Here is a 72,089-nt window from a genome sequence, read left to right as displayed (position 1 = left end):
CCATTTGTCTACTTTATTGTGATTATGGAGAAGCGATACATATGCAGCCCCAAGATTTAGTCAACATGGGAATGGAGGCAGCTCCATTCCATGGGCTGGGTCTCTGGACTGAAAAAACAGGAGAAAGAGAAAGTAGCACCAGCACTCACCTCTCCGCTATGAGACTGTGGATGCTGTCATCATCAGCCTCATGCTTTGGCTGACATGTCTTCCTCACCATGATGGATTGTACCCTGGGAAGTCTAAAATCAGTACCTCTAGAAGGTAGTTATCACAGAATGAGCAAAGCAACCAAACAAAAGCAAGCAGAAGAAAGAGAAAAGGTAAAGGATAAAGGGACAAGAAAATAATGAGGGAGATGGGAGAGGAGAGGGAGGGAGGAAGGGAGGGAGGGAGGGAGGGAGGGAAAGAAAGAGACAGAGAGAGATGTTTGACAGAAACAGGAAGCTTCCTGGTGCTCTTTGTTAGCCAGTAACTCAGTCCACACCTCCCAGGATGGAAGCTGGCCAGGTTGTTTATTAGCCAAGGGATTTTGAATACATTATTTACGGTTTCTAAGCTTCAGATTTACTTTCTGTAGATGAGATCAGTGAGTGCAGAATTGTGAGGTGTTAAAGACACAAACTCCAAAAGCCTTGACCTCTGCTGAGATTTAATGTTATTAATAAATGGGAAAGATGGTTATTTTTTCTTTTATTTGCCAAATACAACAGATAGAGAGGGGAAAAATGTTTTTAATCAATTGTTAAACACATTTTTTCATGGCAAGGCGAATATTCAGATTTTTAAGGAGTATTTAAAATGTGGATTATTTTTATAAGTATCTCCCAATTTTAAATGTTTGCATTTAAATGTTCTCTCTCTCTTGCTCTCACTCAACATACACACATATACAAGCACACACATGCACACACACATGCACACGCGCACACACACACACACACACGGTATGAGTTAAATAAGATGCCTTCCCATGGTTAGCTTGGGACCTTGGTGTGAGTCCACAGAGGGATGAGGCTGGAATGTTCTAGATGAGGAAGAATGGGTGCTTTGGAAAAGGAGGTTGCAGGTTGCAGGCTGTGCTTGGTCCTTTTAGCCCTTTGCAGGAGCTTGTGAGCTTGATAGTTGTGGAGAGCCTGTCATCCAGATGTGGGGCAGATAGCATTTTCTGAAGCGGTGGGACAGTTTCTTCCCTTTCCCGCTAAGTTGGTACCAGATTTTCCCACTCTGAAGGCCTCAGGGTTGGAGAGATGGCTTAGGTGCAGTAGATACTTACCACCAAGACTGATGACCTCTTCCATTAGAACCCGCATGTCAAAGGAGAGAACCAATAACCTTAACTTGCCATCTGTCCCCCCCTACACACATGCTGCTGCACACACCCACATAGTATATACACATGATAAATAAATGTTAAAAAAAAAAAAAGCTATTGAAACAAAACAAAGGCCTGTGATTGTAGCACTTCCCAGCTGCACTGAATCTTCAGCACGGATTTTTGTCTTTTATTTAAATTCATATTTTGTTCATTGTGGATTTTTGCAGTACTTTTAAATTTTTTTTTAAACATTGCATCACTTACCTTGATGACTGATTTTTTTTTTCTTTTTCTTTTTGCTTTATGTCAAATTTATGCCCTAGAGTCCAGCCCTTGTGTCCTGGACTAATGGATTAATCCTGCAACAGGCTGCCTGAGGAGGCAGGTCCAGCCTCCCTGCAACCTTCCCACAGCTGCCAGGGGGCGGCAGTAACTCCCCCAAAGCAGGTGGGGGCCTGCAGAATGCAGACCAATTTTTGTAGCCAAAGCAAACAGTCTCTAAGAAACAAATCCGCCAGAGGAAGAACACATTCCAAAGACGGTCAGGAATTATTTCTAGAATATTTATTCTTTTAAGCTCTTGGCACTTCCTTCTCCTCTTCTCTAGTAAGGAGACATACAGGCTGGCTTCCAGGGACCATCTATCAGTCTCAATGCTACAGCTTACAGACAGCGTTGACTCTGTTCATTCAAAGGAGCTCTACCTTGGAGGGGAAACCGTTTTCCCTGAAGTATTTCTACTGTGGGGCTTTGGAGTCTTGCAGAGCTGGGTGCCAGGCACCTGCCTGCTGTACCCTTCTGTGTACTCCACCCACTCCCAGAATTCCAAAGCCTGGAGGTTTGGCAGAATCAGTGAGGGGAAAAGAATTTTCTCCGTTTCTTCACCCAAGTGAGATAATGAAACTTCATCAACATGATAGAAGTCATCTCAAGTAGTATGAATAAGTGTCAGCCTTCAGGGGGCCAGATGAAAAGGGTAGACTGTTCTAGAATACTCTAGAAAAACAACTGAATCAGGTCAACACAGAGAAACGTCAAATATATCATTAGGCTTGCTTCTTTCCAAGGATATTTCCAGGGAAACTCTGCTGACTTGCTGTCTAAGCATCCTGGATCCAGGATGGTGTCTGAGTTAGTCCCCTCTTCCTTTCCTTCTTCAGTGTCTGTAAATAGCGTTCCCTGCCTCTCCGGTCCCTCTCTCCCCAGGACAGATCACGTGTGTGTATGCACACGCGCACGCACACACACACAGGGTACAAATGCCATGGATCACACTAGGTTTGTGCAGACAATTGTTCCATCTCTCTTCCCACAACTTTAAGATTGGACAAACAGAGGCGTATATCACATTTGGAGGATAGAGAGAGGCTCTGCCACCTGTGGAGAGCCCAGCTGGAGCTCCAGGGCAGGTCAGACCCCAAACTCAGCCTCTTCCCAAGCTCGTCCACACGGCTTCCCTTACACCTCCCTCCACCATGCCTCATCTCGCCTTGCCTTTCCCTGCTCTCCCAGACCATCCCATCTGACCAGCTACTGCCAGCGCCATCACACTTCGCTTTACATTCTATGGCTGCCATTCCAGTATCAAATATTGGAACTTGATCTTCACAAGTCCTATGAGGCAGACGTGGGTAGGCCCAGGGGAGCAGCCTGAGAGGCTGAAGGTGCATGTATGCCCTCCTGGGGCTAGCTGCTTTTCTGCCCCCAAACCCAGGGCTCCTTTGATACTCCCATGTCACCGAGAGCCTCTCTACAATTTCCACTGTCAAAGTCATGCCCCCAACTGCTTGGAATACATGTTCGATACCTGTGAAAGTGCATACTTGTTATTTCAGTGTTACAGATCTTTAAAAACTAATTTTTATCCAAGCAAATGACGTCGGAATATTATTTACTTGAGTGCCAGGTCAGCCTTGTGTTCATTGTTTGGTTCCATCCGCCAGCTCTCCCAGGAACCCTGTCTGATCAGAATGGCCCAAGGAGAGCAGGTGACTGCCCGGGTGGTGTGGGGACAAGACACCACTTGCTTTTTGCCAGAGGGGTCAATGGTGCTGCAGTGGAGGGCTCCTGCCCTGCGGGTTTGAGTCAGTTAACACAACAGAAGCCCTTTTTCTGCGAAGGGGACTCTTCAGGACCCAGCTTCCATGGATCCCTCCTCTTTGGCCTTTAGGAAAGCAGAAGGAACATTTTGATCAAGGTTTTTCTTAGAAAAGCCCTCCGTGGACCTGTTATGGGAAACGAAGCTGGTTTTGTTTTCTTTGATTAATCACAGTGTCCTGTTTCCAAACGCAAATGTGGCCTTGGATCTCCCTAAAGAGCACAGCCTGTACTGTGAAGGAGAGGGCTTGAAGGCGGTCCCCGGGATCCAGGCAGCCCATCCTCTTCAGCCTGTACCTTCTGGGGAGTTAGGGTTACCCCCCCCCCACACACACACACCACCACTTTTCCCTTTGCATTTTCTGCCTGTAGGAGCAGGAGAGCTCTTTTAAGATTTCTTTACAGTTCCTTGAAAGCTGGAGGGAGAAGCCAGCAGTGACTTATATAACAGCAAAGCCAGTTGAAAGCGACAGCGTCTTCCTATAGGCATGGGGTATTTCCTGGCCAGTGTCTGTTTCTCACTGTAAAGAACAATGTACAAACATTGTGATGAAAATCAAGGCAACCCCTGCCACCCCCTCTCACTACTTCCTGTCTTTCATCAGAGAAATATAATTCCCAGGATGACGCTGGGGCCAGGGAGGGGGAGGAGGGGATGGGGAGCGATTCGATAACAACAAAATCTTCCCAAAGCCTTTCTGAAGAAATACCAGGGAAATCTTGTTCACTGGCCTCGGGGGCACAGCACCGTCACTCTGTGAAAGAGGGAGGGAAACCTGTCTAAAGCACACCTTTGTTTGCACTGAAGAGTCGGGAAATCTTATAAGCAGCCAGCCTGGCTTTTTCTATTCAGGGGAGCCCTGCCCTTTGACTTAAGCTCTGCACAAACCTTGGCTCCTTTCTTGTATCTGTAGACGAAACCACCCCTGGAAGTGTGTCACGTACCCAGCCTCCATAGCCCCTTAATTCCACTTTCTCCTTGCTCCCGTTTTAGAGATGAGGAAACTGAGATCCACAGACTCCATGACTTGCCTGTATCCCAGCCCAGCAGATTCTGAGCTTGCATTTCCCTGTCTCTAGCATCACCCCCAGGACCTCTGCTCCTTGTCTCTAAACAGTCATTTTCACCTAAGGGCAATTGTGTGTGTGTGTGTGTGTGTGTGTGTGTGTGTGTGTGTGTGTATACCTATTCGTCTGTCTGTTTGTCTGTCTGTGTCCTGTTTCCAAAAGCAAATGTGCCCTCCCAAAAGAGGGCATCCTGTACTGTGAAGGAGAGGACTTGAAGCAGTCCCCAGGACCCACACAGCCCAGTCCTCAGAGACAGTACCTGTTGGGGGTTCAGGCTATTCTTTCCTGTGTGTTTTTCTGCCAATAGAAGGCTGCCGCTGACATGGTAGCAGAAAGAGAGCAGGGATGATCACATATGACCCTCAACACATGGATGGACCACCCAGAATCTGGGTGGTGCTGATCCCGAGAAGCCTTGGTCTGTACTGTGCTAGACAACTGAGGGAAACGCTCAACTTTGAGGGTTGCTAAGAGCTATTCTGCCTCGAAACAGAATTGGCCTCTTTCCAATGGCTGCTGCAAGAGTCTGCTGCTGTATCCAATGCCCTCTGGCTATGGTCAAGCATTTGCCCCTGCCCAAGTTTACCATGGGGACACACGGCAAGCTCATCAGCTAGACCTGATGTTTTATAATTTATAGTCACAGGGCGCCTGTCTTCATTTAGCAGCAAGCCGGCTGGCATCTGTCCTGCCAGGGAGAAAGCCGTTCGGAAGAGGCCTGCAGCCTGGGCCAGCTGACAGCCCATGGTATTTGGGGATGGCTGTTGCTCAGAGGCACCTGGGAATAGGCCTGGCCTAGATGGCGCTGAGCACGAGGTACCCCTTCAGACCCATCCGTCAGCAGCGGGGCCTTGCCAGAGGATGGCCTATTGAACATTTCCAGGAATAGCACTGCCAAGCCTGTCAACTGCTTTCTTGGAAATACACTCAATAAGGATGGCTGTCCTCCAGCAGGCAGAGCAGAAAGCCTGGCCTGGACCACACCACTAAGAAGTGGCAGCTCCCGCAGGCAGGCGTCCTCAGGACCTTGGGAATGAGATCTGCTCTTATGGGACTTCTTGCATGAAAGTCACTCAGGGTGGAAGGAGATGCAGGGTGACCCGCAGAGTTCTTGGTACTGATTCCTGCAGACAACTTGGTGGCCGTCACATGCAGAAGCTGTTTGTTCAGGCATCAGCAGGCAGGAGCGTGACAGGCTCGATGGCCAGGCTTGCCAACAGTGATCTCACGTCACCTGGCGGTGTGTCACTCCCAAGGACATCCAAAGGAGCCCCAGCAATGGGTTCCTTTCTTTCCTGACCCCACATTCCAGTCATTCTGAGAAAATACCAAACACAAGACAAAAATGGAAGAAACGGACTATAATTTAATTGCCTTACCCCAACTGTATGCAAAATTAACCTCTTATTTCACGGAGGTCTGATGTGCCTGTTGGCATTTGGCCACCGTGCAACCTCCCTTGATCTCTGGGATGGTTCAGGAGGGGCATGACTGGTGATGTTGAATTCAAAGAGCTCCCTATGTGTAGACATGGGTGCCATACACAATCAACAAACCCCCAAACCCTCTGGAACATTCGGGAAATGGTATTTAGGCATATCCTTTAAGGTATGAGAGAATTACAAAGTTTGCCATAGGGCATCCATTTATTTTGAAGAGTCACAAGAAGACATTTGAGACTTACATGGAGCTACCAGGAGCTAGAGATCACACAGCCAGACACTGTGGGGATTCCCAGTTTGATTTAAACTCCTGATAAGCAAGCCATTACCTTTTGAGATATGTCCCAAATATCTGCTGTTTATTCAAAATAAAGATGAGCTGGCCGTCCATCTGGGGAGAAACATAGGCCTGCTTGTTAAATTATGGCAGGAAGTGTCAACATAAAATCAATAGAAAACCATTCCAGACAAGGAAAATGAGGAAGAAGAATGGGATTGAGGAGGAAGGAAAGAAAGAGACCAGGAAGAAACAGAGGCAGACAGAGTGAGAGAGAAATAATGCAGAGGACAGAGATGAAGACGACAGCCTCTCTGGAGGATGCGGATGATCTGGGAAATGATGACGTTTGCACAGAGTGCATCCCGGGGAGATGCTGTTGGGTCGGCTCCTGCATCTTCCGATGCTCTTCTGTCTGGTGAGACTCACAGTGGCTGCTAGAGAGAGACGAGTCTCCAAGCTGAGACTGCCACATCTTCGTCCACATTACCACAGATCGGGTGTTTCTAGAGACTGGTCTCCTGTGTTAGAACCCTACAGATCAAGCTGACTGTAAGCTAAAACACGGAGAGCCGCACAATGGACAGGCAGAGCTTCAGTATGCCTGGGCCATCACAGTCAGGTCCCTGTTTTCCCTGTAAAGAAAGTGACTTTGAGTGGCCTTGGTCTATGTTCCTGAAGCCCACCGCCTGCCCACCCGTTCTTGGCTCACTGGAGCCTTTTTGACAGAGAGCCCCCTTTAAGAGTCCCCCATGAAAGCCAGTGTGACTTTTAAACTCCTTTTTGTCAAATTCTGCTCTTTGACAGGGTGAGACCAAATCTTAGAGCCAATCCAATGGCAGGACAGGCTCATTCTATCCCCCCCCCACCTCTCCCTACACAGTGTGGTCATTTGTAGCTTGTGTATTTTCAAAGAATTGGAATCTGAACAACAAAACGGACTCAATTGCCACAGTTCCGTGGAAGGTTTTTGTTGTTGAAGATGACTCAGAAACACTCCAGCAGCCTCTGCTTCAGGGTCACCGTCTTGAGGAGCAGAAGTCCTGGCGTCCAACAGCAGAGGCTTCTTGAGTTGCTAGCACCCTTCTCTTTTACCCACAGATGGAGGTCAGGGTGGCCTAACCCGGAGAGGAAGGCTTGGCAGGCTCCTGAGGGTGGAGATGAGAACTGAGCCTTCTGACAAAAAAGCCTGCACAGGCCAGGCCGAGCCGGCCAGCTGCTCTGTGTCCCGAGAAGCTGAAAAAAAGGCTGCCTTTGGTTAACTCCTGCCATTTGGATGCTAAATGCCTGCCCTCCCAGATCCTTGAGGACTTGCCCTTAAAGGAGATTGGTGGACCTTTAGTCTCTGTCTCTCTCATGCTCTGGGTCCTGCCAACCACCCCCCTCGTGTATGTGTGTGTGTGTGTGTGTGTGTGTGTGTGTGTGTGTGTGTGTGTTATTATTTCTCAGGTATCATCCACTATTTTGTGTTTTGTTTTGACACAAGATCTTTCACTGGCCTAGAACTTGACAAGTAGGCTAAGCTAGCTAGCCAACAAACCCTAGAGAGCCCCTTGTTTCTGCTCCCCAGCTTTGGAATTACCATCATTTCCAGCGTCTTAAAGTGGATTCTGGCATCCACTTCTGGCCCTTATGTTTGCAAGGCAAGCAATTTAACGCCTGAGCTGTCTCTTCAATCCTTTCTCCCTTTGCTTCTTAGCTATGGGATGAAATTTACTCTGCCATCCACAAACCAGAAGCCCCTCAACCCAAGGCCTAACAGCAATGAGTCTTTCTGGTAATGGGTTGAAACTGAACCATAATAATAAACCTCTTCGCTTTATGAGTAATTTGTTATAGCTGACTATCATACCAGATTGAGAAGTAGGTTCCATTGTAACGCCCAGGGGAGAGCAGAAGAGACACACAAAATGTCCCACTATGCCAAGACCCTATTGCAGGCACTGAGGACATTCAGGACAGTCCATATAGGACACTACCAGGAAACAGCCAGCATTTACTGAGGGGCTTCTCTGGCTCTACACGAACATTTTCCCAATCAGTCTGTTGAGGTTTGAACTTAGGCAAGCCCACTTTTTGACCTTGAAAAAATAACCTCAGCTGTGTTAAGGATGGTTACATTAGCTACCTCCTAATCTCGCCTGAGGTGATCAGATGATCCAAAGTACAGAAAGTGACCCTGCGATGCCTTAAGAGATGTCATCTGTTGTCATTGTTATTGAATAACATACTTCAGTGGGCAGAGCCTGAATGGACACAAAGGAAGAGCATAGTGAAGTGCCCTGTAGGGCTCCACATACAGTCCTCCGGGGCTAGAGGGGGCCATCTGGGAGTATATAAGGGAGTATTTGTGTGTGAGTGTATGTATGTAAATGCATGTGTATTTGTATGTTAGTGCATGAAAGCCTGCGTGCGTGTGTGTGTGTGTGTGTGTGTGTGTGTGTGCGCGCGTGCGTGTGCGTGCGTGTGTAGGGAGCAGTTTTAAGCAGGATGGCTAGGGCAGGCCTTTCTGGGAAAGGTATTCTTGACTTGCTGGCAGAACACAAGGGCTGTAGAGGAGCTGGGGTAAAAGTCCGCTGTGAAGAGGGAACAGTGCGAAGACCCTGGGGCAGAAGAGCACTTTCCATGTTGATGGGCAGGGATGCTCCAGCAGGATCAGTCTGTGCCTATGTCCCCACCTGGTTCACATGCCGACACCTACCCCAGCCCGGGACCTCATTAATTTGTCTTTGGTTTACATTCACTGAGTGAGCTAAGTCATGATTAGCTCATAAGAGCAGAGCCCTTTTGAGTGTTAATAGTGCCATGGGAGTCCCAGAGAGGTTGGAGAGATGGCTCAGTGACTAGAAGTACTTACTGCTCTTGTAGAGGACCTGAGTTCAGTTCCCAGCACCCACATCAGGCAGATAATACTCCAGCTCTAGGGTGGGGGTTTCCCTGGCTTCCTAGGGCAACATACTCACATGTATTCCTGTGTATGCATACATATATACACAATTAAAATGATAAAAAATAAATCAAAGGAAGGAAGGAAGGAAAGAAGGGAAGAAGGGAGGGAGGAAAGAAGGAAGGAAGAGAATCCCAGATGTCCCAGAGGATGGATTGGCTGGACCTTCTACCACATAAGGATGAAGAGAGTAGACACCATCTCTGGCTGGGGAGAGATTAGACTCCAGGCACAGAGTCTGTCTTGAACTTGGACCTCCAGACTTCAGAACTGTGAGAAGCATTTGGTGTTTAATCCACCCAGTGAGGGGTTCCGTTGCAGCCTGACAGAGACATCAGGTAACAGTGATTCAGGGTCCACTCTGAGAGCCATTGCTCTGGGACACAAGCTCCATCTTTTCCATGAGAATTTTTGGTTTTTGTTTTTATGATGCTGGAACATAAACCCAGGACTCTGAACATGCTAAGCAAGTGATCTGCCACTCAGCTTCAGTTTCTTCCTCATTTTAGACCTTCCAAGGATATCCAAATTTCCTGCACATAATAGCTACATAAATTGCAAAGCCTAATTCAAGACCATGGGCTCTTGATCAAAGATCAGAGGTGAAATAGCATTTACTGAACTATAAAGGTTATTATTGCAAAATATTTAACTAGTAAAAGTTGATAAGCATAATGGCATTAAATAACTACAAATTTTAAGTGGAAAAGGAGTATTCTGAGGTCATAATTTTGTATGATAAACAATAGGCTACATCATTCTGCTGACATGACAAATAAGATGCTTTAGGCCTATTTTCTTGCATATTCATTGGAATGGTGAAGTCTGTGCTTTTAGCAAATTAACTTTCAAATGACATCATTGAAAGCAATGCCAATTGCTGTTGACAAAGGGAAAATCAAATACTTTCAGATAAACTTAACTTTGATAATTAAATCCAATACAGGTGTTTCTGGAAGAGAAGTCATGATTCCATAGACTGATGTCAGGGTAGAGTGTTCTGAAAAAGTTACTTGACATATGGGACTATTTTTATGAAAGATTTAGCTCTTCTTACAATTCAGCGTCAACTATTTCAGTGTTAATTGTCATGTTTTCTGATCCAGCCTAAGACTTGTTTAACTTGGGGTCTTGGTGGGTTTTCTATAATGCAGGATGTCTTTTTATGTTCTCAGTGGCAGTGTCTTTAGGCACAAGAGAGACTGATTGGAAGGTTAGTCAGTAACTCCCAGTTCATCCGAAACTCTGTATCAAGTCACTGTTTCATTTTGTCAACTAGAATGGTCTTCCCATTTAAGTTCCGTTTCTAAGCCTGTAGAAATGTGATTCGTGATGTGCCATCAGTTCTCAAAACTAGACTTCTAAACAGTTGAAAATAACCAAGACAGCCTCACTCTGTAGCTCAGACTGATGGTAAACACATGATCCTCCTGCCTCAGCTCATTGAGTCCTGGGGTTACAAGTACATACTTGTGTGCTTTACTAGTGTCCTTTACTGGAATGTGCCTGTGAACACTCTTATGTTATAAGAATTTACCAAGGAACGCTCTACCTGGCCATCAGCAGTCACTATCCTAATGTTGACCAGAGAGTGGGTAATTTGTACAGATGCCACGGGGAAAGCCATGGGATGCACAGACAAGCTGTATCCATCTTGTTGCACATGCTGCTGTGCTTAGACTCGGGTCCCACTTGTTTTATCTTTCAGCTCACCCATGGGTACTGAGTCCCTGAGCCAGCTATCAGTCATTGCCCATTGCTGTACGTGCACGCTGAGCTTGCACGTGTATGGTAGCTTTCTGTTACTATAACAAAATGACCCCAGTGATTAATTTATGGAGAGAGAAAAGTTTAATTCAACCCCAGATTTGGAGTTTCTTCCCTATAACTGGTTAGACCCATTACTTTGGACCTGTGGCAAGACAGCATATAATAGGAAGGCATGTGATGGAGTAAATGTATTTTAACATACAATATCCATAGTAAAGCATTTACTCCAGTCAAGGAAGTTTAACATAGCCCCCCTCCCACTGGATGGGCATGTGACGAGAAGACATTAAAGACTGTTTGTTGTCTTTGTAAATGTCCAGGGTGTAGACTCCAATATCATTCTGTGCCATCCTCGCACTGCACATTAAGGATCTAGGCTCATTCATCTCATAACACTGCAGCATCATACGGCTGGGCCAGTGTCTTCTCATTCCCCTGTTCCTCTGGCAACCATGGCTTTACTGTCTTTGCCTGTCTCATAATAAAGTTTCCATTGAAACATCGCCGTTCGCTTGTTGCATACTGCCTGTCTGTTTGTGTTAAAGAAGCAGGGCTTGAATGACGTGATGAGGAATGCTTGCCTTGTGAGACCAACACTTGCTGTCTGGGATTTTATATAATAGGCTTGCTGACGTCTGTACTAGACTGTAAACTCCGCAGAGGCAAGGATCGAATCTGTCTACTTCACAATTGTTTTCTCCAGGCCTAGAGCAGTGCCTAGGTTCAGTCAAGCCTTGTTGAAGAAAAAAAAAAAAATAGCAAAATTAACAATGTAATCAAACTACAATTTTTGAAGTAATTTATTTTTGAAAAGTCATGTAAATCTTATGTTTGACTACAGTTTAAAATGCCTGTATAAAAAAGATGTTTAGAATGACTTACCTTATAGTGAAATTGACTCTTTAGGGAAGTGACCTGTGTTTGTCTTGTGGCTTCACATGTCCTCTGGCACAGTGCTTCCTTCCATCTCAGTCTGAAGAGGCTGGCCATGGCACATGTGCCATCATCGCTCAGTATTTATTGAGCAGACCCTAGGGCCAGGTGTGAGGATGGAGAGGACAGTGATTTTTCCACATCTGGCCCTGTCAGAGCAAACAGAGCTGGAAAGCTAGTGGGAAACAGACTCACAGATCTACAACACATGCAAGTACAGATCCACATGACCCGAGAAATGGGATGGAGTGCAAAGGAAGAACCCTGGAGGGTGCTATGGCCGTTCTGGGCCAGCACACATCCCTCTTGACAACAGGATCGGAAAACTGCTGCCCAGACCCTGTCGGGTCTCAGACGCCGCTTTGGAAAGGTAGTACTCTGTGAAAGGCGTTACCAACCCTGCTTTACAGACTTTTTATGATGGAGAACCGATGAAACCCGAAGGAAGGATCAAGAGACTAGCAGCAGAGGATTAGAAGGAGTTATAGAATTAGAATGGTGTGATCCAAAGCACATACTCAACATACATGGCTGTGTAGACAATGGAGTTAGGATCTCTCCAGTTTGGAAAACATATACTCAGTGGAAATGGGGAAAGGAGCAGATTTTTCAATAGGAAAATACATACATGCAGAAAGTTAGGCAAGAAAGTCATCTGAAATGAGACATGGTCAGGTCTCACGTCAACCTTGGGCTTCAGCCATATTGGATGTCTTTGACTCGGGATAACCGGCATGGCCGGCACAACAGTGGCATTGGAAGCAAACTGGTAAGGGTACCATTCCCAGAAGTTGCTGAGGAACCAGAAGGTTCCACAGCGGGTCTGCTGGAGACCCTGTGGCATGGGGTTTCAGGGTGCTATCCATGCAACTAAGCATAAAGATTGGGATGTAGGCTGAGGAAGCATTGGGAAGACCCGTTTAAATATCCCATGTGAGTTTATTTATTCTATGAGACCAGCAATTGTCCCTAGGTTTTTCAAGGCAGAAAAGGCCAGAGAATATTTATGACCAAATTTTCCAGCCAGTCCCAGAAAGTCAATTCACAGAATAGCCGTTGTTATTATTTTTCTTTTTTTATTACTGCCTTTCATGGGGACTTTATTCATTTCTTAGAGGAACAATTTTGTGATTAGCCTAAAAGGATTGCTTGTGGTGAGGTTGGGGTTTCTTGACTGCCTTGAGAGTAAATTGCTCTACCACTAAGGAAAACAAGCAGAACAGCCCAACCCTCTGAGACTCTTTCCAGAATCTTCTGTGGATGACACATCATAGAATTACAGGGGCCTGGAATTTGCAATTGAAATCCCAGGGGTAAGTTGATACAGCTCTGTTGTAGGAACCTGAGTAAGAGAGAGAAAGAAGGCAAATAGAGGTTTTGTTTTGGTTTGTTTTATTTTGTTTGTTTGTTTGTTTGTTTTTTAGCTGCCACCTAGAAAAACTCTTGATGGAGTGGAAGTCTAAGGGACACACTGATATTTGCTCTTCAATTCCTTGCTGAGGACAATCAGGATATCCTCTGCAGCTCTTTCCAAGAGGGACTGTGTAGATTTTTCACTTAACCCTTAAGGGCGAAGCACCTCAACACCCAATAAGTCTTTGTCTTAAACTTATTTAAATGGAGAGTAATGAAGCAGACATTTACAAATGAAAGAGAAGTAGCCTGTTCTCAGACAGTGCTCTTATATGGCATAAGCTGCAATTTTTATGTAATTTTTTTTTTAAAAAAAGTTTAATGACTTTTTTTTATCTTAAATGCATTATTGTTTTACCTGCGTGTATGTCTATGTGGTACTCTGGAACTGGAGTTAAAGACAATTGTGAGCTACCATGCAGGTGCTAGGAATTGAACCCAGGTCCTCTGGAAGAGCAGCCAGTATTCTTAACCACTGAGCCACCTCCCCAGCCCCTGTAATAGCCTTCTGACAGCCCCCAGCTCACTCTGCAGACCCATTAGATTGGAATGCTGACTCTGGCACCTGGCATCTGTGTGTTCTGGCAAGCTTCCTAAGTTCTATAGACTTCCATTTTCCCATCTGAAAATAAAGATAATAATAGTATCCATTTAAAGATTAAATGGGAACATCTATGGAGTGGGTAGCTCAGTGCCTAGCATGCGTTGGGGCAGCTGTAACGGTTAAGACCGTTTGTTGTGAAAATAAAGGAGCTGGGGTTAGAGAGATGACTCAGCAGCTGGGAGCACTTGCTCTTCTCACAGGGAGGGGACCGGGGTTTGATTCTTAGCACCTCCTAGGTAGATCACCACAACTTATAACTCCAGTCAAAGGGGATCCAATGCACTCTTTCTGACCTCCTCGGGCACTGCATACAGGTGGCATGTTTACATATATATATATAGGCAACACAGTCACACACACACAAAATTAAAATCACCTTAAATCAGGGGCTTTGGGGATGCTAATTGGCTAGGAGGAGTTGTTACAGCTGAACCACACTCCAGCTTCTCCTTTGGAGAAAGATGATGTCCAGTTCCTCTACAGACACACAGTGATAGAAGGAGGCAAGCCTGGCCTGAATCCTGTCCGACTATGAACCAAAACAAACCTTATTTCCTTTCAAATTGTTTGACTTGGGTGCTTCCTTACCATGTAGACAGCTGATTGGGGGGTGAGGGGTGTTCCAGCATGGGAGGGGGGAGGTAGGACTCGGGCATGGAGGAAGTCTGTTCACCTTTGCTTTCTGTCAGAACAGTTGCCCATCCCCAAGATGAAAATTGTGTCGGCCTTGTCTGCTTCCTCATGCTAGAGTCATAACATATACATGCCAGGGACGGAGACTGAGAACCTGAGCTGCACGGATAAGGCTGAATTCTCCAGGTAGTGTTTTTTTTTTTTTTTTCCCCAGCATGAGCTGCTGATAAACCTTCTTTTTTGGGGAAGCCATCGAAGAAGGGAGCTTCAGCCGCTAGTTAGTGAAATGGAGAAAATGTGGACATCAAAATAAAAATGATGGCTTGGGTTAGGGATGGAGTGTTTGCCTACCATGCACAAAAGCCCCAGGTCCCACCCCAGCACTACATACACTGAGTGTGGTGGTGCATGTCTATAATCCCAGCACTTGGGAGGCAGACGTAGGAGGATCAGAAGTCCCAGGTAGGAGGATCAGAAGTCCCAGGTCATCTTCTGCTATGTAGTGAGATGGGAGCAAGCCAGGGCTACATGAGGCTGCCTCAAAAAATGAAGCACACAGTGGCAGAAGCACACTATAACCCATTGAATACAAGGTGGGAAGTCATGAGTCCACATACCCAAATGACTAAGTAGGAAATTCACACGCACAAAAAGATATTTATATACTGTAAACTACCTCTCCCAATATACTTACTAATTACAAAGAGCAATCTCAGCTCTGGCAGGTGCGTCTTTTTGCCAAAGATTAAAAGTGGATGGCCAGCTGGGCTTCTGGTCCATCTGACAGGGTGCAGTATGAGGACCCCAGTATCATGCTTGTGCTGTGATGAATGCCTGACTGTAGTTATGGGAAACACAGAAAGTTCCAAATGGAGGCTCATTTTGAAACATAAGTGGACTTCAAAAGAGCCAAGGTCATGAAAGACAAAGACTTAGAAACTTTCAAACTGAAGCATAGGAAAAGACAGAGACCCAACCACAAACATGGATTCCTTAGGCATGAAGGGACAACTGGTGTACTTTCAGATGGGGTCCAAAGTGCACGGGCAGTGGAGATGCAGCGATGCTGATTTCCTGGTGATGGCTGAACTGTGATTATGAAGGATGGCATGCTTGTTTGTAGGGCTCATACACTGAAATGTTCAGGTGACTGGACATCACAGCAGCAACTTCATATCTAATCACTTAAGAAAAAAATTCTATGTACAGAGGTCTCTGCTTCTAGTATTATTGTATCTTAAAGTGAATAAAGAGAAAGAAAGAAGGAAGGAAGGGAAGGAGGGAGGGAGGGAAGGACGGAGGAAGGAAGGAAGGAGACACCATCAGATTGAGCGTCATTCCGATGGTCCTAGCTGCGAGCCTTGGATTCTCCTGGAGCTTGAAGAGTCCCCTTTAAAGATTCCTGTAGGATATGTACCAGTTGCTTTCACAGCATATCAAGGGGATAGGTTTACTCTGACGCAGGGTGTGCAGATGCAGTCCATTATGACAGAAAGGGCTTGGGAGCCGTAGTGACTGCCTGTGGCAGCAAGGGTTGGTGCTACAGCTTCTTTAATTGTTGGTCAACTAGGAAGCAGAGATCGAGTCAGTGACCCATTTATGTTAGCAAGACCGAAGGTCCACAGCTTCCCAGGAGTTCGAATCTTAGAAGGACCTGAGTGGAAATGGGAGGGAGCAGAGGGAGGAAGGAAGGAGAGGGAAGAGGAGGAAGGAAGGAGAGGGAAGAGGAGGAAGTATGAGCATGAGATGAATGTTTGTGCTTAATCTGGCGACACCATGATACTTGATAGGAAATATCATTTATGTGTGCCTGTGTGCCTGTGTAGGAGACTTTTTAATATTATTTTTTAATTATTTTTTCTTATTTTACATACAATCCCAGTTCCAACTCCATCCCATACCCCCTCCCCGTTCCATCCTCCATTTACTCCCCAGGGAGGGTGAGGTCTTCCAGTCAAGTCATTTGGAATAAAGCCTAGGCCTTCCCTTGTGTCTCTAGGCTAAGGGAGTATCCATCCCTGAAGTCCTTTCATGCATCAGGGATACATTCTGGTTCCATTGTCAGAGGTCCCTTAGACTACCCAGGCCTCCTAACTGAGACACACATTCAGGGGGTCTGAGTCAGTCCTATATGCTAGTTTCTCAGCTATCAGGCTGGGATCCATGAGCTCCCCCTGGGTTATGTCAGCTGTTTCTGTGGGGTTTTCCAGCCTGGTCTTGACCCCTTTGCTCATCACTCCTCCCTCTCTGCAACTGGATTCCAGGAGTTCAGCTCAGTGTTTAGCTGTGGGTGTCTGCTTCTGCTTCCATCAGCTGTGGGATGAAGGCTCTAGGATGGCATATAAAGGTAGTCATCAATCCCATAATTGGGGAAAGGCATTTAAGGTAGCCTCTCCACTATTGCTCAGATTGTTAGTTGGGGTCATCCTTGTAGGTCTCTGGACATTTCCCTAGTGCCAGATTTCTCTTTAAACCTATAATGGCTCCCTCTATCATGGCATCTCTTTTCTTGCTCTCCTCTATCCTTCCCCTGGCTCAATCCTCCTGCTCCCTCATGCCCTCCTCTCCCCTCTTCTCCCCTTCTCTGTCTCCTAACTCCCTCTCACCTCACTGCCACCACCCCCCACTCCAGATTTGCTCAGGAGATCCTGTCCCTTTCCCCTTCCGTGGGGGAACATGTATGTCTCTCTTAGGGTCCTCTTTGTTTCCTAGCTTCTCTGGTGGTGTGGATTTGTAGACTGGTGATCCTTTGCTCTTTGTCTGAAATCTATATATGGGTGAGGACATACCATGTTGGTATTTTTGTGACTGAGTTACCTCACTCAGGATGGTTTCTTCTAGTTCCATCCATTTGCTTGTGGATTTCAAGATTCCATTGTTTCTGTTTGTTTTGTTTTGTTTTTTCTGCTGAGTAGTACTCCATTGGGTAAATGTACCACATTCCCTTTATCCATTCTTCAATTGAGGGGCATCAATGTTGTTTTGAGGTCCTAGGTATTACAAATAATGCTGCTATGAACATAGTTGAACAGATGTCTTAGTTGCATGGATGTGCATCTTTTGGTTATATGCCTAGAATTGCTGGATCTTGTGGTAGACCGATTCCCATTTTCCTGAGGAACTGCCATACTGATTTCCAAAGTGGCTGTACAAGTTTGCGCTCCCACCAGCAGCAGAGGAGTGTTCGCCTTTCTCCACATCCTCTCCAGCATAAACTGTCATTGGTGTTTTTTATTTTACTCTGACAGGAGTAAGATGGTATCTCAGAGTTGTTTTGATTTGCATTTCTCTGATGGCTAAGGATGTTGAACACTTTCTTAAGTGTCTTTCAGCCATTTTGGATTCCTCTATCGAGAATTCTCTATTTCGTATTGTACCCCCACTTTTCAATTGGATTATTTGGTGTTTTGGTGACTAGCTTCTTGAGTTCTTTGTATATTTTGTAAATCAGTTCTCTGTCAGATGAGAGGTCGGTGAAGATCTTTTGCCATTCTGTGGGCTGCCGTTTTATCTTGTTGACTGTGTCCTTTGCCTTACAGAAGCTTCTCAGTTTGAGGAGGTCCCATTTATTAATTGTTGATCTCAGTGTCTGTGCTACTGGAATTATGTTCAGAAAGTGATCTTCTGTACCAATTTGTTTTAGGGTACTTCCCACTTTCTCTTCTAAGAGGTTCAGTGTGGCCGGGTTTATGTTGTGGGCTTTGATCCATTTGGACTTGAATTTTGTGCATGGTGATAGATATGGATCTATCTGCAGTCTTCTACACACCAGCGTCCAGTTATGCCAGCACCATTTGTTGAAGATGCTTTCCTTTTGCCATTGTATAATTTTAGCTGCTTTGTCAAAAATCAGGTGTTCATAGGTGTGTGGGTTAATACCAGGGTTTCCAATTTGATTCCATTGGTCTGCCTGTTTATTTTGTGCCAATACCAAGCTGTTTTCTGGACTAGAGCTCTATGGTAGAGCTTGAAGTCAGGGATGATGAATCCTCTGGAAGTTCCTTTATTGTACAGGGCTGTTTTGGCTATCCTGGATCTTTTGTTTTGCCATATAAAGTTGAGTATTGCCCTTCCTAGGTCTGTGAAGAATTGTGCTGGGATTTTGATGGGGATTGCATTGAATCTATAGATTGCTTTTGGCAAGATTGCCTTTTTTTTTTTTTTTTTTTTTTTTTTTTTTTACTATGTTGATCCTACCTATCCAAGAGCATGGGAAATCTATCCATTTTCTGGTATCTTCTTTAATATCTTTCTTTAAAGACTCATAAAGATATTTTATGTTGTTTGTGGCTATTTTAAAAGGTGATGTTTCTCTGATTTCTTTCTCAGCCCCTTTATCGCTTGTATATAATCGGACTACTGATTTTTTTTTTTTTTTTTTTTTTTTTTTAGTTAATCTTGTATCCTGCCACTTTGCTGAAGGTGTTTATCAACTGTAGGAATTCCCTGGTAGAGTTTTTGGGTCACTTATGTAAACTATCATATTATCTTCAAATAGTGAAAGTTTTACTTTTTCCTTACCAATTTGTATTCTCTTGATTTCTCTAGCTAGAACTTCTAGTAGAATATTGAAGAGATATGGAGAGAGTAGACAGCCTTGTCTTGTCCCTTTTTTTTAGAGGAATCACATTGAATTTCTCTCCATTGGTTGTTGGTTTGCTGTATATTGCTTTTATTATGTTTAGGTATGTTCCTGTTATCCCTGATTTCTTCAAGACCTTTATTATGAAGGGGTGTTGGATTTTGTCAAAGGCTTTTAAAACATCTAGTGAGATGATCTTTTTCAGTTTGTTTATATGGTGGATTACATTGATTTATTTTCATATGTTAAACCATCCATGCATCCCTGAATGAAGCCTACTTGGTCATGATGGATAATTTCTCTGATGTGTTCTTGGATTCAATTTGCCTGTATTTTATTGAGTTCATGAGGGATATTGGTCTGTAGTTCTCTTTCTTAGTTGTGTCTTTGTGTGGCTTAGGTACCAAGGTAATTGTAGCCTCATAAAAAGAGTTTGGGCAATGACCCTTCTGCTTCTATTGTGTGGAACAATTTGAGAGTATTGTTATTAACTCTTTTTGGAATTTCTGGTAGAATTCTGAACTGAAGTCATCTGGCCCTGGACTTTTTTTTTTTTTTTTTTTTTTTTTTTTTTTTTTTGGGTTGGGAAATTTTTGATGACTGCTTCTATTTCACTTAGGAGTTATAGGTCTATTTAAATTGCTTTTCTGTTCTTGATTTAATTTTGGTAAGTGATATCTATCTGGAAAATTGTCCATTTCCTTTAAATTTTCAAATTTTGTGGAGTACAGGTTTTCAAAGTATGACCTGAAAATTCTCTGGATTTCCTCAGTGTCCATTGTTATGTCCCCCTTTTCATTTCTGATTTTGTTAATTTGTGTGTTCTCTCTCTGCTTTTTGGTTAGTTTGGGTAAAGGTTTGCCTATTTTATTGATTTTCTCAAAAAACCAACTCTTTGTTACATTGATTCTTTGTATTGTTTTCTTTATTTCTGCTTTATTGATTTCAGCCTTCAATTTGATTATTTCCTGGCAGCTACTCTTCAGGGGTGAGTTTGCTTCTTTTTGTTCTAGAGCTTTCAGTTGTGTTGTTAATTTGTAGAGAAACTTTTTAAAATGGAGATCATACTACATGTACAGTTAATGACATTACCTACTTAATCTCTTCAGAAAATTACTTTTTTTTTTTTTTTTTTTGAGATAGAGTCTCACTGTATAGACCAAGCTGGCCTTGAGCTCACAGAGATCCACCTGCCTCCATCACCCATGTGTTGGGATTAAAGGATGTGGCACCATACCCTGTGACACATTATTCTAAAGGTTAGTTAATAAATAGCCACCGGTTGTGAATCATAATAATTTATTTAACCAAGCCCAGCTATGGTCTGGTTTAACACGCCTGTTCCACCCTCCATCCTCTGGGCATTGGCATCTATTATTCCTCAATATGAGAGCAGAGAGGGAAAAGTCTAAAAGACAATGTCTAGGAGACACTACAGTGTCTCTGCTTTCCCATGGATAGAATTGGGCTCTGAAGAGGAAGTTTTGGAAATGATAAGGATCATCTCCTTGAACCAGTGAGCTGAATTCATTTTTCTTCTTTCCCTCTCTCTTCCTTTCTTTCTTCCTTCCTTTCTTTCTTTCTTTCTTTCTTTCTTTCTTTCTTTCTTTCTTTCCTCATTTATGGTAGGAGATTCTACTGGAGACTGGATTTAGAGACATCATGCATGTAAGCAAAGCATGCTATGCCAAGCTACAGCCCCAGCCCTCTCATGAGATGAATTCAAATCCTAATTCTCTTCACCCCAGGTATCTTAGGACATGGCGCACAATATCTCCATGCCTCAGTTTCCTCATTTGCAACATAGGGGTGAAATAAAATGTGCTCATTCACAAAGTCATTGGTATTAGCTATTGTTAGAATTACGAATAAATCCCAGCCAGCTTTTGAGAGCCAAAGAAAAGAAGGCAAGTAGGTCACCCCCCCCCCGCCCCTCCAGAGGGGAAAGTCCCCTCTCCTGGTGACAGGAGTAATTATGATGGAAAAACCATTTTGCAAGGTCTGGAGCTGACGTATACTCCTTATGTCATTTTAATCTCTGGGTAATAGATTCCATTGCCTGCAGAGCCATGGCATTTTCTTTTATTGCTTTTCCCTCTTCTCTCTCAGACCTGGACTCTAATTCCTGTTGTGCCGTTCTTCCTCCAGCCACCAGGCAGTTTCTGGACAATGCTCACTGATTTGCCAGGTCTTACTCCGGCAAGAGGGGGCCTGAAGGCCCAGTGAGGCACCCTGTGTTCTTTAAAGGGATGCTGAGAGGCCCTCAATCCCCTCTGCCTTTACATTTTCTCCCAGTGATATGGCCAAATGATGTTGGGATTAACTTTAAGGCCATTATATTGGTGTCAACCCTTCAGAATGCTGTCTGTGACTGCAACCGTGGTGTTCCAGAGTGGGCCTCCTGACGCCCTCGGAGACTGCATTCTGTATGTTTCAATGGTATTTTATTTAACTGAGCTGAGGAAGCAAACTTCTCAATGGGAGCTTGAGTAGAAGATGAGGGGACTGGACTTACACGGTCTTTCCTAATGCTTCGATGAAACACCACTACCAAAAGCAAGTTGAAGAAGAAAGAGGTTATTTGGCTTACACTTCCACATCACTGTTCATCATCCAAGGATCAGGACAGGAACCCAAACAGGGCATCAACCTGGGTTGCCGAGGCCATGGAGGATGCTGCTTACTGGCTTGCTTCCCCTGGTTTGCTCAGCCTGATTTATTTTAGAACTCAGGACCAGCAGCCCTGGGAAGGTACCGCCCACAATGGGCTAGGCCCTCCTCCATCAATCATTAATTAAGAAATTCCCTCCAGTCCAATCTTATGGAGACATTTTCTTAATTGAGGCTCCCTTCTTTCAAATGACTTTAGTTTGTGTCAAGATGACATCAAACTACCCACCACAAACCCCTATGACACACTTGCTGGGAATCTCACAGTATGACTCAAGGGTGTGGAAGTCTTTCTGTAAAATGTGGGCAATCACTCCCCGGATCCCAGTGCATCTCCATTATGAAGTTCTAACCGGTCCCATTCTCCTCTCACATCGTCACACTTTGGCTCTTTGTAGCTGTCTTCTCTGAACCCTTCTGCTCATCTTTCAGACCTAGCTCAGGCATGGCGGAACAACACAGAAAAAAACCCCCCTAGGCAAAAGGTAGATAAAGAGAAACAGGCAAAGTTAAGTTAAAAGAGCTAGCCAGAACTATGCCTAAGCCAGACCAAGCATTCAAAACTAGCAACAAGACCCGTGTGTCATGCATGCTTTGGGAGGTGGTTGGTGGCCCAAAAGAAAAAGCCTGGTGTGGGGAAGGGGCAGAGGTGTCATATTTCCTTAGGGGCCCTTAGGGGAGGCAGTGGCCTTTAGGTAATGACCCTCCAACTCCAACCCTTCCTGGATTCAGAGTCAGAAGCGTGTCATGCGGCAGTTTCCTTGTTCCTAGAACACCACAGAATCTTCCAGGGTGATTCAGCAAAGCTTTGGAATTTTGGATCCCCTCCATCACAGAAAGACAAACGATCATTTCTTTATATTTTTTCAATGTTTGAGACCACACTAAGGACCTTGTACATGTTAGACAAGTGCTCTATCAGTGAGTTATGCCCTCAGATCCCTGCCCACCCCATTGTCTTTTCTTCCCCACTGTTAAAATGTGCCATTAAGAAATGCCTTTTCCTTAATAAAAAATTACCACTTTACACATACATACACAGGAAAAAAATAAGACATTAAGACGAATTTGTAATTTTACTGAGCTGTCCCATGCTTTCCAGAAACCATTTCTCTGAATTATAAAGTTTTAAATTTCCTGAAAGTTAGCTCCACATTGATTTAAAAAAAAAAAAGTTACACAGACTTTTGTGGTTTATTACATGTATTCTTTATTCGCTGATTTCCTGTTAAAATGAGTTTCTCTCTCTCTCTTCTCCAAGCTTCACAGTATACATATCATTGGCTTTCATGAGTGGCGTTTGTAAACCTTACCATGGAGTTTCTATTGATCTTAAAATGCATTATCTTCTGAAACCAGTTAGTTTCTGCTAACTTATAAAAGAAAATCAATACTGAGTGGAGGGATAAGGTAGGAGGTGTGGTACCACGTGCCTATAATCTGATCTCTTGTGAGGCTGAGGGTGGTGAATCATTGTTTGAGGTCAGACTAGGCTAATAACAAGTTCTGGGTTAGCCTAGGCTACATAGTGAGACTCAAACAAACAAATGAAATACACACACACACACATACACACACACACACGAAAACAGAAACAAGATGTTTGCTACCTGTAATTTAGATATGGAGGTCACAATGAAACTAGGTCCATGCTTGTTCACCTAGATGCTGGCCCCTGGGTGCTGGGAAAGATTGTGCTCGCTACTCTTTCTTACGGAGAAGTCATGCAATGGTGAGTGCCCTCAGAGCACAGGACTTGCTTGCTTAAGTCCAGGTACAATGATCATTCCTTTCTGACTAGGTGCTAGACAAAGCTCTCCTCCTGTAAGGATGGAAAAATTTAGCCTAATTTGATGGGAGATGTCATTATGTATATATGTTTCTCATACTGGTTAATGAATAGAGCACTGATGGCCAATGGGAAAGGAAGATAGGAGGGACTAGGAGACGAGGAGGAAAGAGGAAGTAGGAAGGAGGAGGCAAGATGGAGAGTCTGGAGAAGGTAGAACCGCCAGCTGCCTCTCGCTGGTAAGATCACGTGGATATACATAGAAATGGGTTAATAATTAAGAAGGAGCTAGCTGATAAGAAACTAGTACCTGGCCAATAGCATTATATAAATACAGAGTCTCTGTGTGTTAATTGGGGCTGGCGCGGCAGCGGGACAGACCAGTGGCGGGAGGAAAAACCTTACTCCTTACATATGGCGCCCACGTGGCTAATAAGAACTTCCACTTAAAATTTAACAAAAGCTTTAAAAAGGGTTTTAGAAACAAAAGAACAGAGAGAAGCAAGGTTTCTTGGTAACAGCACTTTTCTCGGTTGAACTCTGACTTGCGAGAGACGAGCAGATTGCACGGCCCCTTTAAGGGAGGATTCCTGACTCAGCATAAGCAGCAAAAAAAAAAAAAAAAAAAAAAGCAAGGCTTTTAAGAAACTCTGCTAACAATTCATTGGCATGTATGAGAGATGGCAAAGGCAGTGACCACAGCTCTCAGTGCTGGCTGTACAATAGCCACCACCATCTTTAATAAACCACGGCTGACACAGCTATGACTTTCATTTCAGCAATGTTGTTGTTTAGCAGATAAAAGACTCGTGGCCAGAAAAAGATAAAGATTTACAGTAAAGACAGAGTCACATTAAGAAAAAGCGCTAAAGGTTTACAGTGTGTTCTAAAATATATGTAGGTTTGGGAGAAAAAAGGAATAAAATGGTTTTAAATAGACAAAGAGGAACTGGGTGTGGTGGCACACGCCTTTAATCCCAGTACTCGGGAGACAGAGGCAAGCAGATCTCTGTGATTTCCAAATAAGCCTGGAATGCAGAGTGAATTCCAAGACAGATAAGAGTTACATAGTGAAACCCTGTCTCAAAAAATTAAAAAATAAAAGAAGAAAGAGTAATAATAAAGCCATGTAAAAATGAAAAGCTCAGAGAGAATCTGTATACTGTATGGCATTATATTGTCTTTATATCGTTTGACTGCTGAAGAAACAACTGTTAGAGGAAATACTGCTGGATTAAATCAATTTATATATATTTAAAATGCTTTGACTCCAAAATTTAAGTTCAAGGACAAGTTACTGGGGAAAAGGATTTCTATTTTTGTTTTCACAGAAAATGAAAAGATGTGGATTCCTTCCAGACTAATGTGGTTTGATCAAGCCAGACCCCCTGAAACAGAGTACCAGGTGATCCTACATTCAAAACAGCTGGACAAAGCAGCCTTACAGACTACATCCAGGATTTCTGTGTCTTCTTAGGATTCCCCCATGACAGCACCCTCTATCAACAGGAAGTAGTTTGGAAAGAATGACACCCAAATTCCCAAATATTGTTTATAAATGTTTGTTTTCATTTAAATGGGGTTGGTTATAAATGGTTAATGATCACAGCCAATTCTTTTTAAAGGTAAAAAGGGAATTATGGTATAGATATGAATGCTTTGTTTTGGAATGGATTTCATTTATTGATACGATTTAAGGTCAATTTTGTGATATGTATATTTCCCTTCTTGTTTAGGTATTGTGTTTATATAGCTCATTTTAAAATGTAATGTGTAAATTAGTACAGATTATAGATAGTTACCTATGGTAGTCAAAACTTAGAGTTAACTTAGGTTATCAAGATGTATTTGAGATGGATAGGAATTCTTCAAACCTTTCAAAGACCTATAGAATATGGCATTTAAAATGGTTTAGGGTTTTTCTTGACAATGAGGCACAATTGCTCCTGGCAACATGACCTATGTCAGAAAGAAAGATGGATACTGAACAAACTCATTATGGAGTTTACTTCCAATATGGCAAGACTAGCCATTTGGACAAGATACTGCTATTGTCTGGACTGTTTGACTTTATGCTGTATAAGTTGGACATGCAGGACCCACAGAAAAATGACTACTGGTTCAAGATGGACATTGCTACAGAGTTTCTGCTTCATGGAAGAGTCTGCCAGACAGTCTGCAGGACACAGAGAAAAGTGACTGACAAACTGCCAATACAAGAAGACAGTTTAAAGTTTCCTACTTTGCTGAAGAGTCTGCCAGACACACTATGGCCTATGGGCTGAAGATGGAAAATTACAGAAAAACTTCAGGTGACAAGGCAAGATGTCTCTGTCATTTCTAGAGTTTATATATTATCCTTCTGTGGTCTTTGAAGGAGTTGAAGACAGATAGTTATGGTTATAGTTTTCCTTAGTTAGGATTAAAGATAAGTTACATGGACGTTAGATATACAAAGATAGGATAAATGATGGAATATTTTCTTAAATCTTGCTAAATGTTAATGGACTAAATATGTTAACTGTGATTCTTATTTTATAACTGTTGTGTGATATATTTTGCTATGTTAAGGTTAAAACCCTTCTTTTTATTTTAGACAGAAAAGAGGAGATGATGGGAGATGTCATTATGTATATATGTTTCTCATACTGGTTAATGAATAAAGCACTGTTGGCCAATAGGAAAGGATGATAGGAAGGACTAGGAGACAAGGAGGAAAGAGGAAGTAGGAAGGAGGTGGCAAGATGAAGAGTCTAGAGAAAGCAGAATGCCGGCCGGCTCCCCGGTAAGAGAAGACCACGTGGAAATACAAGATGAACAGAAATGGGTTAATAATTAAGACAGAGCTAGCCGATAAGAAACTAGCAACGGGCCAACAGAATTATATCAAATACAGTCTCAGTGTGTAATTGGGGCTGGCACAGCGGCGGGACCAGACCAGCGGCGGGAGGAAAAACCTTACTCCTTACACTAATTCTCCCTAGACTCTGCCCCCTAGCAGTGAGTAGGCAAAAGGTCATTCTTGACTGTTTACAACAGGGCGGTTTACCGACAGCACCTGTGAGTGAATGAGAACAGGAAATGAGGCTTGCCACACTACCCAGAAGCCGTAGCGAAAGCAGACTTCCTGGGCTAAGCACGGGCTTGGATAGTTCAAATCGATTGGTCTACACTGGATTCTATGAGATGATTGGTTTGTGATGCGCAGGCTTTGTTGTAACCCTATAAAAGCTGTCTGAACCCTGTACCCAGGGTTCCCAGTCCTCTACCCCTCGCGGAGTATGGCTGTGGACCCCAGTGCACTGGAATATAAAAGACCTCATGCTTTTGCATCAAGACCGCTTCACGTGAGTGATTTGGGGGGGCCGCCTTTCCTGAGTCGGGGCGTGAGGGTCCACGCCCTCCGCGGGTCTTTCACTTCATGCATGTCCTAAGTGGTGTGTGTTGCTGCAGGGCATGGAATAGGGAGCCTAAAAACTCTCCCAGCCTAGACCAGTTTCTCCACATTCTTATTGGGGGGTCACTTGGCTTTGTGTCTTAGGCTCCAAATGGAGCACTACTTGGTGGGGCTAATGGTCACATACACCAGCCCATTGGTGTGCCCATGACCCACCCGTGTGGAAGGCTCACTGCCTTGGCTGGGTTTTTTGTGTGCTATTTTGTTTGTGATCTAACAAATACAGCTTGCCTGAAGATCAGAGTGCAGAGCTAGCCACACTAGTCAGCCCCAGAGGCCAGGAGTGGTGGTGCACATCTTTAATCCCAGCCCTTGGGAGACAGAGGCAGATGGATGTGTGAGTTCAAGGCCACCTTAGGCTATACAAAATTGGTCCAGTCTAAAAGAGAAACAGAGCCAAGCAGTGGTGGCTCCCCCCTTTAACCCCAGTACTTGGGAATCACACTTTAATCCCAGCTCTAAAGTGGTGAAGATAGGAAGGGAATGGCTGGGCAGAGAGAGGAATGTACGTCAGGGCAGTCAGTCTGAGGACGCAGTCTGAGAACAGCATCACCCCTTTGTTCTGAGCATTGGTAGAGGTAAGAACTCTAGTGGCTGGCCACTCTGCTTCTCTGATCCTTCAGCTTTCACCCCCCCCCACCCCAATCCCCCAACCCTCAACTCCCCCACCCCCATAGCTGACTCCGAGTTTTTATTACTATGAATAATTAGAATTCGTGCTACATTTTTGTCTCTTTAAATTTTATTTTATTATGTTTTGAGATTGTGATACATTTGAACTTTCTATTCACTAATGGCCTGAAAGATAACGCCCTCCCTAATTCACACTGGGTGGTTGCTTTTGATACAACCCTTCATTTAGCTGTCTTCCTTCATGTCACAGGTCCCATTTTGTCTTGGAGCTGGTGGGGAGCAGGTGGCAAGGGTAATTCAGAAGGGGAAATTGCAGGTTCTGCAACTCAGTTGCAAAATCCAGTTTCAGAGATTTCACTGTGTGAACATTCAGTGACCCATTCTGCCATCCCAATACAGCTAGCACTCACGAGCTTCTCTGTGTGTCCAAGCTGGGCTGAAATGTTGCATTCTCTCTTCCCTTTCCTCTTCACATCACCCTGGCATAGATACTCTTATTGCCAGTTGGAAATGATAAACTTGTGAAGGATATGTTGTTCTAGTGCAGTCAGCTAGTTACTGGGAGAGCCAAGGTTGGCACTCAAAACCCAAGCCCCTCCATTCTCCTCTCTCGTTTGCAGAGTTAGAGACTTGGCTTTGATACTTGGTCATTAACCTGTGAAATAGGATTTGGACAAAACACTGTTTAGTTGAGTCAAAGGTTTACCTTTGGAATGAAATGTATCAGTTTCTCTGTGTAGGCACTCACAGAAGGAAGTTTTCAGCTTTCTCTGGTCTGACAGGCATGCAAATAGCAACACTGGCGACTCTGAAATAGTTTGCATTATAACAATTAGTGAAAGAAAAAAGTGACTGATTTCCTCCTTAAAATGTTTTATTGTATTTATTTATTAGTGGGGGTGAACCAAAGTGTGCAAGTGGAGGTCAGAGGACGCTCGTAGGAGTCTGTTCTCTCCTTCGACCGTGTGGGCCCTAGAGATTAAACCCAGGTCCCCTGGCTTGCATGCTAAGTCTCCACTGAGCCATCTCCCCAGTTCAGAAATATTGTGAGTTGATCCTTCGTTACCATTGTGTTGCATTATTTTATGATGTTCATAGGTTTCCTGTTATTGTTGCTACCATATACATATGTGATAGAATGTCAAATATAAATGCACATAATGTGTGTGTGTGTGTGTGTGTGTGTGTGTGTGTCCAGAAGCACCTAACGTTTTCCCAAGGATCTCTTTCAGCCATGACCCATCTTCTTTCCCACACAGGTGCATGGATCTTAGAGAGTTTGAACTAAGACCCTGTTGTGTACTGCCACTCAATCTCTGCCTGGCAGTTGCCAGCCACAAAGGGATGTGTCTTAAGGGAAACGGGAGTTAGAAAGTTAGAGTTTATTCAGGACCCACAAGCTTGGGAATATAGAGGAGCTACTGACTTCACACTCTGACAACTCTCGGAGGGTTATGCAAGGTGGCAGGCAGCACAGGGTTGGTCTTTGTCCTCTTCTGAAACACTGCAGTGAGTTATCCCCTGGGGCAGGCTCTTGAAATTCTCCTTTTGAATTTGTTGGGCTTTGTGTTAGTTGAGACATAGAGCCAAACAATGAGTTTCTATGAATCGGGAGAAACACTTAACTATAAACATCTTGCCCATCTTCCTGGGACTTTTCTTCAGAGTTGAAAATGCCCAGGAAAAAGGAAGGGGGGCGTGGAAGGAATAGGGGGGGTTAGAGAGGTGGCAGGAGGGAGATGCAAAGAAAAAATTACAAAGGTGTGGCCCCGGTAAAACTTGACTCTGGCTGCAGAACTGAGGAAGGGAGGGCTTTGCTTTGTAAAAGGTGTGTGTGTGTGTGTGTGAGAGAGAGAGAGAGAGAGAGAGAGAAAGAGAGAGAGAAAGCATGTGTGTATATATGTGAGAGAGTGTGTGTATGCCAGTGTCTGTGAGTATGTGTGTATGTGAGCATGTGTATGTATGTGTGTGTGTGTCTGTGAGTGTGTGTATGTGAGTGTGTGTATGTGAGTGTCTGCCTGTGTATGTGAGTGTAGGCATGTGTTTATGTGAATGTCTGTGTGTATGTGATATGTGTGTGTCTGTGTGTATGTGAGTGTCTATGTGTGAGCATGTGTGTGTACGTGAGTGTCTATATGTATGTGGGGTGTGTGTGTGTGTGTATGTGTGTGTGTGTGTGTGAGAGAGAGAGAGAGAGAGAGCATGTGTGTATATATGTGAGAGAGTGTGTGTATGCCAGTGTCTGTGAGTATGTGTGTATGTGAGCATGTGTATGTATGTGTGTGTCTGTGAGTGTGTGTATATGTGTCTGTGTGTATGTGAGTGTCTATGTGTGAGCATGTGTGTGTATGTGAGTGTATGTGTCTATGAGTGTCTGTATGTACGTGAGTGTCTATATGTATGTGGTGTGTGTGTGTGTGTGTGTGTGTGTGTGTGTGTGTGTCCTCTTCCTCAGTTCTGTTGCCCAAGCTTTCACCCATCTGGATGCAAAAGCAGAAGCTCCCTTGCCTCCAGACTTGACCTTTTGAGCCCAGACCAAAGAGAATCAAGTTATCTTACAGCTGCTCTCACACTCACTGTGGGCAAAGGGGAAGGAGAAGAATTTCCCTTGAGGGTGATGATTTCCTGGAGAGAAATACACTTCCTAAAAGCAGGGTAAGCATGATTTATGCAAGGCCCCACAGCCAGGCTCCTTTTACACAGGCTGGAGGTTCTTGCTTATCGTCCATCCCAGAAGGAGATTCTGATCCTCAGAGGAGGACTTGGTATTATGCCAGGATCTGAATTAGAAACCACAGCCTTGAGATGATGCCAACTGAGCCAATTAAGAAGGTGTTGCCGACGCTTCCCAGGAACGAGTTTCTAGATATTTTAACTTTGATGGAAAAGTTTAAGCTTCTAAAACTCCCCCAAGAACCTCATATTTTCCAGGGAATAGTGCCTGGGCTCTTAAGAGTTTCCAAGAAAATGTGGTTCTCAGAAGGCCTTCCGACCTTCAGGCTCACTAGTCCAATCAAGAGATGTACGCTAAAACAAAAACAAAGGGAACAGTGTCTTCTCGCACACCCTGAGAGATTTAAGGCTAGGTGAGTCTTTAAGAAGTTTGCTGCAAACGAGGACAGTGCCCTGGTTTTGGGAAAGGAGGCCCTCCTGTTCTCCTCGCTTCTGGCTGCTGGGCACAGGGTTGGCCAACAACACTGTCAGCATAAGGGACTCAGACTAGCTTGTTCTCCACCTGGGATTCTCTTAGAACCCCAGCACACTTAATAGTCTTCTTCAAAACTGGCATAAACTGGCTATTACAATCTAAAGTGTAAAGGTCCTCGAACCCTGTGCTCTTACTGCAAACCCTGCAAGGTAGCCCTCATATCTGTCGGTAGATGAGAAAGCTAAGACTCAGAGGAACCAAGAAATTCGCGGGAAGTTTAGTTGCCAGTATGACTCAGACAGACTCAGAACTTGACATTCTAATCCACACTTGGGAATTCCTAAGAATAGGTAAGAACAAGGTCCTGGCCAGTGTGGTTTGGAGAGTCCTGCCGCGCGCCCAGCATTAACCCTTCAGCTACTGGACCCAAGTGTTGCTGGAGATCTGACTCTAGTGGGAAGGGACTCCAACAAACAGCTCCAGATAACGGCAGGAGAGACAGTGTAAACCAGCAAAGAGGTGTAATCGGTATAGCTATGCAAGCAAGACAAGCGGAGCAGCACCCTTCTTAACTCTGCCCCCAGGAACACTAGCATGGGCTCCCAGGGACCAAAGGGTGGTGCCAAACAATCACATAATCAGTCCGGGTCAAACGGCGGTCCCATTGCACTGTCTTGGCAATAAGAAAGACGTCCACGGCCTCCCGGACAGTAAGTCTGACTCTTGCCTAAGATGCACTAAGATACACTGACATCTGAGGTCAAGGGCAAAAGACCGTAACTGAAGGCGGAGGCAGCGCATGCAAAGTAGAGCCAGAGGCGCCTGCCTTTATGCTTTTGGTTATCCATTGGGCATTTGGGGACCAGGAGTGGACAGTTTCAGCAAAGGTAGCCTCTAAGCTACTGGTTCTCAACCTTTGGGTCTCGACCCCTTCGCAGAGGATGCCTGAGACCATCAGAGACAACAGATATTCACATTCCAGTTCATAGAGGTAGCAAAATTGCAGTCGTGAGGGTAGAAATGAAGATAACTTTATGGTTGGGGGGCGGGGGTCACCACACCCCGAGGAGCTGTATTAAAGCATTGAAGCGTTAGGGGGCTGAAAACCACTGCTCTAAGTCCTCATCCCCGTGGGGAGGTCTGGAGCAGTAAGAGGAAAGCAGGTCTCAAGAAAGTGGTATTCTATTAGCCTATCATTTCAGTATTCTTAGAGCCAGCACAGCCAGTCCTGGCACAAGATGGCCGAAGACTGGAAATGAGTCGGTCATAAGTGGATTAAGGGAGGGGTCAGCTCTGCTTTGGGACAGAGAGGAAGGGTAACAGGATGGGCCATTAGGAGGAAAGAAGCTGTGAAAATGTTGGCGGCATCAAGCCGCAGGCCTACGGCTCATTCACTGTAGTTGATTGAAGGGTGAGGTTTGGAGCTGGGAAGTGGGAAGGGAGAACTATGACCAATGGGAATAGAAGGGCCCACAGGGACCGGGCACTTGAAAGACACCTTGGCTAGGAAGTTGGATAAATCACTTTATGCTATGGACATATAAATTCTTATCAAATAAAAATGTTAAGCAAGTACTGTATGTAGCAGATTGCACCGTTTGCAGAGATAAGCATCAGCTTGCCCGCCCCTAAGGCAGTCACATCACCATTCTGTGTTTACTCCATGCTGGCCTCAGATTACAACTGCATTTTATCTTCAACACTTCTGCAAGAACTGGATCTTTTTCTTAAAACAAAAAAACAAAAAAAAAAAAAAAAAAAGGTTTCACTGCTTAGGAGAGTGCCTGCCTTCAGCCTACATTTTCCCAGGAGTTTTCCCTGGGGCTGGTTATTGTTTCTCTTTCTTGGAGATAGACTTTGCATTTACTGAGAATTAAATCATCACTCAGGATCACAGCACAAATCCCCACTGCCTGTGGTGCCTCCTACACCTGGACTCTGGATTGCCTCAGCTGATCTGGAGTGAACTTGTTTATCACCCCCCTACACACACACACACACACACACACACACACACACACACACACACCTGCAGGACAACCACCTGCAGCCAAGAGAGAGCCATAACTGGAGATCAACAAATTCCTTTAGCCCTTCATCCCCGTCCCACATAATCCCAAATCCCCGGGTATCTGGATCTCTCGTTAATGCAGATGTATTATGAATGGTGTAAGAGCCTAATGAAGTTACAGCAATAAGGACAAGTGATCAAGAAGCTTCCAGGTGACAAATGTCCAACTCTCAACACAAATAGCTGGAGAGTGTTGTTCTCCCCTAATCTGACTGCTTTTGGAGGAGAGTCTCCACAGTGTTTCAGAGACTTTATAATCCAGGTGAGGCCCACTAGCAAGGCAAGAAGGGGTCTGATCAGGTGCCTGTTTGTGTATGTGTATGTGTGCATGTGTGTATGTCTGTGTGTGAGTGTGTATGTCTGTGTATGTATGTGTATACATGTGTGTGTGTATGTCTCTGTGTGTGTCTGTGTGTTTGTCTCTGTGTGTGAGTGTGTGTGTGTGTGTCTGTGTGTCTGTGTGTCTGTGCATGCACAAGAGTTCTGCTCATTTTTAGCAGGGGTGACCTAGGTTTGTTTCAAAGCAGAAATCAGGTACAATGGAAGAAGCCATTGTCTGAATGTCAAGAAGTTTGCATTCTAATCTTAACTATGTACATCCTAAACAACCTGGTTCCTCCATCTTACATCTCTTCCATCCTAGACCTTTATCTCTCTCAGCCTGGGGGCCTAATGATCTTCCAGACGTGGAGGTTCTCATTCCCTGGGCTTGAAGCACATCTTCAGTTAATAGTCTATAGTGAAGCACAGTTGAAACTTTCAGGACTGCAACAACACTGGAGAGGTCAGCAACCCTTGAGTACATTCCTCACTACAATATAATGGTGTCTCCCAGTTACAGTGAAGTCACCCACAGTTATGGATCCATTATCTGGTCAACGAGTTCTTTCTGTAAGTCTCACTACTCACTGTTTTCCCTAAATAATCCAGAGCAGAAGGTCTCCCTCTGTACCTTTTCATTATTCCCATGCCCTATCACACCCATGCCTCACAGAGCATGCTCACCTCGAGTCTGTGTCTGTAGCTCTTACTGTTTCATCTGATATATGAACTCGGACAACATGAGAGTTCAACTAGAACCCAAACTGATTTTAAGTTGGGCTAAATATTGAGAATAGCTGTCCCAAGGGTCATACTTGCTAGAAAGTTCTATAGCCTTCTCAAGTAGAACAAAGGAGTTGACTGGGGTGGTTCTGTGGTTTGAGTGTGTTCTGGAAGGGTTCACACACCAGAGAACTGGCGTTCGCTGTTTCTGTGTTGAGGGTGCTAAGGCAGTTCCTAGGGAAGAAATTAAAGAAGTCTCATGAGACTTCTGCTATTTCCTTCAAGGGTGAGATGTCATAAAAGGCTGAGCCCGATGTTTCTCTTGGTCCTGACTATTTTTTGTCTCATCCTCTCCCCATCTTCCAACATGATGTCATCCATCATGATGGGATGTAGTCAAGGAAACACCCAACAGGGGCTGAGCCAAGAAGGCCACTTGCTCTTGGACTTTCCACCTCTAACTCAGTGAGCCAAATGAACCCCCTTCTTTAAAAAATATGAAGCGTCAGATATTTTGTTGAAACAACTAGAAGTGGACTAATATGTGTAGAGTGCTTAAGTAAGTCTTAATTAAGTCTACATTAGTTGAAGGAAGGAATTGAAGAGGACTTGAGCTGGGAAGCCTTCGTAAGGCCCCCAAGTCTGCAGAGCCTTAGGAAAGTTGCAAGAACAGTGAATGAAATGGTTCACACAGACTCTGAGTAGCAATGGGACAGAAGGCCATTTCTTTCTTGGCCTGACAGTTTCGACGGTGGCATTTGAAGTTCTTTTCTCATAGGAAGCAGTATTTTAAGTACTTAAAGACATTTGTTGTGGAGGACCCTGAGCACTGGCTCTGCTGTCTTCCTGTAAACCACTTCTCCTTTCCTCTAATGCCCTTTCCAGGCATCTGCTGCTTTGTTTGTTGTTCTAGGCAGAGAAAATGACGAACAGTTCAGTGGCTGCTTAATAGCGAGCGACTCAGATCCATTGTCAAAGACCTGTGAAGATCAAGGGTTTTCAGAGGCAAATCCATCAAAGGAAATCTTTAGCATGTGTTTTATGGGGTGTGACTTTAAACACCAGAAAATGGACCGTTGGCGTCCATGTACCGATCATTACAATGAGTCTTATTTCTAGGGAAACAGTCCTCATTTGTGCCAGGAAATGGGTAGGTGTAACAGGCCTATGATCTTCCTGTCCTTGTCTAACGAGACTCATGCATTACAGTAGTGCCTTGGTGTTGTGCCAGATGTGTACTGAACACTTCAGATATAGAAGTGGCTGAGGCTCCTCCCCTCCTGGAGACTGCAGGGAAGCCAGGCAGGCAAGGAAGGTAGCTCAGCCTGTACTGGCTGACACTAAGGGGGGCACAGACCTGGGTTCCGACATAGAGGAAGGCCTGAGTGAGTGAGGGGGCCGTGGAGTGCTGTGTATGGCTCCTAGAGGAAACAAGGGCTGCTACAATAATGTTAGCATACAGAATATAGAGTGATACTCCAAGATGCTAGGACCCAAAGGGAGTCAGCAGTGGAGATACACAGGGTCTTATGAGCCATGCTTAAGAAGAATGGGAAACCTCTGGAAGATTCTAGGTAGGAGATGGAGATTAGTGACTCTACACATGTGTAGGAAGGAGCCAGTAAAGGCCTCTTGCTGGTTAGGGACCAGGGATTGATTTCCTCAGCAGGTTTTGAGAGAGTTGCCTAGGGCAGGCTGCTCCGTGCCCACATGAGTGCTTTGTTGAAACCCGGTCCTGCATAGTGTCAGCAGGATGCCTCTTCCCTGAGACCGGCCTTTGGAGGAGATCCCATCCTTATCACCCCCTTTCCCATCCAGATCTGGTGAAGTCACCAGCTCCCAGTGAAGGGCAAGCGGGCGCTGACTTCTTCCGGTCGTACAGTTCTCGTCTCATCTTGAGCTGTCACCAGAGGCCGCTCCCTCTTCTCTTGATGTTGCAGGTTGGACCTGAGCACATGTTAAGCTCACAGTCCCCCACTGAGCTACGTTCTCGGTGATGCAACCAGAAGTCTCCAAAGATGACGCGGGCTGTTTCTTCTTCTTCTTCATCTGGCTGCCACTCTCCCTCCAGCTCACTCCCACTGCGGCTGAATACAAACGAGCTGATGCTGTCAGCTGCACTGTGCATGTCCGGCTATCTCACAGGACAGCAGCAAAGACTAGGCTCAACATTAAGTGTGTGGATTCACAGGGCTGAGCTGCCTCTCTATAGACTGCCTGCCAGTTTTTGTACAGATTTAAGCAGAGTTTCTATAAGGATCAGAGTTGGGACATAAACTTGGAGCCAGTCTGTGTCCCACATAAAAAAAGAACACACACAAAAACAGGCTATTAAGAATGACTCATAGGCACCCACTGAAGGCAAACGTTAGCGGCTTACTGGAAGACTTTATGCTTGAATGAATTACCACAGGTCACATTGCGTCTGTAGTCATGAGGCAAAGCCACTCTTAAATGGCAAGACCCCCGCCTAGCCTAACCCAGGAGGCTGTGGTCCAATCAGGAGATACTGTCTCAAAAATCAAGGTGGAGAATGACGAGAAACGACCTCTGACTTCCACACACCTGCGTGGACACACACACACACACATATGTACTTACAAAGCTACCTCCTCACGGCACTCAGAAGGGAGACTCTAACTCTCTGTAATCTCATATTAATGGAGAAATCTGTGCCAGAGCCAGGCACAGCAGTGTAAGTTTCCCAACCCAGCAGTTCCACAGGCCAGTCTGGGCAACGCACAGTGTGAGACGGCGTTTGCTATTTTTCTGTCACTTTGACACAAACTCTCTGTCATCAGAGAGGAGGAAGCCTCGACTGAGAAAATGTCTCCATAAGGTGGGCTACAGGCAAGCCTATAGGGCGCTGATGTGTGAAGGCCCGGCCCGTGGTGGGTGGTGCCATCCCTGGGCTGGAAGTCCTGGGTCCTATAAGAAGGCAGGCTGGTGAAGCCATGAGGGGCAAATGCCAGTAAGCAGCTCCCTTCCATGGCCTCTGCATCAGCTCCTGCTTTCAGGGTTCCTGCCCAGTTTGAATTCCTGTCCCGACTGCCTTCAATGATAAACCGTGATATGGAATTGTAAGTCAAATAGCCCCCCCTCCTCCCCAACTTGCTTTTTTAGTCATGGTGTTTCATCACAGCAATAGTAACCCTAAGATAGAAACCGTGTCTTTAAAAAAAAAAAAAAAAAAAAAACTGCACAAAACTCCTCCCTGTTCTGAGTGTCTTCTGCAGCCTCTCCCTAAGTGCTCTCCCCACCCTCTTACTGACCTTTGCTTTAGGGAACATGACATTTAAGTCTAAAGTCAAAGCTACTCTTTGACATTTAGTCAGCATCTTGGCGTTATTTCCTGGCTGTTTCCTACCTGTATATGAGGTGCACGTCACTTTTTTTTTTTTCCTTGTTAATATAGCTTTTTATTACGGGGCTTTGTTCCCACTAGGAACAAGAAAACAGGGGAATTTTATTTTTCTCCTCTCTCTTGTACTTTGGATCTTGCAGTTTGGACCATGAGTTAAAGACGCGGCCCTCATCCACTACTGGGAGATGGTAGAGGGACTTTTAAGAGGCATGGCCTTGTGGAAAGAAAGTTAGGTCACCAGGGGTGTGCCCTTGAAGGGGGCAGTGACCCCAGATCCTTATTGTCTTTCTTTCCCATTCCTACTGCTAGGAGGTGAGCAACTTTGCTCTATGACATGACCCAGCTTGAAGCTCATCCAGTCTCTCCACGGGCCTAAAGCCACCGGGCCACCACAGATGGAAACATCTGACTTACCACCCAAAAGAATCCCACCATCCTCTTAACATTGCTGTGTGTGGTACTTGCTCCAAAGGGATGGAGAGCCAACACACTACACCAGTGATGGTCAGAGGCAAGCCCTGCATAGGAATGCCCCAGCAGGTCAACATTTGAGATGCTCATCTTGTTGGAGCAGGGCTGATGTCATGGAGAAGGGCGTGTTGCCTGGGTTTTGCAAAAAAAAAAAAAAAAGAAAAGCCTTATTGTACAGCGGATGGGCAGGAGCTGCAAGCTCAGATCTGCTTCCCTGATCTGTTCGCAGTTGGGGAGTGGGGTGACCAGAGGAAAAGGACATATACTGCTTCCCGGCTGGATGACAAACCCATCGTAGTTTGTTTTGTTTTGTTTTGGTTTTGTTTTTGTTTTGTAGGGTGTGTGTGAAGCTTATCTCTGTACCAGGGGCTTTTTGAGTTCATAAAACCATTGGCCAGACAACATGAGTCCTCATGTCCATTCCTAAAATGCTGGCCCCAAAGTACACACACCATTTGCAAAAGGCCTGGGGGCTTTGCCTGGAAAACCGTTTTAAGTTAAGGAATGTATGTCTTCAGCTGCTTTCACTCATGATGGCCAGCTGTGGTGGCTGTTCCCAGTGGGGGCTGTCACAGGGTGGGTGGGTGGGGCTGCTCCTGCCTCCAGCCTTCATCTCTTCCTGCCTTGGAGCCCTTTCATGGTTAATTCTTTAAATCCCATCCTTTCTTTGTGGAATGTGCTAGTGTGGGCTTCTTTGTCTTCAAAGACTCAGCATTAGGCTGTGAGGGCCTTCCAACAGAATTTTATTCTCCTTTAAAGATGAAAACCATTGATTCCCTTTTTTATCTGTTATGAAGGAGATATTTAGCTAATCGCTATTAAAATGTATGTTACTGTGATTATCAGCAGGATGGCAATGGCAGATGGGTGACTGTGGAGTAAAGGGGGATTGTTCTCATGGCTGTCATCTTCACTGCTCTAAACACACCAGGCGCTTCAGGTGTTTTGCACCTGTACTTGAGGGAAAGGAACCCTTTTAATGACCCCCAGTGTGATTTTCAAAGGCTCACAAGGGGCGCTGCTTGGGTGTCTGTAGTGTAAGTGATTCTGCTGATTGTCTAATGGCGATCCGAAGCTACACTACGTGGCCCGTAAGGATAAATGGCCACAGCAAAAATACAAAACCAACCTCACTTGAGTGACTGCTTTGAGGAGAACATCCACAGAGGATTTGAAGCTGAGCTCCCAAACTCTAAAAAGAAAGACCTCGAGCTGGTGGGATGGCTAAGTAGGTAAAGGTGGTTGTCACCGCCAAGTCTGACAACCTGAGTTGTTTGATCTGCAGGTCCCGCATGGCTCAGACACCATGGAGGGGAGGGTATATGGGGTCAAGGGGCTGCTCTAGCTGTGGCCCCAAGAGTGTGAGGCCCAGGGGGAATGCTGGGCAAAGAGCAGATCCCAGCTCAGAAATGCCAAGGCTGCTGTAATCTTCACGATGGGATCCCTGAGTTCAGGCCTTCTGCATGCATTCGGGTGAGATGCCAAGAGGTCTGACAGAGTAGTGACTGATGGAGTGGAGGTATAAGATAAGGAACCTGTAATGGGTCCTTTTCTGACTCTGCAGCCAGCTCCCAAATAATGACACAGAGACTTCGGCCTACGGCTTAGGGTTGTTTCCTAACTAGCTCTTATCATTTAAATTAAGCCGTTTATATTGATCTATGCTTTATTGGGTTGGTATTACCTCTCTTCCATCTTGCACCCCTGTTTCATCTCTGTGTCCTGGCATCTCCCTGATGCCTCGATTCCTCATCTTCCTTTCTCTCCCCAGGAATCCTGCCTGTGCCTCCTAAATCTAGCTATTGGCCATTCTGCTTTTTTATTACACCAATCACAGCAATACATTTTCACACAAATATCCCACAACATGAATCCAGAAACATTTTAGTTCTGACAGAACATAAAGACTTCACCCAAAACAAAACAAAAACTTCAAGGAGCAGCAATTAGTAGAGATCCTATAAGACCAAATGTGAGGAGTACTGTGTCCAGATATAAACTTCTGTCACAGTGCACCATCAAAACCAATCCTCATTATTCATTATTGTTGAGCTCTTACTGGCCTGATTTAGAAGTTATGCTTTATCCCAGGTAGGTGTATATAGTAAAATATAGTGTAAGTAACACCCAAGGTCCACTGGGGTCTTGAAATATATTCCCTTACAGATAAAGTGGAGGAGAGCTACTGTAGAAAGTACTTTCCAATATCTTTTGTATATGAATGAGTAAAGGAACTAATTGACTTTATGTCCATTAGGAAATGAAAGTCAAAACAGTTGTCTTTTGCATTCCTTGGGACTATCACATAGCACAGTTGTCTTTAAGTAATAGCTCCTATTCAGACTCAGAGTGCATAATCACTGCATTTCCTAGAGATTGTAAGCTGTTATTCTATATGTAATTTATAAACCAAATGCTCTTAATTTTTCTTCCCTGATGGGGTGCTACACCTGTAGATATTATAATAATTTCCAGAAAAGGAATGGAGGGCAGGAGAAAAGGTTCTTTAATTATTGTGATGGTTAATGTTGATTGTCAGTGTGAGGGGATGTGGGACAACCAGAGGAACAGCCCTCTGGATATGTCTGCAAGGAAGCTTCCAGATTAAGTTAATTGAAGTAGTAAGAACCATCCTAAAATTGGATGACACCACTCTCTAGCTTAGGGTTCTGAATACGAGGGACAAAGTGTCTCCACGGGGCTGGAGAAGACATGCTGCTCTTGCAGAGGACATGAGTTCGGATCCTAACACTGGAATCAGGCTGCTCACAACCACCTGCAACTCCAGCTGCAAGGCATCCAGAGCCCCTGGCCTCCACGAGCAAGTGCACACACAGGCACGTGCACACATGAACTCACAAACACCTTCACACAACTAAAAGTAAGACAAGTCTTTTTAAAAAGGGGAGAGACTGAGACCCTGGTTTCCAACTTAAGATGCAATGTGGCGGGCTGACTCAGGCTCCTGCCTGAACACCAAGCCATCATTAATTTCTCCTTCCCTTGGATGTTTTTGTTAAGTGTAGCACCTGCGCTACAATCTGTTCCACTAATTGGGTGAGGGCCTAGAGATTTAAATAAAAGACAAGACAGTGGATCATTCGTGCACCAGGAATGCTGTAATGCCCAATGCCGTTTATTGAGGGGAAGGAGCGGGCTTATATACCGACTCACAGCACAGTAGAAAACAATCAAGGGTCAAGCGTGCGCATTCTCGGACTCAGTTCCTCCCCAGCAGATGTGTGTTAGCAAATCAAGAGGCGTACGGAACTACTCTGGTGTAAGATGTTCCAGCCAACAGCCTCAGGCTTGCTCGAGGTGCCTCGGGGGTCCATGCTGGGCTCTACAGTCCAGTATGTCAGCACAGCATAGATTCAGTAATCTATGCAAATATCGCCTTTTAAACATCTGGGATCCACTTCTCACCCTGCACAGAAGTCAGTGAGGCTCACGGGATGAGGCTGTCTACTTGTAGGAGATAAGGATGCTCTGGCCCTTCATAGCCATGCTGAGCTTGCAGCAGCACCCTCATAATTGCACCTGTGGCATTTCAACAGGAATTGCCATTGTTTAAAGAGCCTCCACCATTAGTCAAATGTTCTTGGCTTTCAATGCACTTACTCCTCATTACAACCTTTAAAGTACTATGATGTTTCCCTATCTCATAGCGGGGAAGATCCTGGCTCAAAGTTAGGTCTCACATACTGGAGACTATTCAAGCAGGACTCCACTTTAAACCCCTGGGACTCCTCAGCCCGTGGGCCTCATGGGAGTGTTTCTTTTCTGACATGTAAAACAATTGCTTCTCATTTTCCATTGGAAATTCTTACAGTACTGTACATCTTAATTAAATAAAATTTATGTTAAAAAAGAAAGAAAGAAAGAAAAAATAGAGAGCTGGAGAGATGGCTGATCAGTTAAGAGCACTGGCTGCTCTTCTAGAGGACCTGCATTTGGTTCCCAGCACCCAAGTCAAGGCAGCTCAACTGCTTATAACTCCAGTTGCAGGGGTCCCGATGCCTCTGGCCTCCTCAGGGATCTGAATTCATGTGTATATGTCCACATAGCACATCACATACTCTAAAACAAAATAAATTGTTTTTAAAAAGCAAATGCTCAGGGGACTGGAGAGCTGGCTCAGAGGTTAAGAGCACTGGCTGAGTTCAATTCCTGCCAACCACACGGTGGTTCACAACCATCTGTAATGAGATCTGGAGCTGTCTTCTGGAATGCGTGTAGCCAGAACACCGTATACATAATAAATAATAAAAATATTAAAAAAAATAAAAACCAACACATGATCAAGTCCATTCCTGGATTCCCCATCCCCTCCAACCATCATTTCCTCCCAACTTCATTTGCTTAAAAGCAAACAAACGGAATCCACTTGTATGTGCTGAGTGTAGGGCCATCTATCTACTGGAGCATGGATAACTGCTCAGGGGCCTCATCTTTGAAGAAAACTGACTCTCCTGCCTCCAGTAGCCATCAATGCCAATCGTTTCTGAGCTAAGGGTGGAACGTCATAGCTCTCTCCCTCGTCTGGCCAAGCATGCAGCCATGGCTGCTGTGAGCTCTTGTATGTAACAGCCATCTCGTGTCCTCCAAACACTCCTTCACCGTAGTTATTAACCATCTCTGATTCTCACAGTCTTTCCACCCACTCTTCCACGATGACCCCTGAGCCTGTGGGGGGAGGGGAGCGACACAGATATCTCAGTGAGGTTTGATCACTTTCATTCTGCTTAGTTTTATTAATATTACCAAGTGCCCCCCCCCCTGGTTATCCATGGTTTTTCTGGCATAAAAATTGAGAAGATATAGCCTGTATAAGACTTTTCCTGGAGGCCTTATAAATTGTGTGATTTGGTCAGGGTACCAAATTTAAGGCACAGAGCAGGGAGACTGTGCCATCACAGACCATATGGTGGCATACACTCAAAGACATAATCGTACAACTTTATAGATTAAACTTGATCTCTACATTTAAAGACTTCATAGTTTCCTCCCTCATTTGAGACCTTAACGAGTTATGACCCATACTGAGCAGCCATCATTAGTAGATGATCTGAAGAAGGCTGAAAACGCCTCAAATGGGAGTTGTACATCCATCCTAGGTAGGTCTCACCTGGTAATTTTACCTTCTTGAGTTCCTTCAGCCTCTTCCATGGTGCATCCCGAGGCTCCCAATGTCTTGACTTCAAAGACATTTGGTCTTCACTACCTACCTGTCCCCACATTACGTAAATCTGAAACATGCAGGCAACTTCCATCATCACAACACAACCATAGCCAGATACCACAACGCTTTGATGAAATAAAATTTGGCTCCTATATAGAACATGGGTGAAGCATCCTCCTGAGGGGCTCAGAGAAGGCAAGCGCATGCCGAGCTGGGTCAGGTCAGATCTCAGCCCTATCATCTCTATCTGTTTTCAGTGACAGTGTATTTATTAAATCCCCATAACAGTTGCTCTCATTTTTTGTGGAATACAGAGTAGGCACTTCCTAGCTCAGCTAAGCAAGCATTGGGATAGGATTATGAATCTTTCCTTGTTCTGGCTGTTGGTACTGCTTTTTTGCTGTACAATCTTTTGATTTCTGGTAGAGATATCCTGGCAGTCAATACATTCATATTTTCCAACGGAAGTCAAGTTTGCTCATTTGGGGAATCAAGTGCTCCCCAAATACGGGTTGTTCTGGGCTCGGCTGACACTGCCATACTTGTTTATTTAACTTCTGCAGGATTCAGATATAGTTCAACTCTAGCCACAGCCAAGGTTCTGCCTCGTACTTTAGTGACTCTCTGACTGGACCATTTTGAGACCCCTGGCTGCCCTTCCAATCAATTCATCTGCAAGGGTTGACTTGTCAAAACTCTGTGTCCTGTTTTAAGGATATTTTTCCTTTCAATTTCCCTAAGCTTGTTGTTAACCTATTATTTGATCAGTTTCGTTGACTCTCTTTACCCTGAAGATGGTCATTTTTTTAAAGCAGTGACTTAGAGGGAAATTTGGGGACATGCCATTTGATACAGAAGATTCAGGCTTGGTACTTGTGGTGTGAATCTCATAAATCCCCCTGCTCTGTTTCCCCTTTCCCTCAGTGACCTCCTCAGCTGACATCATCTCTGGGCCAGTTGCCTCAAGAAACGGGAGAGGCTGGGTATGACAACACTAAGCAAGCATCCCTAAGGCATGTTGAATCTCAGAGTAACTGAATCTCAAGGCTGGATGGATACCAGATTGGTTAGTTCTATCTCCCTCTCCATACAAGAATTTGTTCTCCAATATTCACAGTCCCCCTCTGCTAGAGTCTTTCCAAGCAGAGAGCTCGTTAGTTGGCTGAGCAAACTCTTCTCTGTTTCAAGTTCTAATTGCTAGAGTTACTCATCAAGTTGAACTCTACTTTTTCCCCATTCGCTCTAGATCTACCCTTGGAAGCAATGCAGGTTAAGAGGACTGGTTTCTTAGTAACACCATAGTAACTGCTCCTGTATGTTGAGTTCTCACTAAGGCCTCTACCAGCTGTCTTATACTTAGTCAGGGTTCTGTAGCAATGGGAACCAACTCAGCCTATTGCTTTAGCTATCTTTGGGCTTAAATACGCATTACCTCACAGTTGTTCTAGGCCAGGAATCCAGAAGCAACTTAGAAGGTGATTCTGGACCAGGGTTTCCCATAAGGTTCCAGCAAAAATGTCATCTGAAGGCCTGCCTGAGGGTGTGGGTCCACTTCTGAGCTGTCTAACATTGCCAACAACAATAGGTCCTAGGTCCCAGTGACTTTGTGGCCATTGGCCAGCGCCTTTTTTTTTTTTTTTTTTTTTTTTTTGCTATAAAGACCTCACTTTGGTATGTCTCCAAAATGGCAACTGGCCTAGTATAGGCTATAAGAAAAAGAGATGAGGCAATTCTTTTATGACTTAATTGGTGAACTCCATAACAAGGTCTCTCTCTCTCTCTCTCTCTCACTCACTCACACACTTTTCCTCCCTCCCTCCCTTCTCCTTTCCCTCCATCCTTCCTTACCTCCCTCCCTCCCTCCTTCCTTCTTTTCTTCCTTCCTCCCTTTTCTCCTTTTTGGCAGTATTGGGAATTGAACTCAGGGTCTCCTGCGTGCTAAGCAGGCAACTCTACCAGTGAGTTACTACACAGCTTACTTTTTGCATTTAGTTCATCATAAATTACAAGGTTTCTGGGCCAGAGACACAATGATTATTTGGTTACAGACTTCTTGAATGCCACTGACCCCTGGGGAAGGCATGGGGTGAGACAGGCCGATCTTGGGCATGCCCAGGAGAAGGTGTGTTCTACCTGACAGGAACTCCGGAGTTGCTAGTTCAAAGCCCATCTTCCAGCTAGACCTTTCACTCCAGTTCCCAGGGGGAATAGGAAGCACTCTGTCCATGATACAAGCGTGTGACTTTGGGAAAGGTAAGAAAGAAAGAAAAAAATCAATGTCTACCCCAAAGAGTGTGCTTATTGAAATTGTTTCCTATATTGTAACCAAGAATGACCTTGAACTTCTGATCTTCCTTTCCCAAGCACTGGGATCACAGGCTCGTAGTACAATGCCCTGTTTGATGCAGGGCTGGGGATTGGGCCCAGAACTTCATGAGATAAGCTCTTCATCCACCAAAAAGCACTCCGGCTGGATACTCTGTTTAGAGAACGTGTCAGTTTTTATGCTCAAAGAGCTCTGTCTTGTAGAAACATTGGAATAGTCACACTGTTTTCCAGCACCCACCATTGTTCTGTTCTTTTTCTTTCTATTTATTAGAAGTAAGCCACTAAGTCCAGCCCACATTCATGGCAAGGTGAGCCAAGTTCTGCTGCTTGAAGACCAAAGAAACTAAAACATAAGAAAAAAAGTGGATATTTTTAAACCACCACATTCTACCAAAAAAAGAAGAAGAAAATACCCACCTTATAGTTTGACTATGAACTAAATATATAAATATATGCACCCCCTCCAGGGTCCTGTGCATGACACCATACAGAATTGCCATCTGAAGACCAGGTCACGATGGAGGTTTCATGGTAACCCCTTAAATACACTTCTAATCAAAGATCCATCAACTAGAATCAAAGTTGCCCCCCCAACACACACTGTGAGACAGGCCTGGGTTAGCCAAAATAGATAGTTCTGTGCCCCCAACAGGAAAACAGGAAGCTGGCCTTTGGCAACTTTGAGTTCCAACTGGCGAGCAGTAGAACTTCTCTGTCCAACTGGGAAATGTCAGTAGACTGGGGCCAACGTGAAGGGCTAGTTCTCCATAACTCTTGCCTCTGTGTTAGGGTTCTTAGTTCTGCCTTTTTAGCCACCCTCTTGGACTCGGACTCAATGGGTCATATTGTGGTGAGTGCAAAGTCAATTAAACACATCACAGTAGAGAATGGTTTCTTACTGGCAGCAGGCAAGAAATAAGAGAGTGTATTTCTAAGTTCTGCCTTCCTGGAACAAAGGCGGCTTGGAGCAATCACTCAGGAAGGCTGTAGGCATTCACCATGGCTCAGCCCATTTCGAAGCATCCCACTTACAAAGACTGTAGACGTGTTTTGCTATGCTTATCTCACAGAACACACATTTAAAGAATTAAAAGGATGCCACGAAGTGTCAGCTGAAAATAGACAAACGACACCATGATGGTTAATACTGGCTGGATACAGAGGTGGGCAAGGAATGGCTTTCCACGAGTCTCACAACAGCCCAAGATAATGTGTTTATCTTCCTGTACTCCCAAAGTCCAGTCATTTGGCCTTGTAGAATCTTCAAGGAGGGTTCAGTTTTTCTCTCTTTTCTGGGAACTTCAGCTTACAGTAGTTACAAGTATCAGCTACACATTACCTCACAGCTTCTGAGAGTCGGGAACCTTAGAGCAGGTGAGCTAGGTGAATCTGACAGGGAGAAAGCCCTGGCCCTCAATGCCAGGAGCACTCCTGGGCCTAGGACTGTGGCTAGAATCAGGAGCCAGCAGCTGCTGTCTGACACTTGAATGAATGGCCAAGTCTGTGAACAGCAGGACATTAGGCCCGAGCCTGGGAAGGAGCAGGTCCCCCTAACAGCTCTGTACCTATTGGGATTAATCTGCCACATCACACAGAATTCAAATTCTTTCTTCATCAGTTACTGACCTTTCTGGCATGCTGGTTCACTGAAGTCCTTCTGACTCTGTGGTGTTTAATGCTTCCAGAATAACTTGTCCAGTTAGGAGAACAGGAGGGAGGGTCATTAAACACACCTAGAAACCATGCCCCAGGCTCTTGTTTGTGGGATGAATCTAACAAAAGGAAACTGTTGTGACCAGAACTTGGGTGAAAAACGGAGAGCTGTGGCTGAGGTTCGTAGGAAGACATCTGCTTAAGTTTGATCCATTTCTCGTCCTAGATCCTCAGGATGTGGACATGTGTTTCCACATGTCCAGCACAATTAACATCATTTGCTGTAAGGGTTGCCAATATACAGATAAAATTCCTTTCATACAGAGATGTTTTCTATTCAGATATCCCTCGGCCAACCTAAAGGTCTGAGTATGTATGAATGACTGCACTCCTCTCTAGCTTTGCTTACAGCAAGGAGAGCCTAACACCCTGTATCCTTGGCATCTAGGCTAACTTTATCTGTTGTAATTCTGTCAGGTGCCCTTGGGAGTCACATTGTAATTTCATATAGGTTTCCTTAGTAAGCCTTTAGAAGTAATAGCTTAACCCCCCCCCCCATTGTTTCTAAGGCTATTTTAAAGGTAATGGAGTAGGACTCCCCTGTTGAGAGGCTCACACCCACGCTCTGGGGTATATCTTTTCTTTTCCCTTAACCCTCATGTTTAAAAGCTATACTAAGGGCCTTGAGAGCAGTTCAATGATTAAGCAGTTCTTGCTCTTCCACAGGAGCTGGGTTTAATTCCCAGCATTCACATAGGGGCATGGCCAGCGGGATTTGAAGCAGGTGTGTCTGACCGGTTCTAGAACCCTCTTAGAATTTTCTGGGTGGAGGTGTGTGTATGGGGGGGGTTCCTAGTGTTGTTCTCTTCTTCCTGTTTCATAGTTCAAGCTGTCCCAAGGCTGCCCGGTCCTTTCCTGCCACAGCTTCCTAACTTCCAGTGTGACATTTAGCTTGGAGGGATACACTTGGTTCTTCAGTGAAGTTTCTCTACTCCATACCCCTGGGGTGCTCCTGTCTTCCTCTCTCCACATTCCATACAGGTCCCTGGAGCATGTTTTTACATATCACCTTGACTCACAAGGGTTATTATTTCCCCTGGCATTCGAAGTGTCTGTTCCAGGGTTGTCTTTCAACAGCTGGGGCCTGGGGCAATGAAACTAATTTCTGGATCTTTTTTTTTTTCTTACTTCTAAAAGAAAATGGATTATCCTTACTTTATGAAGTCATTAAAAAGATCACACAAGAATGTCTGTCAGTCTGAACAGGCTAGGTTGACCTGCCAGCACAAGAAACCCCTTAAAACTCTGTGGTGTCATTCTGCTTAGTGCTGTGTGCTCACAGCCAACTCCCAAGCTTCACTCTACAAAAAGGACGATGAGGCTGGGATGCATAGCACATGTGGACCAGTGGCAGATGTGGGATTGTCTCTGTGTGAAACCAGTTCCTGCAGGATATGTGTTCAGAAGTCAACTACGCTGAATAATTAAATCTTCTCTAGGCCTCCTGGCTTCATCATCTGGGTGGGCTGCTGTATTTGTTTCCCGGAGAAACCGTAACAAGCAACAAACACAAACTTGGCAGCTTAAAACTAGCAGAAATATAGCTTCACAATTTTGGAGGTCAGAAATCTAGGGTTAGGATGCTGGCAGTGACTCCAAAGGCTCTGAGCTTTGCTTCTTACAGCTTCTAGTGGCTATAGCATCCCTTGACTATTGGCCCCATCATTCTAACCTCTGTCTTATAAGGATATCTATCAGTGAAGTGTTTAGGCAGATCTGGATAATCCAGGATGACCTCACCTCAAGATCCTTAATTAAATCCTTAAAGCACTTCCTTTGAAATAATGTCATAGCCATAGGTTCTAGGAAATAGAACAAACACATATCTTTGGAGTCCTGCATTTAACCTACTGCTGTTACCAAGTGGGTAGGAAATTGTTGGGTATTATTTTAAAATGAGATCAACTTTATACATGACCTTTTAATTTTATTTTATTTTGGCGACCAAGGATTTAATTGACATCTAGAAACAAGTAACACACTGCTGTCAAAGCCCTGTGTGTCACTGGGAAATTTCTCAGTGATTTGTTGGTTCACACATGTGCATGTGTGTAGGATTGACAGAATTTTTTTTTCCTAGAGGTTGCTTTCAGACTGTCTCTAGCACACAGATGTACACTAAAGTACAAAAAGTCATATTTTTCACATCTGACCAAAAAGGGGGAGCTTTCCTTGTAACGATGGACTAAGGCATTCTAGGAAATCCTCTGGGGCAGTCTGTACCCAAAACACAAAGTCATTATGAGAGGTGCTCCATAAGAAAATCATTATAATTCCTAAGAAGTTTTGCCTGTGCTTAGTTATGTTTTAAAATAAGTCATGCTTGCTTCTGTGCTTTGGGGAAGAATTAAATGTAATTGGGAATCTGGGAAGAAAATGTCAGCCCAGTCATGTCCATCCTTGTTCTCTTCTCCCTGGCTTTTGATAAAAGTGAATGAGGCACACTTTTCCTATTAGCACCTGTTCCCGCCCTTGGTGTAGAAGTACATTGACATTTGCTGCCTTTCGTGTCATGTGATGGGGGCCAGGCAAAAGGAAAGAGGGGTAATTTGTCGTCATGGAAATGAGTTAACACAAAGCATCTGATTTGAACTTTGACATGAGATTCTTGGGAAAGGGGGGGGGGGAGAAGGATAATGCAGCTACACCTTCAGGAAGCCAATGTCCTCAGAGAGATGGGGGTGAGATGAATATTCTGAGCCTACACTGAAGAACTTGTAGGCAAGTTCCCATGAGTACACTGTGGCCAAGAGTGCTGTTCAGTAGATTTAGGAGCCAGACTCTGCTTTTCTTGGTTAGATATGACTCCAACTTTAATAAAAAAAAAAGACCGAGCTTGAATTTGCTTCCCACAATTAAATTGACCACACCTCCAAACAATATCTTGGCTTCTTGAAATTGCCCTGAATAGCAGAGTCCTGTGACCATATATGGATTGTAGATCTTTACTGTCACCCCCTCCCCCAACTCCGGTCTTTAGATCTCATGTAATTTGATAGGTTATGCTAGTCTGACCTCCCAGACATGATTAATCGACCCAAAGGTGACCATCTGAGGAATATCAGACCAATCAAAGTTACTTCTCAGAACCTTTCAAGTGGAAACAACAACAACAAAAGAAAGTTGGTTTCATGTTGGAGGTGACACCGTACTGTAGGGTAGACGGGTCTCTGGATGTTGTCATGTGGCTCATGTCTTCAAAATCCTATTAAGAGAACAAAACAGAACAGCAAGATGAACAAAGGATGAAAAGAAGGGGCTGTTGGGATGGCTCAGTGGGTAAAGACAACTTGCTGTCAAGCCTGACTACTGGAGTGCTATCCCTGAAGCCTGAATAATAGAAGGAGAGAACTTTTACTCCATAGTGGGGTAGTTAGGCACAACCTCAAAGCTGATATTCCATACAAAAAAGAGCAGGCTCAGCCTGTTCCCAACGCAATCCCCAGTCCTCCTCCTTGACAAACAACAAAACATCATCCCCCCCAAAAAAACAATTTGCTGTGCTACATAAAACTGGAAACCAGAGAGTTTATCATAAGAATGCTTGTTCTGATGGTGTTGGCAGGAACCTGCTGGACTTCTGGGGTTAAAGAAAAGCTCCTTTGTGTTACTGAATTTCGTCTTGGCTTTGCTTAAAGCACCTCGGTTGCCTGCAAGACCTTGGTTTTGGTTGAGCTCTTCCTGTCTACACTTGTAGAACTTTCTCATACATTATCACACTTCTCCCCCCCCCCCTTGAGAGCCCTGAGAAGTGAGCAGGGCTGAATCAAAGGAATTGGTAGCACTCTCTCAGGATGAAATGCCTACTACAAGCTGCTAAGTTGGGTCAGGACAAAATGTCATATTTTTTCACTTATTTTCCACAGTCTGGAGAGAGGATTTCCTGGGCTGGCCAGATGGTGCAGCAAGCTAAGATGCCTACCAATACGCCTAAAGACCTGAGTTTGATCCCTGGGACCCACACGGTAGAAGGAGAGAGCCAACTCCTGCAAGTTGTCCTCTGACTACCATACTTGTGTCTTGGTGTGCATGCGCATACACACATACACACATACAAATGAATGATAATTGAACAATTAAAAGAAAATGGAGGCTAGAGTTATGACTTGGCGGTTAGGGGTGCTGACTGCTCTTGCAGAGGACCCAGGTTCAGCTCCCAGCACCTGCACGATGGCTCACAACTATGTATAATTCCACTTCCAGGGGATCCAATGCCTTTGTCTGGCCTCCAAAACCACCAGGCACACACACAGTGCACAGTCACACGTGCAGGCAAAACACACATATGAAATAAATCTAAATGTTTTTTTCTTAAGAAAATGGAATTTCCTCACTCTTAGGACTTTACATCTGTTCTCTACCCACAGTAGGTGAAAACCAAATGAGTTCTGTGACTTTCCTTGTTTCCAGTCCGAGGAAACAGAATCAAGGAGCCGGGAATCCTGTTGGATTTTCTATGGGGGCTTAATGTAAAACAAGATGATTTTCAAAGTTCTTGGACCCGCTGGGCTGAGAGGGGTGCACTGCAGAGGGGAAGGGTTAGATCCTTCTGGTCGGTCATGGAAAGGGGCCGTGGTCAAATGCTGGCAGTGCTTGTTAAGGCCCTTGTCAATGGAAAAGGGATCTTAGTCAATAGATGTTTAATATCTTTCCTAGTGCCCAGATACATTTAGAATTCATGTCCTATCTGAAAGAACAGCCTAGTGTGGTGTGAACAGTACACGAGGTATCTTGCTGCGATGATATAACTCTAGACCGTCTAGGTCTACTTGACCTGACATCACACTCAGTTAGCAATCTTTGGTTGTTATTATTAAGCGTCTTCAGGGAAATGACGTATTGATCCTAGAGCCTTCAAATACTCTTGTCCTTCAGAAGGTGTGTTGCTCATGAAAAGGCTAAGTGGACTTCCTACCAGCCTCTTGGTCATGATTAACAGGAGCCTGACTCGAAGATAAACTATTGTCATGCTGACAAGGTCATCAGAACACCAGGGTTATAGATTTGTAAGGTAATAAATAATACCAAGCCTGGGTTGTTAGCAAGACAGCCAGTCAATATTTCTGTAGTAAGATATGCTGACATAGCTTTCTGGCTGAGAAATTCATTGAACTGTCCCAACAAGCACATTCTCAAATACAGGAACTACCTTCATTCCTTCCTTCTCCTCTCTCCCTGTCTCTCTCTCTCTCTCTCTTCCTCTCTCTCTCTCTCTGTCTCTCTCTCCCTGTCTCTCTCTCTCCCTGTCTCTCTCTCTCCCTGTCTCTCTCTCTCCCTGTCTCTCTCTCTCCCTGTCTCTCTCTCTCCCTGTCTCTCTCTCTCCCTGTCTCTCTCTCCCATTCGTTCTGACAGGGTCTTGCTATGCGGTCATGGTTGGCCTAGGCCTCACTCTGTAGAGCACACACTGGCCTTCACTTTACACAGAGCCCCTGCCTCTGTCTCCCAAATGCTAGGCCTGAAAGTGTGCGCCACCATGCTTTGCCACATTCTGAACTTGAATGCAGTCCTTGCTGGGGAAAATCGTTACAGCCAGCAAGGCAAAAAGAGAGTGTGGGTTGCAAGGTTGGAGATAGTGCCAGGAGTGTGGATGGAATGACTGTGGCGGCCGTGGAAATTGACCTCATAGACTACCACCCACAGGAAGGGAGGTGTGTGCTCTGGAGCCCCATCACTAGATTTTCAAAGAGCCCATACTCTGTCCCAAGCAGAGTCCAGCAAGAACGAGGCAGCCTATCCTAGGAGACACAGGGCTCTACTGATGTCTGGCTTTGGCCTGAGAAGCCCATCAGCCTTGCCAAACCTCTTCTGGATTGTACAGTAGTCTAGAATGCTTCCATCCCTTGTGCCACGCCCCCCCCAGCTTCTTGGGGTTGTGGTTTTCACCATGCCTACTTACTGAATCTTGTCCTGGCATCTGTTTTTCAATGTGCCTCAGGTGAGCACAATAAACTTGCCCTATTGAGATCCAAGCAGGAAAGAGAAGCAGACTCAAAGTGGGTTACTAGAGAACCATGCAGAGAGCCTATAGTTCCTCAGGGATGGTGAGCGAATGAGTGGAAGCCTGTGTTTCCCCATGTTAGGCAAGAAGGAACAAAGGCAGGTAACAGTCTCTGGGATCCAGAGACTGGCAGGGTTGGCGTGGTTGGGGGGTGGGCAGTGGCATAGGCTGCTTTATAAAGTTTCGAAGTTTCCACAAGGGATGTAGCTACATGCAGGTCCCCAGGTGCAGGCGCACCAGCCTTAATCCTTAGGGACTTAGCACCCCAAATCCACCACCCGCCTGTCCCCCTCCACCAGTCTTGCTGGTGTTCAACTCAATTGGAAGCTGCTGGGCCGGCGGTCCTGCTGGCAGCTCATGTGTCCACCTCATGAGCCCCACACAGGGAGCCCAGGGAGGACGAGGATGTCGGGGGGGGGGGCACGTGGGAAGCCAAGTGGAGACGATGTTCCCAGTCAAAGGACAACAGCAGACTTACGTGTGATGGCAGCAAGTCTCTCCTCTAAGTATGCCGGTAGCAGCCATCCCAAAAGAAAATACCATCTCAGCACATTGAAGAGCAGCTTCCTTCCAAGGGTCTGCATGGGGCAGAGGCTGATTAGCACACGAGTTCACTTCCCTCTACATCTCTTAGTCTCAAACTCCCCCAAGTGGTGGCTTCATCCTCAGGCTAGTCGACAGACAACCAGATCCTTTCTTAGTGTCTGGCACACAGTTTCTCTGTTGTCAGTGGTAGGGTAGCCGGCTCTTCTGCCATGCTTCACTTAGGAGTGAGAAAACCTCTGTAGAATACCCCACAAGACTCTCCTTCATGGCCATGGTTGTGAGAAGGCAATTTCGAGCAAACCATGGGCTCTGTTAGAAAGGGAGGGGCCCTGCCGTACACATCTCTTTCTTTTTGGCAGGAAGTCCGGGGTGGCTTTGAGTTTGTCGCTTTCTTGCCTCGGCCTTCCAAGTGGTGGGTGATGGGCCTGTGCACCCCACCCCACCCCACCCCACCCATTTCATTTAATTTCTGCACTACAAACGGAGTTATCTCTCGAATGCTCACATCTGATTGCGTCATTCTCTTCTGGCTCCGACTCCTGTCATCAGATCATAAGGTACCCATTGTTCTATGACCCCAGTGAAACTGCCCAGCTCCATTTCTCCGCCAGCTCCCCATCTGCATTTATAAGAGTCATGCTCCCTCCTCTGTCTTTCTTTGTGGGTTCTTTGTGCACTCCATCTGGAGCGGCCTCTCTCATCTGACTTCTTAGCTGGTAGGAAACGCCACATGCACGCAACATCTCGGGAGCCTTCCCATGGCCTTCAGTGTGTTCCTTGACACCTTGGGTTCATATTTTAATGGCCTGTCTTCCAATCATCTCCTTCTGGTTCCTAGGCTGGGAGGAGAAGAAAAGCCTGTGCCCATCTGGAGGCATTGCCGGAGGCCAGGGTCTGTGCTCAGCTTCTACGACAGCCTGGGTTTGGCTCTTGGCTTCGTTGCCTTTTCTAGTGACCCTGGGCAAGTCATTTTAACTCCCCTGAGCTTCTGCCCACCCCCCTCCATAGCAACAAGCTATTAGTTTCCTAATAAATTCCTAACAGGTTTCTAATAGCAAAGTGGCTAATATAGAGCACTTAGCAGTGCCCAGTGTGGGGTCATTGCACAATGAGTCTCTGGAGACTAAGTAGTGATACGATATGTAACAGAGCCGAGTCTCTCCCATTACTCTGGAAGAGCTACACTATTCCCTAATACACCTGTATTAGGGATAAAGGGATGTCAAGGCCAATCTTTTAATATGTGACTGGGAAGGAAAATGTAGCTGTCTGCCAGTCTCCCAGTGCCTTGACCAACTGTGCTGCTGCTCAAATCCACAAGCCATTGCAGGTCGATCGCCTTGTGCCAGCCGTTGAGCAATACTTTCTAAGAAAAAACAATTTCGAGAGTGTAACAAGGGACTCACTTCCTGCTGCCAACACTTTGGTCTTGTACAATTAGTCAACGCCTAAACAGCAAATAAACTGGCCTTCAAAGACCAAAGTGTACATTGAACTTGGGAGGATGGGTAGCATTTCGACAGGTGGAGTACAAGGGAAAAGGTCACCCAGATAAAGGGAAGGAAAGAGAATCAGGGAGCTCAGAAAGTGGCTCAGGGTGGCATGCACATCGATGATGGGCTCCAGGGTCTTGAAAGAAGAAGGTCTTGGGCATTTTCCTTTGGGAAAAATGGGACTTACCTTCAATTAATGTTTTATCTCAGAAGTTTAGAAACAGGAAGGGGTTTTAAAGCCCCTTGTTTGAAACTAGAGCTCAGGAAAGTGTTTCGACCAAAGTCACCTCGATAGTTGACAAGAGACATGGTACCACAATTCTCTTTACCTAGTCTGTAAAGTCCCTTTACCTCTCCTAAACCATCTCTTAGTTCGATTCTTAACGGAGACCCTGAGGGAATGGAGTTGGGGAAATCTGTTTTGTTATGGGTGGGGAAGGGTTAGACCGATGCATGCAGAGAACAGGACCAAGAAGTGAGGACAGCAGGGCGTTGGTGGCGCACACGTTTAATCCCAGCACTCAGGAGGCAGAGGCAGGCGGATCTCTGTGAGTTCGAGACCAGCCTGTTCTACAAAACCTAGTTCCAGGACAGACTCTAAAGCCACAGAGAGAACCTGTCTCAAAAAACAAAAAAAACAACAAAAACAAAAACAAAAACAAAAAAAAACCCAACAAACAAAAAGAAAAAACAAAACAAAGAACGAGGAGGTTGCCAGAACACAAAGCCTTGGCCTTTTATGATGTCCTTCTCCTTCTGTATAGAGTCTAAGCAATACATTCACACTAACGTGTAAATGACCCAGAGCCAAAACCAAGGGCACCCTTCTCAAATGGCTTTGTGTAGTCACGGGGCTATCTTAGGAAGACTTATCCCCAGTTCCATCTGCTACCGGCCATCTTCCAGAGAAACCACACACCGCATTCTAAAGGGATAACTGTTAAGATATTTGACAACAGGCGCTGTGTCTCAACCCTCCTCTCTTGCCTGTTATTTAGGCTAAACATAGTTCATTCTTTTTTGCCTCTGATCCCCAGGTGAGCCTTGTTGCTCTGCTCTGGGTGAGTGGCCATCTGTCCATGTGTTTATCAAGGCACCATGAATGGAACGTAAGATTCCAGTTGCGCTGGAATCTCAGCACACTCCCCACCCACACACCGCTCACACGGTTCATGTGGGCTTTCTATTCATGGAGTCTGAGTAGCAGATCCAGACAGACGCTGGGAAAAGCATAGCAGTTGCAGTCTCCACTCCAACCCTCACCCCTACTCCTTGGGACACCCTATTCTCCCATATCTGAAACCACAGCGTGACCTCTGCGCATCCTAGCGCTTTCATACTTAGGAAATTCTGTTGCTTTTACTCTTTTCATCAAATCTACGTTCTTTCTTAAAATGCTTTTTAACCCTTCCCTTCCTGTTTCCACACTCACCACTGTAGCATGAATAATAAAAACCCAGAGACAGATGTTGCGTTCAAGCTGAAGATCAGAAAAGCAAAGCAGCCAGCCGGTAGCTCTTGCCTCTCCCAAGGCTGAAGTGGAGATCCTATCCTCCCTGTGACTGGAAAGGGACTCTCCCATGAGACCCTTGGCTTCTTCCTTATATACCTCTCTAGTGCTGGGATTAAAGGTGTGCCCTCTGCTTCTCTTTCAGACTGATCCACTCTCGTGTAGCCCTGAGTGGCCTTGAACTCACAGGGATCCATCAACCTCTGTCTCTTGAGTCCTGGGATTAAAGGTGTGTGCCACTACTGTCCAGCTTCTATGGCTAACTAGTGTGGCTGACTTTGCATCCTGATCCCCAGGCAAGCTTTATTCAATCATAAACAGTACGTCACTACACACTACCACCTGAATAGTTGTGATGGTCTTTGGTTCTCCAGCCCCAAGCCAGATGTTCACATCAATGACCTTCCTTCTGCTGACTGCTTGGCAGGGGGATCTAGAACTCTTCACAGGCAAATACCTTGGACATAGTTTTTTGCCTTCCATTTGGGGTTGGTCTAGGGATGTGATCCATGTTCTGATTGTGTTTTTCCTTCTTAGGAGAGGAAAGGAATCTTCACGTGTACTGTTGTAACTTCCTACCTAGGTCTGTCTGCTTGCTCGTGGGCTCAGACCCACTATCTCTCAGTGCTCCTCCAATATTCATGTCCCGTCCTGCGCCTTTACAACTATGATTTTTGTCATTTAAGAAGAATGTTAGAGTCTTTCCACCATATTGTTTTTGTCTAGTTTCTCATGCTGCCCAGGCTGCCTCAGATTCACTGTGTAGCAGAGGGTGACCCCGGGCTTATTCTCCTGCATCCAAAGCCTGAACAGGCGTGTACCGCCATGCCCAGTTTATAGAGTTTGGAAATCAAACCCAGGTCTCTGAACATGCTAGGCAAGTATTCTACAAACTATATCCACAGGCCCCTACAAGAGAGTTTCACTTATTTGAAAGAATCCTATCTGTCTCTAATTGGTTCCATGCAGAGCCAAAATGGGCCCTTTAAAATAATAGTTTTATTTTCTAAGGCCCTTCCACGTAAAAATCTCCAGTAGCACATCGTTCATTTCATCGGGGATGATGAACTCATCTTAACTTCCTCAAAGCTGATCTTTCTAACTGATTGAGACATTCTTCTTTCCTACTCACTAGAGGGGACATTAGACATCTTCCCAGAGACCTTATTATCAGCTTCCTGAAACTGGCATGGGAGATAAATCTTGTATTCTTCAGCCTTCAAAATTACTGGCAAAAGTTGGGCTTTGATGGTCCTCTCTCTCTCTCTCTCTCTCTCTCTCTCTCTCTCTCTCTCTCTCTCTCTCTCTTTCTCTCTCTCTCTGAGTATGCTTGTATAATATGTCACATCTTGCTGGTCCATGTATGTAGGCCCTGCTTCCTGAAAGGGACCGTGAGTTCCGTGTGTGTGTGTGTGTGTGTGTGTGTGTGTGTGTGTGTGTGTCTTATTAAATGACTGGTTCTGCTCACAGAGTAGAGGCAGACACTGTTTATAAGTGTTCTCTGGTCGAAGAGATCAGGGTGGAGCTGGTAGCAGAGGAAAGCAAGGCCTGAAAGAGAATCAAGGTCCAGGGAACAAGGCAAGGTCCTGAACAAGCAGAGCCATGGATGGAGAAGCTGGGGAGAAACTGGGATGCAGAGTGCAAGTTGGAACAGGGCTGACTAGACTGCTCAGAGCTGAGGTTGGAGAAATGCTTCAGGGAGCTGTCAGAGTTGCCTCTGTGCAGGATCAGCCATTAAAACAGAGCTACGTGTGTAATCGGTATTAATGCATAGAGAAGCAGAAGCATAAATCAAAGAAAGACTGCCTAATCCTATGTTGAAATGTCCTATTAACAAGAAATTTCTATGGTTTACTCAGTCGTCTACATCCAGTTTTATATTAAAATACCAGCTTGGCAACTTTCCCTTAAACTATCTTTAATGTCCCACTTAAGCCAGTCTGGAAAAGATCTCCATGGCGACACATACTGGCAATATAGCACAACTTACACATGTGGTGATAGGAACAAAAAGGCACCACCTGGGAACTTCTGCAGATTACAGCCACAGGAGACCCAGGCCTCTCCCCTGCTCCCGCTAAGTCCGAGGGGCAACCTTCTTGCCACAGCTGCAAAAATCAACAGGAGGTGGCAAGCTCAATGGCTCTCCTTCGGTTCGTTTTTTTTTTTTTTTTTTTTTTTGCCACTGCAAGAACGTGGACCTTCTGGTGAGGCCTTGCTTTGTGGAGTTAGAGGGACTATAAAAGCACTGGGCAAGGATCGAGGTTGAGTAAGGAAGCAGAAAGTAGCACATGGCAGTAAACCACACACACACACACACACACACACACACACACACACACACACACACACGAGATGAGAGCAAGGACAGCTTACATTCATCCAAATGAGTGGAAGCAAGTTGACTCATGCAATCCCAGGAACAGCGGGATATTTGCTTGCCTGGCATGAATCACCTAACGAGGAAGGCAAGCCACCGACTCCAATTAACCTTGTGTATTCAAACAAATCTGAGTATTTTGATCGGGAGCTCCTGAAATTGATCTGTATTGCTACGTGCCATGATGGCTGGATGACTGTATCAAAGATGAGGGGCCTGGGGGGAGGGGGAGGGAGCGAGCAGTTCTGCCCATGTGGTTCCCATGTTAGGCGCTGTAGGCATTCTAGACTGAGCTGGAGACTCCTACCCCATCCATGCTGCCTTCCAGCATCTCTGTTTGCAGGGCTTAGGCAGAGAGGGATATTTTTAGTTCTTTGTATTTGAGAATAGCCGTTCCTACTGGCTTGCAGAATTTCAAGTGCTAGGATGGCCAACTGCCTGATTGTTATTGTTCAAGCTGGTCGTGGGCATCTGTTAGGCTTTAGAAATTCAGGATGGGTGCCACATTCCCTTACTAATAGTGCCTGGTTTCTGTTCCTTGAGGATGAAGTTTGTCTCCCCTCTTGGAGATAATCTAATTTTCACCAGGTCCCTTCCTTTCCCCCGGACAAGGACTAGTCCTGGGAACCACGTTATCCATGAGGTCCTTCTCTGTGTTCTCAGTCCTGTCCGTTTGCTGTTTTATTTTGATTTTTGGTTTTATGGGACAGGGACTCTGTGTGTTCAAGGCTAGCCTAGAATTTACTATGTAGCCCAGGCCAGCCTCAAACTTAGGATCTTCCTGACTCATCTTCCAAACTCTGAGATTATAGACGTACAACATCACGTCAGGTTCATGTTTAGTGTCGACCAAAACGGCTAAGAGATTAGAAAACAGGAAACTCATCCCATCTGCCAAGATGTTCCAGAAAATTAAGCTGGGTGTTTATACAATACTAAGATCCCTAAGGTGCCTCAGTTTCCAACCATCTCTGAATTTGAGCTCCAATTCTATTCTTCTGGCTTCCCTATGTGCTTTCAAGCCTCCTTTCAAAAATGGCTGAAGTTGCCAAGGGTATGATTGGTACCTGTGACCAAAGAAATTTATTTAATGCAGACTCGTATCTGTCAAAGTCTCACCAACAGATATTTAAAAGAATGGTGATTATCATAAGCCCAATAGGTTTGTTACATGAACGCTGGTTCATAAAACTCCTCGTCTTTTATAAGACTCATTACTCAACGCCGTATCTTGCCTTCCTCATCTTCGCCTGCCTTGAAGTGCCTCTTATGATTAATTTGTTGTTCATTTTAACTCCTGTGTCTAATATCCTCCATGTATAATAAATGGGTGATGTATTATCTACAACCTCAACTGTCCAAAAAATATAATTCATTCTGTCAAGTCTCATTGGATACGAAGTCTTTTGTTGGTTTTTGTTTATGTGATATATCTATGTACTGGATATATCGGCATTTAAGAACAAAGATAGTAATTGGAGAAGTACGAAAATACAGTAAAATATCCAAAGCAATGAGGGGGAGGTGATGAGGTCATGAGCAGAGCCTTGAGATAAGCGGAACTCCCTTACAAAACAGAGTGTATGCACGTCGTCTGCTCTGTCTACATGTAAGGTTACAGTGAAGAAGGGGGTGGTCCTCACACCAAGCCTGCTAGTGCCTTTACCCACCTTGCTCTTCGGCTTTCCAGCCTCTAGAACTCCGCCCTGTAGCTGCCACCTTGCCTCGGGTGGTTTTTGTTTGTTTTTTTAATTGTTGCTATTGTTGTTTTGTTTTTATTTTTGTGTCTCTGTGTGTGAATGTTTGTCTATGTGCACCAGATGAGTGCAGGCACCTGTGGGAGCCAGAAGTGTGAGCTCCTCTGGAACAGGAGTCACAGGTGGCTATGAGTCACCTGAGCCCGGGTCCTCTCTGCAGGAGCAGTGACAGCTCCCAACTGCTGAGACATCTTCCAGCCCCTGTGATATGTTCTTAATAGCAGCCACAGATACACTGAAAATCATCCTAGGTATGTAGACTATGGATATAATATGGATATGATAACTGACTCTATGGAGCTCTAGCTAAATAATAGACCACGTTCTGTTTCCTACACATAATTAGCTCAGCCCTAACTGTCTGACGAGGTGTATGTCATTAACACAAGTAACACCCATAATTAACCAAATAGTTGGCTTACACTTAATGTCAACTCCCAGTCAGGTTGTTAGAGCTTTTATTTGAACTGACACTTTTAATGTTTACATCAAAGTAACAATGAAAAGTATGTGTGTGTGAGTAAATTCTGCTCTGATGTTTTTCATTTTATGAACTACATATCTAAAGTGAAGCCTTGTCTTGTACCCAGTTCATCTGAAATTTGATGTCAACTTTTGAAAGGTGCTGTTTTTTTTTTATGATTTGCTCCATGAATATTAAAAAAGCTTTCATGCTATAAAAAAAAAAGTTTTGCTTCATTCCTTACTCTTATTCCTGATTTATAAATTGAGAACACAGTGCTACTCTGAAGATATTTTATGGAATGTTGGAGTGACATTTTATAACTTGAAGAAAAAAAAAAAATCCCAGGGCTCAGCTAGCTAGTTTCAACAAAATGAGCAGTCACAGAAGCATTTCCAATAGTCACATGTGATAATGACCGTTGCCTTGTTTCATTTGGAAACTAATTTCAAGTGTGTGTGTGTGTGTGTGTGTGTGTGTGTGTTTGAAAGGAAATGGGAGTGGTACTATTAGGAGGTGTGGCCTTGTTGGAGGAAGTGTGTCACTGTGGGGGCGGGCTTTGAGGTCTCTTTTTCTCAAGCTTCCCTCAGCATGGCAGTCAACTTCCTGTTGCCTCTGAGTCAAGATGTACTACTCTCTGCTCCACTCTCTCAGTTCCAACACCATGTCTGCCTGCTCGATGCCATACTCCCCCTCATGATCATAATGGACTGAACCTCTGAGCTGTAAGGGAGCCGCCCTCAATTATATGTTCTCTTTATAAGAGTTGCCGTGGCCATGGTGTCCCTTCACAGCAATAGAAACCCCGCCTAAGACACCGTGCGTGTAAGTACAGGTGCCTGAGAAGACCTGAGGAGGGCTTTGGCCCTCTTAAGACCAGAGTTCCATGCTGGGAACAGAACTTGGGTCCTTTGCAAGAGCAGCGCCTGCTCTTAACTAATGAGCCATCTCTCTGGCTCTCAGGTATAAGCTTTCGAAAAAGTGCATTTTCTCTTCCTCTTCGCCATACCCTACTGCCATGCTTTCCCACAGTCAGTGAAGACACTTAAAGGAGATTCATAACTCACAACATAACTTCTTGTTTCCCTCATCCGTCCCCTCCTACAATGATGTCGATCTTAATGCTGCTCTAAGCCCTCTCTCCCTCTGTTGGTGTGCCCAACTCCCCACCAAATTCTTGGATGCCCCCTACACATTAGAATCTTTTCTCCCTCTCTCCCTTCTTTATATCATCTTAAATTTCTTTCAAGAAAGCCTTGTCATGCCCCTCATTCTAGACACAGGTTATTTCAGCTGAGTTAGCTGGACCATGATGTAACGACCAAGTGAACAAGATAAATAAACTTAGAAGTTTTCATGGAGCACACGCGTCAGAAAGAGGCAAATTAGCTATGGATAGATAAATGATACCTCGAATCCTTATCTGAAAAAGATGTATGGAGGCCATTTCTGTTGATAAAATCGGGCGTCTTTTGAAGATTTGTCATCACATTAGCATAAAAAAGCCCTGAGAAGTTATTGAGAAACAAAGAATCCCATTTCTTTCATTTCATTTAATATTTCCCCCAAATGGGTCTCAGAATGAATTCTTTTGATCATCCTCTCTAGCTTCTCGCATACAAAAGCACCCATGGAACACAATTTGAGTAAAATAGCTTTAAATAGTAAAAGAGATAACAAAAGTAATCGAAAGCAGCTATTAAATACACAAGTGCTGGCTGGCTGGTTTCCTGAGGACAGCAGCAGTCTGAATGTGGTCTTATTTTCCATTTTCCATGCAAGTACTGGCATTTTCCTTTGTTTTCTAGTTGTGACATGCATTTGTAGACAAAATGGCCACTGACCAAGTGGATGGTTATATTCAAAGAGGCCTTTCCAACTTCTTTGGGTAGTAGTTGTCCTTGAGTTGGATTTCCCTAAAGCATTTTGTGTTACTCCATCTTAGGTGTTTGACTTGTTTGGGACATTAACCAGTACCCTGAACTAATATGGCTATTAATTATACATACCTAAGTATAATGGCACATGGGGAAAGGGGTGTGATAAGGGCACAGCTAGTGTGTGTGTGAGCAAGCTCTCACATGGTTGTTCTGGGGAAAAATCAGAAAGCATGCTTGGAGCTACATGTGTTCATGTAGCATCCAAAACCTCACACAGATTCGTGATTAGGGGCAATAACAATTGGGTAATTTGCCCAAACACTCCAAAGTTTCAGGTGGGCCTGATAATATAGGGAATCTTCCAAAAGGTTCCTCATCGACGGAAAGATAATCTATAGAAAGATTTTAGGTAATAAATGAAACACTGACATTTTTGATTATTAGTGTCTAATTTACTTTGAACTATCGGTATTTGGATTGATGCTAGGTGTTGAGATTTAAATCCATCTCCAAGTTTGGAATTTTATCACTTTTGGCCTTTTGGCCAAGACCCAGTGTAGAGTTTGAAATTTTTAATTTGTTCAAAGTTTATCTCAACACAAAATAGCACTTCTACCTAAAGATATTCAATTTACAGAAAAATATATTTGCCTAGAATAAATTTCAGTTTTTATATTATATGCAAAGGTGATAATCATCCAGGAAACATTTCTAATTCTCTATCTGAATATAGCTAGGGTGGCATGTCCTCCCACTTTATGGTAACTGAAGCCACATGACTAACTTTGACTAAGGAAGTATGAAAGGGAAAAGTGAGCAAAAGATTAAAAAGTACTGCTTCATGTCATCTACGCTTGGGAGTACTTGTTAATGCAGTTTTTGCTAACTTGTTCTGACTGGTTTATCACGATGGAACTTTAATAGTCCATGAACATCATATGGTAGGAAATTAGATAATAAGAAAACATACAGATGACATGTTAGATGTGCATTTGAAATATTACTCATCATTGGGAAAATGTGTGAAACAGGGTTATCTGGGGGGGGGGAGAGCATACTGAACCTTCAGAACTTTGAAACTGAATACTTAGTATGGGTCTATTGACAGATGATGAATAGCTGTGCAAAATGTGACATTAAGAAGAAAGGACACATTGACATATGTTGTAGCATATGAAGACATTATGCTATGTGAACTAAGCCAGTCACAAAGATGTAAATAGTGTATAGTGCAACTACTTAGAATAGTCAGAATCATGGAGACAGAAGCCACATCTATGGACATCAGAATCTGGGAGAGAGGGGTATTCGTTGGCTATAAGATTTCTGTTTTACAAGGTCATAAAGGAATGCAGACATGTATGTGTATGTGTTCAGGGCTGAGCACTCAGGTTGCCTATGTGTATGAAACAATAAAACGTATAGAATAAGTGTATGAATTTGAGAGGGATATGGGTATGGGAGGAAGTGGAGGGAGAAAAGGAAGGAAGAAATTATGTAGATACTAAGATCATATACGAAACAAAAAAGGTATGGAGACGATGGTAGGGATAATTGCATAAGTACATGACCTACCATGGAACTGCTTCATTAGAATAGCTAAGGTGGTTAACTTTATGTTATGTACGTTTTGCCAAGATGAGAAGTGGGATGTTTTTGTGGGAGACCAAATACTCCATTTAACCTTTAGGAGGTAAACCACGCCCACTTTCTGAGCTTGAAGAGGACCTAGGATTTCACCTTTGAGAAATGGAGAAAGCAAGTGACTGATTCTTGGTGTTGAGAATGACATTTTGTCCGCAAGAGGTCACCTGATGGCCAGATGGAGGCCATCCTCATTCAAGTGCTGCCTTTAAGCAAAGCTGTGCTCTCGAAGTTGTGGGGGATGAGGGTAAAGGATGGGGGATGTTTATGTCTCAGTTTGAGGAAATAATACATCCCTTTCTGCTTCTCCCTGTGGAAACAAGAGGTCTGGTCAGAGCAAAATCCCACAGGGCCCCAGCCCTCCGAAGTTGGCTGGGGATGTGGCTCATTGGTAAGTGATTGCCTCTCGTGCGGAGACCCTGGACTTGATCCCCAGTACCAGTCAATACCAAAATACATGAATAAAAGCTCTAAACTCCCGAGGACATACCAAGAGGAACATCCAGCTCCCTGTGCACACGTGTGTCCTTCATCCCTCCTGACAAGGTGGCACCTGTGATCCCTCTCCTGTTCTCCTTGAGTTCAAAAGATGGTGACAAGGAAAGAAAGCTCACCACAGGGAGTCTTCTCTGAGACTGCAATCTTCCCAACAGGGTAGGAAGGAGCACAATTATCTGCAGACTGTAATTAGTAGTGTCAGATTTAACCTTTGTTCTCTGTGAGTGCTAAGACCCAAGGCTCTGTCTACAACAAAGGTTTTGTCTCCCTGCGCAGAAGTCGGTGCTTACTACATCCCAAGACACCATGAAATGACACCAGGAGGAAGCAGGAGTCTGTGGCGCTGTCAGCGAGCTGTTACCAAATCAATCCCCTTTGGGCTGCCTCGGGAAGAATCTACTGCCAGATTTTGATGAGCACGCTACTTGTGGGGTGCAAATTCACTTAGGGCTGAGCTGTGGAGCAAAAAACGTCAAAGTACAAGTGAGAAAATCCTCCCGCGTACCATGCTCGGGAGTACAGAACAGACAGAGGCATGCACACAGGCTCTGATGTGTGCAAGTGTGCGGGTTTAACTGCGAAGGCTTCATATAGGACAACAACTCATCAGCCTGGAGCATTTGTGTGTCGGGGACGCCACAGTTTAGTAAGGCTTTTTTCTCTCCGGCTTCACAGTTATAACTGCCATTTTGTTTAAAGTACCTGTTCTGGGAGCCAAAGCGGGAGGGGCCACACACCATCAGTAAGTGCCTGGAAAAGGAGCTCTGGAGAGGTACTCTCCACTTAACTCCTCTTAACTCTGAGTGATTACAGGGTTCAGGCTATTTCTGGCCACATCTCCTTGTCTAGGGAAAGTGGAAGTCAAGTCATTAAGGAGAACGGGCATCTGTGCATTTAGTAATTCGCCTTGAGTCAGAAAGTCTAGACACTCCCCTGGGGATGTGAAACATGCTGTATGTTTCTGTGACCTTCAAGACTCTTCTGTAACCCAAAAGGCATTAAGCAACCGGATCTCAGAGTAAATGGGCTCTGGAGCTGCTGGCCAGGACAGGGGAACTATAAGGGAAGGATGTTGAACTGCCTGCCCTGAGTAACGGATACACAGCCAGAGCCACTGCTCAGGCAATGCTCAGTCTCATCCAACGGCCATCGATTTCCTACCACAACCTGAGGATTTGACCTGAGCACTGGTTCCTTTCGCTGCACACCACAGTTAGAAGAACTCGTAGCTGCTGGGACCGTCAGGCTCATGCGACCCCGGATTCAAGTGTACTTTGTAGTAAGGCTCTGGGGTAGATGGCTGACGCTGGCACATTTCAGTGATTCTAAGATGTCCGTTGCTTCTTCGTTGTGCTTTCTTTTACCATTTGCCGTTTCAAGGTGTTTCATAGACTTGATAAAAAAGAAATACATAAATCATGGCAGATTGCACACCTTCCTATCTTCCTCAGGGACACATAAAGTTGGCGGTGTGTCACTTTGGTGGGGAACCTGAGGTTGGGTGGATTAAATTACTCACGCATCTGGAGAGTGGCAGAGCTAGATTGGAATGCACACAATTCCTAGAGTGGACTCTCTTGAAAGGATTCACACTTACTGGATTTGATAATGAAATTTGCTGTTTTATATAATCACTACATGCAAAGGCAGGGGAGGGAGGCAGGGACGGTTGTTGGTTGTCCTTTCTACTCTTTTGTTCTTCAGGTCTTTGTGGGGGCCCAGCACACAGCTCCCAAATAAATCACACATGGAGACGTATTCTTAATTATGAATACCCGGCCTTAGCATGGCTTGTGTCTAGCCAGCTTTTCTTAAGTTAACCCATCTACCCTTTGCCTCTGGAATTTTACCTTCTCTACTTCTATATATTTTTCTTTCCTTCTCATTCCGTGTCTTGCTGCATAGCTGGGTGGCTGTCTCCTTCTTTTCTTGTTCCTTCCTCCTCCCAGATTTTTCCCACCAATTATTCTCTCTGCCTTGCAGCCCTGCCTATCCTTTCCTATCAAACTATTGGCCATACATCTCTTTATTAGACCAATCATGTGCTTCAGGCAGGCAAAGTAACACAGCTTCAGGGAGTTAAACAAATGCAGCGTAAAAGAATGCAACACAACTTTGCATCATGAAATAAATATTCCACAGCATAAACAAATGTAACATATCTTAAAATAATATTCCATAACAAGGGACTTAATAGGTTTGCACTCCAGTTTGTCCCTGTGACTTCAGGCAAGCCTTACCTTCCTGTGCCTCAGTTTTTGCTGTTAAATCTGTTAAATGGTGACAATAATAACAGCAACTAATCCATAGGATTATAATGGGAACTTAACAAGTTTGTATGCATAAGGCCCTTAAAATTATGTCTGACATATCTGGAAATTCTCCATTAAAATTTAGCTATGATTAACTTTCACATGTTTTGGAAAAAGGCAACTAGAAAAAGTGTAACAAAAGAATGTGCTAAGTAACACACCTTATTCGTCCCAAAATCACCTCGATGCCAGGAGAGGTGCCTTGGCTATAATTTTGGAAATTTAATTTTATTCTATTTCTTCAAAATCAAGTGATGAAGTAAAACGAAACGAGAGAACCTTGTGAGAGCAAGTGGGTAACCGAGGTAAGGGGTGGAGACAAGAGGAAGAGGCCCTGCAGAATGAAATCTGGAACAGCCTTGAACAAAGGCCTGTGGGAATAATAAGGGGTTAGGGAAAGGTTGGCTGGTGCTGTGGAGGAAGGTGTGTCCCAGAAAACAGCGGCAGAACTAGGGACCATAACTGAAACACAGTTTTCAATCTCCAGGTCCCGACTCCTTGTGAAACTGTGGAAGGAATTTGGGAAGTCACAGCCAGTATCTGTGACATGCAAAGGCACAGGGGAGAAACCAGTGGACCCCGGGGGGGGGGGGGCTTCAGACAGCGCCCAGAGCATGGGAAATGCGTACAAACTTCGTTTCATGGAATTTGGATTTCAGTCGGGGGAGTAGAGATATAGTAAAGGGATTTTCTTCCTGTTGGTTTTAGGACAAACGTTTGGAAACTAAAGCATCAGAACTAAGTCCATCCTGGCTGAAAATAGATGCAGGCCACACATTTAAAGTGACACATTTTATATTAACAAGTGTATGTGTCACCTCATTGCTGTGACAAACGCCTGGCAAAAGTAGCCTAAGGAAGGAAAGGCTCAGTCTGACTTCGAGATTGGGGGTATTCAGCCCGGGGAGGTGGTGGGAGGAGCCTGTGATGGTGGTGGGGATGCGAGGCAGGTAGCCATATGCTACCCACAGTCAGAAAGGAAAGCGAGGCGAGGTGAGTGCTAGCATTCTGCCAGCTTTCTCCTTCTTCTCCGTTCTATCCAGGCCAGGACCTTCTGTCAGACCGCACTGGAAACACCCTCACAGGCATGCGCAGAGGTGTGTTTCCTGGGCTATTCTAATTCCAGTCGAGTTGACCAAGAAGATTTAACCCCCCCACCCCCACCCCCTACCCCACCCCCTACCGCACTCCCCACCCCCTACCCCACCCCTTACCCCACCCCTTGTTTTACTTGGTATAGGCTCTCAGATATGCTGTTAGACCGTACAGATGTTTCTGCTTCTCTGTGTCTTCTGGCCTTGAGACCGGCCGCTTCCCTACCCTAAGTCTGTGCCTTTCCTTGATACGACCTCTTTGCCTTCAGTGCAATTCCTGTCCCACCCTCCCACATCCTTCCAGGTGTCATGACCTAAGCCTGACCTTCACTGGGATAAGAGCCAGCTGGAAACTCCACACAGGATGTCTGGTCACCTCAGGACCTCAGGAAGCCAAGCCGTCCTCTGTGTTATTGAAATATGAATGACAAATTGTACTCAAGCAGTGGGCAGGTCACACTCCGTAGTGCTCATGCAATCCAAACGATTTGGGACGTGACCCAGCAGTTTGATTTCACCTCAGATCAAGACGCAGATGGAGGAGAGGGTCCAACTTTCTTGCTTCTGCATGAAGACCCAGGGTGACAAAGGAATGTCTGTGTTTTGAGGGGATTGACTACTGAAGATGGGCCCTAGAAGTCAACAAGGATATGACAGAAAACTCCAAGCCACAGAGACGGTGGCCTGTGACACAGTACCCTGGAGCAGGGACCCTGGTTTCCTGCTCTTACATCTCCAGACACGGGGAAGCAGGGAAGCCCAGGCCATCACCACCAGGGAATGCTGCAGTCCCCACAGACTTTAAACCCAGTCCGTCTGCAGAACTGTGTTGCTCCACGGAAGGAACACATAGTGAGTCTCCAACCGCCAGAGCCCAGTTTTCTATAGCACAGTGCTATACTAATGGGACAGAACCATTGCTAGACTCCATCTTGCCCTAGGATCAGTAAACAGCCCTTTCATCATTGCGCTTGGGGTCAGAGTCCCAGAGCCAACAGCACTTTCCTAGTGCAGCCTAAAGTCATGCCCCTCTGCAAAGCACAGCCCCGGGCTCATGGCTTCCACTGTGTCTCTGGGGCCTGAGGACAGGTGCTTCCATAGCAAATGTCTCTGCCATTTTCAAAGCTATGGTCAACGGGATGGTACTGGTATAAAACTTTACAGATGCATGGAACAGCGTGGAGTACTCAGAAATTAACCTGCACACATGCAGCCAAGTGACTGTCAACACAGGTATCGAGACGACACCTGGGAGGAAGGGTGACAATGGGACACGAAAGAATGAAATCCAGCTGCTACCTCTCTCTATAGACTGCTGTATGAGATTTGATCACTTTCTGACAATAAAGTTTGCTTTGAACCAGCGGGCAGAGCTAGCCACTAGCTGACCAAAATTAACCACAGAGGCTTTGGAGGACTGAGGACAGATAGAGAGACAGGAAGTAGTAGGGTGGGGTTTAGGGAGGATCTCAGTCCTTTTAGATGGAGGAAAGGGAGACATAGGTCTTTGCTTGCTTCTCTACCACTTCTCTGATCATTCAGGTTCTTACCCTGATATCTGACTCCCAATTTTTTATTGGTAAAGAATAACTAGATAAATGGAATACTATATAAAAAAAATGTAACTGAAAGCAGACTAAAGACTATTAGATCAAGACTATAAAGCTACTAGAAGAAAACATAGTAAGCCGTCAGTACAAGAGAAGGACCCCCATAGCAGGGCAATTAAAGGGAGAATATGAAAATGGATTGCATCCAACAGAGAGGCTTCTGTTCCATCAACAAAGCCATGAGTAGAATGAAGGACAGGAGAAAATATCAGCAAACCGTCCACCCAGCAAAGGATCAATATTCAGAATATATAATTATCTGATTTACACTCTGGGCAAGTGATCTCAATCTCATTCATGTTTCAAAAGAAGACCTAGAAATGGGCAAGAAAGAGTATGGAAGAAAAACACTCATTATCACTAGGCATCAGGGAATCGCAAATCAAGGCCACTGTGATGTACTAATTTCACCCTAATTAGAACTGCTATTATCAAAAAGTCAAGAACAAAAGAAAAAAAAAAAAAAAAGCACATGCTGGTTGGGTTGTAGGATGTAGAGAGAGGGCAGCTGGATGCGCTGTTGGTGGGAATGTAAATTAGTGCAGCCGCTGTGGTAAACAGTGTGGAGGTTCTCCCCAAAGCTAAAAATAGCCCTCTGTGTGACTAAGCAGCCCCTTTATTGGTTCTATAACCAAAGGAAATGAAATTGGTAACTCTAAGAGATCTTTGGGCTCCCAAGTTAGTTGTAGCCAAGACATGGGATTTTTCAAAAGTGTCTATCAACAGGAGAACAAATAAAACATGGTAAGCATATGCCATATGCACACACCTTTTTAAAGTTAAATATTTTCACTTGCAGCAATGTGAGTGGAATCAGGCGGCACCGTGTTAAGTGAAATAAACCAGGCAAAGAAGACAAGTGCTGAGTGTTCTAATTCACTGGTGGGGGCTAAAAATAAAGAGACTGCATAGAAAAAGAGAATGGAATACTTAGAGAGGGAGAGGAGGCAGAGGGAAGATGGAGAGAGACTAGGGAGCATGTGCCAGTACACAGCTAGATGGGAGGATCAAGTCTGACGCACAGTAGGGTAATCATAGCCTACAAATTACATTTCAAAGGAACTAGAAGTGTTTGAACAGGTAGAAATGATAATTATCCTGATTTGATTAGTATAAACTGCATAATGCACCGAATTCTATACTGTACAAACATGCATTATAAAACAGGATGTCCATATGTATATTATATGTGGATATGTTTAACGCACATGTCCCCTGAAATATACTTCAATAAAAAGTAGCCTGGTGGGAATGGATTCTAAACGGGTGTCTGTCTGTCTGTCTTCCAGACTGAGAGGGGTGAAAGACAGTAGACCTAACTCCCTTTCTATTTGAAGTGACCAGCGATAAGTATTAAGTCTGACTCAAATTATCATTTCAAAATGCTTCCGTGCTTGCAGTTTCACAGCAGAGCATGGGATCAAACACCTGCTCAAATCTGAGAGGCCCCTTCTCTGGAAGCATGAAATGTGGCCAGGGCAATTTGTATGAAGTGCTTCTAAGAAGGATATTTGACAGGGTACCAGCTGCACTATTCAAGCTGTGTGTGTGTTGTCAGTTCAGTGTGGATATTAAAAAGCAGCTGAAACTCATTGGTAAATAGTACATGGAAGCTCTCAGAGGAAGAGAAGGCAAAGCTCACCACCATGGTGAAGTAGAAGTCAACTTGCCTTGAAAATAGCGAATGAAGTCTGTTGTTCAGGATGGATATAGTAGTGCATGCCTCTAAGCCTCACGCTTGAGGGGCTGAAGCAGGAGGGCAACAGCTACTCTGTGAGACTTTTTCTCAAAATCAATCAATAAATAAATAAAATCTACGAAGCCATTAGATGTTCAAAAATAACTCATTAGAATTCACTCAAGATTAAAGAAAGTGCTAAAACTGGGTCTCGCTGATCATGAGAAAGACTTCACACACAGAATTCTCAAAAGTAGAGTCTGGGAGTGAGA

This window comes from Phodopus roborovskii, unplaced genomic scaffold, assembly GCF_943737965.1.
Source record: "Phodopus roborovskii unplaced genomic scaffold, PHOROB, whole genome shotgun sequence".
Lineage (NCBI taxonomy): Eukaryota > Metazoa > Chordata > Mammalia > Rodentia > Cricetidae > Phodopus > Phodopus roborovskii.
The sequence above is the reverse complement of the archived record's forward strand: the minus strand, read 5'-3'. Positions refer to the sequence as shown.